The 62,843-nt window shown below is 40.8% G+C and overlaps 3 protein-coding genes across 3 annotated transcripts; 2 read left to right on the top strand and 1 right to left on the bottom strand.

Annotated features, from left to right (window-relative positions):
- Positions 1–36,907: 36,907 nt before the first annotated feature.
- On the top strand, positions 36,908–37,498 carry LOC138897546 (uncharacterized). The gene has a single exon (XM_070183526.1). The coding sequence runs from the start codon at positions 36,908–36,910 to the stop codon at positions 37,496–37,498; it is 591 nt and encodes a 196-aa protein (XP_070039627.1).
- A 369-nt stretch (positions 37,499–37,867) lies between these two features.
- On the top strand, positions 37,868–38,380 carry LOC138897547 (uncharacterized). Its single transcript, XM_070183527.1, has 2 exons — positions 37,868–38,113; positions 38,228–38,380. Exons 1-2 carry the CDS (start codon positions 37,868–37,870, stop codon positions 38,378–38,380), a joined length of 399 nt encoding a protein of 132 aa, XP_070039628.1.
- Positions 38,381–45,395: 7,015 nt separating this feature from the next.
- LOC138897548 (uncharacterized mitochondrial protein AtMg00810-like) lies at positions 45,396–48,267 on the bottom strand. Its single transcript, XM_070183528.1, has 3 exons — positions 47,978–48,267; positions 46,163–46,351; positions 45,396–46,080 (listed from the first exon to the last, which is right to left on the bottom strand). Exons 1-3 carry the CDS (start codon positions 48,265–48,267, stop codon positions 45,396–45,398), a joined length of 1,164 nt encoding a protein of 387 aa, XP_070039629.1.
- Positions 48,268–62,843: the final 14,576 nt, after the last annotated feature.

The raw sequence follows: 62,843 nt of genomic DNA on the forward strand, positions 1-62,843 counted from the left end.
ACTTAGAATCGAAGATCGGTTTTAAATCGGAGTCAATGGTCGCATCAACAGTATCCGAGCCCTCTCGAGATCGTCCTTATATACTGGGGGCCATCACCCTCGGGTCAAGCTTTTTAACAAAGAAGAAAGGATACTTTGTGCTTGAATAGTCTAGGCTCGATAGTTAGGATGTATTGTAAGGGCCAAATGGTCAAGTAAACCGTGCCCGCATAGGCCACTTTAGCCATAACACGAGCTTTTACACGCTTACAGTCTTGTACATTACACATGGAAATGAAAGAAAGTTTCTTCCTTGCTAATACACATTTTTCCTTCTTAAAAGCATCGAGCCTAAGGACTATCCCTACCCGAGGACTATCGAGCCCAAGGGCCACACCTATCCGAGCCCAAAGGGCTACCCCCGCTTCGGGGGCTGTCGTTCGAAACAAGTTCGGGCGGCTCAAGTTATCGAAACCCGGAGGCACAAAACCTATTACGCAGTTCTTAAACCTAAAAGGCTACGGCCACCCTAAAATTGGTTCGGAGACGTCCGAAGCCCGTAATCAAAATATAAGGCCTTCAACAAAATTCTAAACATGTTCAACATGTTCAAAGGTTACCCTCGGCAAAGGCATAGTCTAAAAACATTTAATCAAGCATCTTGGGAAAATTTCCGGTCACTCCGAGTTTTCACAAGTTTCGAGCAAAAATTTCTATGAGGACAGGTTTTGTTCGGACCTCCAAAAAATGACTTATTACTACGTGTGATTCTATGATAAGGCATTAGAAACATTTGCAATTGTAAAAAGATGCTAAGATAATAGACTTAAAAATTGCCAAAAAGGGAAAAATGTTATATATTCCGGATTATCTTTACAAAGGACCAACAAAAAATATGTACAGGATAAAAAATATCCTAAGGCATTTACGCCTGATCTTCACCGGAGCCCGGCTCGTCACCAGAGCCATCAAGGCCTTTGGATTTGTTAGAGCCCTCTTCACCACAGGGTTCAGCTAGCTTCTTGGCCTCGACCTCAAGTCTTTTTGCCTCCTCGATCTCGGCAGATAGGTCAAAGCCTCGGGCATGGATTTCTTTGAGGGTCTCCCTTCGGGATAGCCGCCTTATGTACTCAGCAGTGGTCTTCAGGCAGGCCTCAGCTGCTTTAACATCGGCCTTGTATTGTGCCACCATCTCGTCAGCATCGACCGAGGTTATCTCCAACCTGGACCTCGTTATTTTGAGCTCCTTACCAAGAGCATCCTGTTCAGCGATGGCCGAGCCCTGTTGTGCTCAAAGATCCTCATTTTGCTGAGCCCGTGTATCAACTTTCTCCTTCGCCACTCAAAGCTGAACTTCCACCGAAGACAGCTTGGCCTGGGCGGTCCCCTTCTCTGAGGCCAGCAGGTCCATCATGCTTTTCCACCTATCGTCCATTACTTGGATCTCGTCCATCTTCCTGCGGAGTTGGTTGATCTGGTCGATCTTCTATTGGACCTGCGAAGTATTGTTGTTAGCCTCTATGACCGGGCCTTCGTTTTAACTTCAAAAACTTTTACCTTTTCCGCCAAGTCGGCGTGATCCTACCTTAGGGCCGATGCTTCTTTCTGAGCTGCATCCAGCTCATCCTGGAGGTTCTTGGTGACCCCCTCTTGTTTCTCGCTAAGAATCTTGTACATGTCCCTTTTTTGGGCAACCTCCTTGATCTCGAGCTCGAGTTAATTGACCTCAACCAGGTACTGAAGGAGACTCTCGTGGTGAAGTATCGAGGACTGCAAAAGGGCAAAAAACATATGAAGCATCAAACACAGATAACAATAGATCGATGGAAAGAAACGATGCCTTACCCGATTTAATGCCTGTTGCGCCTCATTAAAAATACATGGCACGTTCACCTCATTAATTTTTGCCTGATCCTCCTTGATCACCAGGCATCGGAGGTAGCTAGCTACCCCCACAGAAGCAAACAAATCCCGAGCATCCTCCAAGATGTCAGTATAATCGATCTGTTTCGATTGGGGTCCACACTCGGAGCAAGGAACTGATTGATCAATTTTGGGCTCGAGCTCGGCCCGCCAACTTCCGAGGATGTGTCCCTCTTTGGAACTTCCAGGTCCTCTACCCTGGAGAAGTCTTCCAAAGCAGACGAGTCCACATCGTCAAAAAAGGAGTGAAGGGGATCTTTCGCACCATGGACCCCCTTGTTGGACTTCTCCTTTCTCGCTTGGGCCTCCTCGAGCATGGACTCAGTGTAGGAGGGCATCCCCGAGATCTCAGTTACATCGGGCGCTTCCTTTGTAGCAGAACCGGCATCCTGGGAAGGTTCACCGCGGGTATCCACGTCGGTATTTTGAGTTTGAGGGGGGTCGATCTCACGAGTCTCCCCTCAGATGCATCCGAGTCCCCGGGATAGGTCGTTTTGGGCTTACGGTGCACCTGTTTCTTTGGTTTCTTCACCTCAGAGCTCGGGGAGCCCGAGGGTTTTCTCTTCCTCTTCTTTTTTCCCTCTGTGGCAGCAACAGAGGGATCAATGAACGGGGGCACATCCTCATCCCTTTCCGAAGGCCTAAGTTCGGTGGTCTTAGGTAAATATGCAATGACAAAAGGGAAGAGGAGTTAGTATAATAAAGGGTAGAAACATAGTATTGGCTACTCAGAAAGAGGTCTTACCATGAGAATGCGCCTCCCATCGGCCCTTTGAGAGTTCGCGCCATGTGCGCTCGATGTACAACATCTGAGTACAGATACCCTCGATCTATTCCTTTAACCGGGGAACCGCATTCGGAACCCGGACGATAGCTACACAACCACAAGAATGAATGGGAAGATAGAAATTGAAGAAAAAGAATTTTGATGTTTAAAGAGAGATTGCACTTATGAGACACATTCCACTTCTTAGGGAACGGCATATATTTGGGGGGGGGGGATCAAATCCTCGATTTTCACTTGGACAAAGCATACCTGCCAGCCCCAATCTCGGTCTTCGTCAATACTCAAAAAGGGGGCCTTGCTGGCCCGACGAGTAAGCTTGATCAGTACCCCTCAGAGCAGGTGGTCGATCGTGTACCGACGAGACTTGGTCTTGTTCAGTCACGGAATATATGTACCTCGAGACTCCTTCGTCCCGGTCCTATTTGCGCGAAGGCTTCTCGAATTTATAGTCATCTGCAATTGAACATGCCCCGAGAATAAACGCTTTTAAGGGAGGCTCGGCGACAGGTTCATTAGAAACCACATCGAGGGAAGTTGTTTCGAGGGTGGCGACTTCAGGGGCAACCACTTCAGTACCATTGGTCGGTTGAGAAGATGTAGAGGCAACTTGTTGAGGAACGATTTTCGATGTTTTGGCCATTGTCATCTGGGGGGGTGTTTGAAAATTTGAGGAAAGAATGCAATGTTTTGGAAAAACGGGTTTTGAAGATGAAGAACAGAGTACGAAGATTTAAAGAAAATCTGGGCAAAAATCTAAAAATTACTATGGAAATTGAAGAACTTGGATAAAGATATAAAGGTTTGATGATGGTTGGAAAGATCGAAGGTAGTAATTTAGTCGAAAAGTAGAAAAAGAACAAAGGGAGGAAGATTTTATAGGGAAACAACGGACGCTTCGCATTCGGGGGCAACCTGCCGATGAGCGACACATGTCCGAAGTTAGAACAACGCGACTGATAGGACATTTCGGCTCCCTCGTCGTAACGTACGAAGGAAGGAACCAGAGTCATCTGCCGTTTCCCATCATTTCAGCAAGCCTACTCTCTGAGAAACGAGGGAATTATCTGTATATGGGTAAAGCCGAGCCCGCTGAGCATTCCGGTTTCCTGGTGAGGCAAACAGAGCAGGAACGTGACCGTAAGGAATTCGATTCAGAGAGCGGAGCCGTCGTATCGGAGCTCGAGCAAAACACCAGCCCTCGAGGAGCATGGGGACCATGTCCTCCGGGTCCGGTTCGAGCCTCAAGACTTGGAGAGCATTACAAAACAACTGCATATGACTAACAAAGGGTCGTGATGTCCATGCCCAACCGGATATCACGGCATAAATCTCGGCCCGTATCGGCAAAAAATCAGTGATTAGCGAAACATAAGATTTTTACCTTTCTTAGAATTGTACTTGGGGTAAAACTCCCCTACTATATAAATGGGAAATCTTATTATTCATAAAGGACATTGTAACATGCATACCAAGGCAATTTACTTCTATTCTCTCTGTTATCCAAAGTTCTTATTTTTGTTCATAAGTGCAAGCTCGGAATCGAAGGCAGGTTCCTCATTGAGCCATTAACCGAGCCCGGGATCACTATTATCATTGGTTTGACCATTTATTACGTCTTTCATTTGCTTAACCTATCGTCATTAATCACTTGTATTGAATTAATCCACATATCCTTAAAACCGTGTATAAATTTAATTGTTATCTATTTCTGAGGGTAAACAAAATGAAAATTATGAAGTACGGACATAACTACATTCCCAGAAACAAGAGCAACTAATAAACATCTTATACTCTCTATACAAAAACCACTCATCTTGCCTCTATCAGCTATAGGATAAAAATTCACGGACTCCATTAATTTTGTTAATCTTGGCTTCAGAACTGCTCTGCTGAACACATCCTGAACAACTTTCCTGACAATATTATCTTCACATCTCTGTTTATTCATAAAAATTCTGCAATTCCTTTTAGCCATGCACATTCTATACAACTCGGCCCAGTACTCCTGTCCGGTGTTTTAAAAGGCGTGGGCGCAAGGCGAGGCGTTTTACATATGCCTCAGCGAGTTAGCCTCGAGGCACGGGGCATAAGCCCCATGGGTATTTAATTTGTAACATTTTATAAAATAATGTAATTACAGTAAATATTTATAAACATGTAAAATTACATAAAAATTGAAAAAAACTATAAATATGTGAAATATATATATATATAGATAGATAGATGTGCTCCATCCCCACAAAAACTAGTCAAAATAATCTATGATAGGCTACTAACAAGCACAAGTAATTTGAGTGGAAAAGAATAAAGTTTTCTACATGGAGGAACAAAAAGAATGACTAACCTGCAATTTAAACTTTGAACTTGCTGCTATGAAGGAGAATAGAGTTCTCTTTGCAATATTTTTAAAAAATTAAATATTCGTTGCTTTTGGGAGATATTAGCAGACTAGATGTAACGATCCGACCGGTCGTTTTGAGCATTTACGCCCCTTTTAACTATTTGAAGTCTTGAATAGCTTCATATAATATATTATAACGTGTATGAATCGTCGGTTTTGTTTTCAGGTGTTTAGGAACATGTTTGAAGAATAAATTCCATGTTGGAAGTCTTAAGTTGAAAGAGTTAACTAAATTTGACTTTTTAGTATTCGACTTCGGATCGGAGTTTTGATGATTCCGTTAGGTTCGAATAGTGATTTTGGACTTGGAAGTTTGCCCGGATTTGTATTTGGATAAATCTAGAAGGTTTCGGCACTAATTGGCAAAAGTTGAAAATATTAAGTGGAAAATGTGTCTTAATTTGCACAATACCTACCTTTGAACGGGTATAACTCTCATAATGTCAAGATAATTTCCATGAATTTTTCACCTAAAGTGTAGCAGTTTGAGTCTAGTTTCCAACGCATCAAGCCGTTCGTCATTTGGACTTTCTTACTAAAAGTTATGACCAAATAACTAAAGTTAGACCACCCAGTTATTTTGGCAGATAGCGAAGCGAGGCTCGCTTCGCCAGACAGGGCGTGGATCATGTATTCCCTTGCATGCAGTGGACAGCGAAGTGCGCCTCACTTCGTCAGACCGGGCGCGCCCCAGCTGACGTCTTTTTAAGTCAATTCGGGGGTTCATTTTCCCCATTCCTCTTGGGATTTTCCTCCACTCTCTCAAGACCTCCAACTTCTCTCATCTTCAAGGTGAGTAATCCCAACTAATTTGGTGTTTTATTCCATCAATTCCACCCTAAAACTAACTCAATCCACCATGAAATCCTTAGATCTTTAAGAAATTTCTTCAAGAACTCAAAAGAGGGTTTTGGCAAGATTTCTTCCAAAAGGTAATCCTACACCCTTAGACATATATGCATGGATTTATTATGAGTATGTGAGCAAGAAATAAGTATTAGAACTTATTGGATGGTGCTTGGAAGCCATAAATACTTAAACTAGATTATTGGGTATTGTATAGATTTTATAATGAATTAATTAGTAATAATTGGGTGGATGTGAGTTCATTGATGATTTTAATGGTGCTAAAGAAGGTTGTTTGTAGATAAAGGATGGTTTAGTATCTCTTGTTGGTAGGAAGGAGGGATTGTTGGATGAAGAAATACCATTACTAGAGGTAGTAAAATACTATGTACTCTAGGTGTTTGATAAAATGTCTAAATGACTATACATCTGGAAATTTGTTTACTAATATTGGTCCAATTGAATTATGTTGATGTAGATTGAAGTTGTAAGAGTAGTGGGAGGTTTTAATATAACTAAAGAGGTGAATTAAGAAAGCTCGATTTATGGTGATTCTTGATACCCAATTTTGCCCTTATATTTTTCAAATGGCATATATACTCTCAAAATATCATTTTGCATCATTACCTAATTTACAAGAGTTGTATAAGCACTTTCTATAATTTTTTCATAATTTTCAAATCTTTAAAATTGATTTTTCTTGCGTTTAAATTGTTCAAATATATATTAATTAACCTTTAAAATTATTTTGTGATGACTTAATCATCCAAATTTTTTATTTACACCCACATGTATGTTTTAAAATATTTTTACTTCATTTCACATAATTATATTTGTATTTTTAAGCTATTTACGTAATTTTGCAATAACAGCCTATATTCTATACATGATCGTATTTATTATATTATTTATACTAAAATAGCATTTCTTATATTTTTATAATATTAAGCTATTATGTTTAAGTATTGTACTGCATAAATAATATTTTTTATTATCTACTAATCATTTTTATAATTTATTTAGGATGAATTTAGTGTATTTAATTTATAGCCCAATTTTGAGTGAATTTTCGGACCAAACAAACCCAAATCACTGGCCCAGAGATCCCAAATCCATGGCCCAATCCCTTTAACCCAAAACCAAACGACCCTTTTAACCCAACCCGATCGCGTCCGGTTAAACCAACCTGCCCCGCTCGATTTTTAATCTTGGCCGTTGATCTCTAAAAATCAACGTCCCAAAACAACCCTACCACTTTTAATTACCCAACCATAATCCTCATTTTCCTAAGACCGCCGCCCCCGTTTCCCTCGTCTCTCCTCCTCCCTCCTTCAGAAACCATATCCGCCTTCACCAACCTTCTCCGAATTCGATTAATTCATGGATTCCTACCATGATTCACTTACCTTTTATGGATTATCTCGTTGTTCCTTACAATACTATGGTGTTACATAGTACTTGCCCCATTTTTGGCAAGTACCAATCTTCCGAATCAAGAGAAATCAGGCTCGCTCCTCAAGATTCAGACGATTTTTCGTCTATACACATTCATGGCAAGATTATATGGGTCTGATTTACCAAGATTCTTCGGCCAATATGAGATTCTGGGCAGAACTAGGGTTTGCCTGATTTTTCTCCTAATTTGGTTCTAAATCAATTCTGCATACTTTTCTTTCCTTATTTTGTGTTTGATTGATTATGTTTCCTTATTTGTTCGTTTAATTTTTTTACTATATAAACCCTTCTCCAATCCCCCTAAAACGGACCTTATTTTACTGCGATTACTCTCACTATTCTTCTCTTTCACTTACTCACTTACTCTGTTACACTCGAGTATTTTCTGAAACTGTTGAATTCTTGGCCGGCTGAAAGCCAAGGCCATAATACCATTAAACGACCTCCTCCGGTGCAAGAACTGCTCAGAGCCCTTCTCGCGGCTCTTATGACTCTGAAGTATCAGGGATTTGGGGTTCCATTATCCTCTTTCAATTGCTGCTACTGAATCACTACTGATATTCTATGTTCCTCACTCTTTTCATCTCTTAACTTTGCTACTGGTTAGTGTCCCTGACTCTTACAATTTTAACTGTTTCCCTTTCTGTTTGTCTATGACATGTGTGTTCTATGTGCCAACACTGTTTGAACTTTTAGACAAGCATGCCTTAAGCTTCTTTGTTATTTGTGAATTTCCAGCACTGTATTGTTGTATGCTATCTGTAATTCTATTATCTCAATGATATTCTGCAGTTCCATGTTCTCTAGTATCGAACATGATAGGTTTCAACATGTGTAGTATACCTTCACTCTGTGTAATTGATTCAAATAGTTTCTGGACTTCTTAGGTCCTATCTGATTGGTCATGCTCATGTTAGTCTTGATGTCGTGTCTTTGGCCTGTTATGAGTTCACATTCATGCCTTGGATTTTTGGGACTTTTGTAGAAACTACCTACCCATAGTCTGCTTTAATGAACCCATTCCTACTAGATCCTTCATGTGCAATCTTTTGTTTCATGCAAACTGATCCTTGTCTTTCCCATGTTATAGCATTGCCTTGATTTCTGGCCAAGCATGTTGGTTTGCAATTTGTAACTCTGATAATTGTGTTCCTTGACCTATCAATCCTTCACTCTTAGCATTTGATTCTAGGATAAATACCAATGTGTAGTTTTTATCTCATATGGGGTTGACTGACATGAATCCTAATGTATGCTTGTCATGTTAGCCTATAATTGATATATGAGCTCTTTAGAATCTTTATGCCATAGTTAATGTCCATCATGTTAAGTTTCATGATCAACTAAGTGATGTTTGCCAAATTGTGCCCACTAGCATGTTGTTATGATCTTTGCCACCAGATTCTCACAAGGTTCTCATGTTAAAGCCTTCCTACAGAGACTGCACTCCACCTGCTTCATGTTCATAATTTTGTTAAACCATCACCTAAAGGTCTTTAGGTTGTTTCTGGTTCATACTTTACTTTGAAACTCTTTGAAATGGTTTACTATCCTATGATGGTCAATCTTATCACTATCAAACTATGTTTTCGGAATTACAAAATATAAGCTTGCCTCATATGTGTCTTGTGTGCTTTCCCATTTAGTATGATCCTACTTATATGTCTTGGCTAGAACTGTTGATGGTTAAAGATTTTAAGAGCGAAGTGTTTAGGTTGTTTTTTTTTATGAGTATTGTGTCACTTGCATAGCTCAATTTAGTATCCGTTTGGGTAAGTAAGTTATTCATTGGGCCTGGAAATAGGCCATGGTGTTGTTGAACCTGGGGCATTGGATTCAAGTGCACTCTGATTGACTTGTGAGCCTGTGGTTTGGGTCTGATGTTTGTCCGGAGGATAAGACTATTGAAGGCCTGGGATAACCCTGGTTTACTTTTGTGTTGGGCCTGTAATTGCAATTTAGTGGGCTTGTATTCGTTCCAGCCCATGTTTTGTCATTTTTCAGTCATTATTATTTCATTCTTGGGCCTGTAATAATTTGTAAACAAACAATTAGGGTACTAGTGAAATTGGGGAAACGGGTATATCCTAATATTTGTATTGAAAGGGTAGAGAACCTGCCTATAGGGTCTATGTGTTATGTTTGGCTGTTTCGTTCAGTATGCCTTGTTTGTTATTTTGTTTGGTATGTGATACACTCATGGAAATCATGCCTATAGGGAATCACATGCCTATAGGATTTGTTATCTGTGTTTGATGCTTCATAAGCATTTGCTTTACTTGTTTCTCATTGCGCACATTTAGACAACATGCCTATAGGAAGTATAACGTATGCTTTGATGATCTAGATACTATAACTATAGGACTTTAAATAATCAATTGGTCAATTGCTTCTATTACTTTCAAGCGTACTGCCCATTTAGAAATCATGACTATAGGATTCTAATCTTTTAATCAATTATTTTCATTGATTTCATTATACTACCACACTTAGACGACATGCCTATAGGGATAAAGTATATAAAATCAATTTCAATTATTTAGAAATCCTGCCTATAGGACACTATCACCTGCCTATGAAACATGTTTATAAAATCAGTGTCTTAAACCCTGAGTTTTCGAACAGCCTTACTGCCTCATCGCACGAACAATGTAGATGTCATGCCTATAGATTGGTTATACCTTTAATCTGCCAATACGATAGTCTAGAAACTGCAGCACTACCTGTATAATGATGGGATCCAGAATCACATAGAAATCATGCTGATAGAACTTAACGGCTATAATGCGTCTTAATCCTAAGAACTATCTATTGCTGAATCTGCCCGCGTGCATTTGTTGTTTATGTGTGGAGGCTAACTTGGGCCGTTAATTGTCTTTATGTGAAGTCTTGATTGTTTTGAATGTCGCCTAGTTTTTATCATTTTGAGCAACCTAGGAGAAGTCTAGAACCACCCAATAGAGGTCCAAAGCCTCCTGGACCATAGGTATGGGACGGGCAGTGCACGCATAGAGTACGACCTAGAATTGAATTAGAGCGCCTTTAAGGAAACAACTTTAACATAGTAATCAGGTAGCAAGAGATGATAGTCTGTGCCCGCTGAATAATATGAGCAACCCCTACCTCAAAGGAGTTGCGAAGTATTATTTATGTTGCATGGGGTGATCCTTTAGGCTAAAAAACTTAGGACCCCCTCCCCTTTCTTTATTTATTATTTACACTTAGTCATTTAACATAGATCAATGTAGTTGTGTCTATAGTCATTAAGATTTGTGCCAATTCTCACGTGCCCTAATAAGACTCTTCGACTTCTAAATTTTCCTTTATTTATTTGATCATCTAGTCTAATTACATAATCCACATAGTTTAAAGTTCGGCCGGGACACACAGTTGTGGACCTTGAAGAGTGCCTAACACCTTCTCTTTGAGGTAATTTGAGCCCTTACTCGATCTTTTGTGACGTAGACTAATCAAACAGAGTTACTTGCAAATGGGTGTACTAACGCACCTCAAAATCATTAGGTGGCGACTCTTCTATTTTAACACCTATTTAAAAGAGTTGCCACACGTCGAAGCCCGCTTTCATGAGAAAACGGGGTGCGACAGTATGGCAACTCTGCTGGGGATTTACACTTAGGCTCTTACCATAACTAACTTGACTTATGTGGATTACTTTTTTTGTTACATGCACATCCTTATTCTCCTTTGTTTGTTTAAATTTGCTATGACATGCACATCCCTTTCCTTATTCTCCTTTGTTTGCTATAGCATGTATGACCACTCTCCATTCCTTTTCATCTTGACTGCTACATTATCCTTATTTCCTTACCTTCTTCATTACGTTCTCTCACATTTTTCATGAGCCAAACTGACTTCTTTCTTTTGTCTTTCTTTTCTTTTCTCTTCTTTTCATGCTCACTTTTGCTATTTTATTTATTGCTTTTTAAATGCAAATGCTTGGCATTATGTTATTATTTCTACATGAATCATGCTCCACATCATACTCCACGCGCGCCAATTATCAACATAGCGGCGCTTGATGAGCGTCCGCGCTTTCCTGAAAATCACCCATTTTAAATCAGAAATGCTAATTTGCGGTAGACTAGTCGATCAGTGGTGCAATCGACAGTCCCGTGCCTTTCTCTCTCAAGTTGTCCACTTAGGAGTACCAGTCTAGACCATTCTAGAAAACCTACTCTGATTTGAAATGTACATGCATCATGCTAAATCTAGTATGGGTTGGAGCGTTAATAACGTAACAATCTTCTAAGATGAACCCTGTCCAAAGTCCGATGGGATTTCCACAATCCCAATGGACACTATCATATTATGTGCATTACTTGGAGAAAATGTGCCAACATATCGATCATTATTACATAAATAGTCAGATCTGGAGGGGGAAAGGGCTAACCTTTGTCTTTTTGCAGAAAATGAAGCATGAAATCCTCAGGTTCGGCATGGTTCAAAACATCCCACCTTTGTTACTTGACTGGTGGAAAGACCTTGCGCCTTATGACATAAATCATGCGAGAAGAGTACTTGGTGACCTGTCATCCTTGCTAAACATTCAACCAAACAGGGAATTGATTGAGGCTGTTACCATGTTCTAGGACGAGAAAAAAGCTATTTTCCGATTTGGCAATATAGAAATGATTCCTCTCCTAGAAGAAATAGGGGGCTTCGCCAAGTTGCCATGGGATAGTCCGGGATTACTGGTACCAGAGAATCGCACTCCTCATGATTTTCTGAAAATGTTGGGTTTCAAGAAGAATGATGAGTTGCTCTGTCTAAAGAAATCATACATCCCTTTTGAATTTCTTTACAAGCATTATGGGCATAGCAAGTCGTATCGTCTTCGCCATGATGAACTAGCCATTGCTTCATTGGGATGGGTGCACCGCCGGGTTTATGTGTTCATCGTCTGCTTCTTGGGGTTGTTGATATTTCCAATGAAAGGGGGAAGGATTCATTGTTACACCCTATATTTTCGTATGTAAAAATGCGTCGTAAGCAAACTAATGTAGGACAAAAAAATGAGATAATATTTAAAAGTATATAAAGTAAGTTAATCATGTTACCTCTGAGGTTACAAATATTGAAGATCATGAACAACAAGTACAAAGAGGGTTGGACAGTTCAGAAGCTAAAGCAATTAAATAAAATAATGTTTCATCGAAAGTCGACAAGTTGGGAATGTTATAACATGTACCTTTGGGGTGAGACTAGGGTGATTAACATGATAAAGAGATTATGTTATGATTTATATTAGTCGTATTACATCCGTGTGTTATGTTTTTAAGTCAAGCGAGTTGTGGAACAAAAGTCGATGAAAGTCATCACAAGTTACATTCATAAGTTTTACTGAAACTTTGGGTCAAATGTAACTGCAATTTTCTCCCAATATACTTAGAGTTATGGTGTGTTCCACCCATCCAATTAAAGATCTATGAGTCTGTTTTCCAAAGCATTAAACCATTTGTCAATAAGACATCGGAGTAGAGAGATATGTGCATTTTTGCGATACTGCGCAAGCTGCTAGGTGACAAGTAGGTGTGTCACCTACTTGCTTAAATGAAAGCCCAAAAATGGGCCATTTCGGGTCGTCCAAAGAGGCCTTTTAAGGGCCTATTTTCTTCATATATTAGACTTAAAATAGAGCATAATAACCAGACATAAGCTCTGCAAACAATCCTCCCAAAAATTTCCCACAAACCCTAATTGATTTTCTCTCCCTTTCAAGTTCCAATTGGAGGTAAAACTTAGAGTTTGAAGAACCAAGATAGGAGCTGAGTTATCCAACAAATAAGGTGAGTTTACTGCTCTCTTTCATCCATTTTTTCTGCTGTAAATTCATGGTAAGTCGTTCTATACTTGTAAGAACTCACGGGACGGTGATCGGAAGCCGTGAGTTCGAGTTATTCACTTGTAGCGGACTGTTTTGTGGACTGTTTTGTGTTGCTGTTGGGCTGCGTGTTTTATTACTATTTTGTGGAGTTTTGGAGGAGGAAGGGGGTTTATAAACACCATATAAATGTAGGGTGGTTGGCTGGTCGTTCGTCATAACATTTTCGGGTCGTTTGACACTACTACGGTGGTCGTTTTGTGTACGAAGAGATTGGGGTGTGTTGGGCTGTTTTGTAGTATTTGATGGTGTATATAGGGCTGGAAAATGATGTATATATGTTGTTATTGTTCTGTCCTTGTATTGTTGGTGTTATCTTGAAGTTGGAGGAAGGGCATATTATAGGGGAGATGCTGCCCGTTTTAATACAAAATAGGTTTGTCGTTCGTTGTGCGATAGTTGTACCTTTCGTAACTTAACGATAGTATTATTATCATTCTTGTAGATTAAGGTGCGAAGAGGTGAGTTCAACTTGGTGATTGAAAAGATTGTGATAAGGTATGTTAAGGCTAAGCCTTCCTTCATTTTGGCATGAACTCGTAGCTACATGTGTTAGTAATGAGACAAAAAGAGAAGTTCATATTCATGAATTTATTCACACTATTCTAGTCTCATAAGTTACAATATTATTCCTTATCGAGACTCTATATTCAATTTTAGTATTGTCTTCTTCCAGTCAAGAGAGAAGCAAGCCTATATATACAGTATTACAGTATTTTCATTACCATCGAGCTATAATCGATGGGCAGGCCCCTATTGGGCAACCTCTGATCAGATGGAAAGTTATATACCGAGCCTACTGTGGCCGAGCGCCTACGAGCGAGCCCAGCATGGTCGAGATACATAGCCTAGTATGGCCGAGCGCCTATAAGCGAGCCTACTATGGCAGAGCAGTTATATATACCGAGCCTTATAAGGCCGTACAATTATTTTACTTACTATATTGAAGGAGTTGAGTCAGTATCAGCAGGTAAGTATATCTCCAGATCATCTTTGACTCCCAGTTAATTTCAGTTATCATATTATCAGTTCAGTTTCAGATTTCAGTTATTTTATTGCCTTACATACTCGGTACATTATTTCGTACTGACGTCCCTTTTTTGGGGGCGCTGCATTTCATGCGTGCAGGTTCAGACAGACAGACGGGTAGACCTCCTCAGTAGGTGTTTCCCGAGTTCCGCCTGATCGGTAAGCTCCACGTCTTTCGGAGTTGCCAGGACTAGAGTTTTCTGTACATCTTATGTATATCTGTATATATGTTATGGGTAGGTCGGGGCCCTGTTCCGATCACAGTACATCTATCAGTAGAGGCTTGTAGGCATATCCTGTTGGTTAGTGCAGTATGTTGGGTTTGTATAAATTGGTGGTTTGTCAGCTGTAGTAGCTATGACGGCCTTGTCGGCCTAGCTTTATATTGATATTTAGTTAGTGCTAGTTTCCATTCAGTTTTATATTTTGCTTCGCAAATTGTCTTGCAAGGTGGCCCCATGGCCAAAGTATGACATTATGTGTTCAGAGTCCCTTAGTCGCAATTTGGTACGCCAGGTTAGGTGAGGCACCGGGTGCTTGTATCGCTCCTAGGTTCGGGGCGTGACAAACTTGGTATCAGAGCAGTTCTGTCCTAGGGAGTCTACAAGCCGTGTCTAGTAGGGTCTTGTTTATAGATGTGTTGTGCACCACATTATATAAGCAAGGAACTACAGGGCATTTAGGAGTTGGTTACACTTCTTTGAAATCTAAATCGTGCTATAGAACTGAGTTATAGGAAATTTGAATTAAACTTATGTGTTGGTGTTTGCATGCACAGATGACGGTGACTAGGAAGACTACGGCTAGCCAGAGGAGAGATACAGTAGTAGGTGAGGGGACCAACAGGGTACCCCCAGTAGATGGGGCCCAGTCTGAGGCTCAAGGGGAGACCCCTACTCAGCCATTACCGGCTCCTCCACCAACTACGGAGATTCCTAGGGAAACCGCACATCCAGTTCCCCCTCCACTTCCATCAGATCAGGACTTAAGGAGTGCGGTGCATTTGTTGACACAGTTGGTAGCTACCCAGCAACATGCTAGGGCATCAGCTAGTGCAGGAACTTCTGAGGGGTCTGGGAGTTCAAGGGTCCGAGAGTTTATTGCTTTGAGTCCCCCAGAGTTCACGGGGACAGATCAGAGGGAGGACCCACAGGATTTCATAGATCAGCTTCACAGGATCTTTCGTGTTATGCATGCCACGGAGAAAGAGGCAGTTGAGCTAGCAGCTTTTCGACTCCGAGATATAGCCATCCTTTGGTATGAGGGATGGGAGAGGTCCAGGGGACGTGATACACCTCCAGCTATTTGGGAGAATTTTTCAGATGCTTTCCTTGACCAGTACTTACCGCGGGAGATCCGACAGGCTCGAGTCGATCAGTTTCTAGCCCTCAAGCAGGGTAATATGAGTGTTCGAGAGTATAGTCTCCATTTTGACTCATTGGCCAGATATGCACCATCCATAGTTTCTACTATGCGGGACAGGATTCACAGGTTTATAGCAGGGTTAGCCCCAGAGTTAACCGAGGCATGTGCCACCGCTGCATTGCAGGATAGTATGGATATCTCCCGGATTCAGGCATTCGCCCAGAATATAGAAAGGGGTAGGCATCGGCAGCAGGGTACAGAGAGGGCTGAGCAAGGGCAACGTAAGAGGATGAGATTTCCCAGGTCTCAGGAGCAATCTCAGGGTAGTTATAGGACCCAGTACTTCGGACGGCCACCTAGGCCTCCGCCACCTCAGTTACAGGGTTACGGGTATGACCGCTATACTCAGTCAGGACCAGGTGAGAGCTCACGGGCGTCGGGTTTGCAGCGACAACGAGGTTCTGCGCAGACATGGTCATTTCCTCCGCGGTGTGACATCTGTGGTAGAGGACACTTGGGTCAATGCCGAGCAGGTTCTGATGCTTGTTATACATGTGGGCGTCCGGGGCATATGATGCGAGATTGCCCAAATAGAGATTCTGGGGGAATGGCACAACCAGCGAGTTCAGCAACAGGATCGTCTATGTCCGTGCATCCTTCAAGGCGCGAGTCTCAGTCTTCGGCTGGTAGAGGTCGAGGCAGAGGTAGAGGTTCCAGTTCAAGTGGTAATCAGAACCGTATCTATGCTTTAGCGGGTCGACAGGACCAGGAGTCTTCACCAGACGTTGTGACAGGTATATTAACCATTTGCTCTCACGATGCTTATGCTTTGATAGACCCAGGATCTACTTTATCGTATATTACCCCATTTGTCGCGAGGAAGTTTGGTATAGTGCCTGAAATACTAAGTGATCCTTTTGCGGTATCTACACCGGTCGGAGAATCGATTATTGCTAGACGGGTTTACCGAGGTTGTACGGTGACAATTTGTAGTCGTCAGACCTCAGCTGACCTAGTTGAGCTAGAGATGATGGACTTTGATGCTATCATGGGCATGGACTGGTTGGCAGCTTGCTATGCCACAGTTGATTGCCGAGCAAAGGTAGCCAAATTTCATTTTCCGGGTGAGCCAGTCCTTGAATGGGTAGGTAATACACCAACACCCAGAGGTAGGTTTATTTCCTATCTGAAGGCGAGGAAAATGATCGCAAAAGGGTGCATTTATCATATTGTGCGAGTTAGAGATGCAGATGCTGAGATACCTACACTTCAGTCTATTCCCATAGTCAAAGAGTATGCAGATGTGTTTCCAGATGAGCTTCCAGGTATTCCTCCAGAGCGAGAGATTGATTTTAGCATCGATTTGCTTCCAGGAACTCAACCAATATCCGTCCCTCCATATAGAATGGCACCTGCCGAATTGAAGGAGTTGAAGGAGCAGTTAAAAGATTTGCTGGAGAAAGGTTACATTAGGCCCAGTACCTCACCTTGGGGTGCACCGGTACTATTTGTGCGGAAGAAAGACGGCTCGCTGAGGATGTGTATCGATTATAGGCAGTTGAACAAGGTAACTATTAAGAATAAGTATCCACTTCCAAGGATCGATGACTTGTTTGATCAGTTGCAGGGAGCTAGATGCTTTTCCAAGATTGATTTGAGGTCGGGGTACCACCAGGTCAGAGTTCGGGAAAAAGATATTCCGAAGACAGCCTTCAGGACCCGATATGGCCACTTCGAGTTCCTTGTCATGTCCTTCGGGTTGACTAATGCACCTGCTGTATTTATGGACTTGATGAATAGCCTATTCCGGCCATTTTTAGATCTGTTCGTGATAGTATTTATTGATGATATTCTGGTTTATTCCCGTTCAGAGGATGAGCATGCGGACCACCTGCGAGCGGTACTCCAAACCCTCCGTGATCGTAAGTTGTATGCTAAGTTTTCTAAATGTGAGTTCTGGTTGAAGTCTGTAGCATTCTTGGGGCATATTGTATCAGATGAAGGGATAAAGGTGGACACTCAGAAGATTGAGGCCGTGAAATCTTGGCCTAGACCTACCACTCCGACAGAGGTTCGTAGCTTTCTAGGCTTAGCAGGATACTATCGGAGGTTCGTAGAGGGTTTTTCTTCCCTTTCGGCACCATTGACGAAGTTGACACAGAAAGAAACTAAGTTTCAATGGACAGAGGCTTGTGAGCGGAGTTTCCAAGAGCTTAAGAACAAGTTGACCTCAGCTCCAGTTCTAACACTTCCAGAGGGTCTAGAGGGTTATGCCGTGTATTGTGATGCATCAGGTGTCGGGTTAGGATGTGTCCTGATGCAACATGGGAAGGTAATTGCATATGCTTCAAGGCAGTTGAGGAAGCACGAGAGGAATTATCCGACCCACGACCTCGAGTTAGCTGCGGTTGTCCATGCACTTAAGATATGGCGGCATTATTTATATGGTGTTCATGTTGATATATTTACTGATCATAAAAGCCTACAATATATTTTCAAGCAGAAAGAGTTGAATTTGCGACAGAGGCGATGGCTTGAGTTATTGAAAGATTACGATGTTAACATTCTCTACCATCCAGGGAAAGCTAATGTTGTAGCAGATGCCTTAAGTCGCCGATCTATGGGTAGCTTAGCACATGTAGAGCCCGAGAAAAGACAATTAGCTAGAGATATTCATCAATTGGCTTCGTTGGGGGTTCGGTTAGTAGATTCTGAGGATGGTGGAGTTGTAATCCAAAACACTGCAAAATCATCCCTCATAGCTGAAGTCAAGGAAAGGCAGTACGAGGACCCAGAGTTGGTCGAGTTGAGAGAGCGAGTTCCGCAGCAGAAGAAGCCATTGTTAGAGCTCAAGGGAGATGGGGTTCTCAGATACAAGGGTCGTTTGTGTGTTCCAGATGTAGCAGGGCTACGAGACAGGATTATGTCAGAGGCACATTATTCATGGTATTCCATCCACCCTGGATCGACGAAGATGTATCATGTCATTAAGGATATGTACTGGTGGAATGATATGAAGAAGAACATTGCTGAGTTTGTCGCCCAATGTACTAGTTGCCAGCAAGTGAAGGTAGAACACCAGAAGCCCGGAGGGCTAATGCAGACTATAGAGATCCCGACATGGAAATGGGAGGCGATAAACATGGACTTTATCATGGGTTTACCTCGTTCTAATCGTAAGTTCGATTCCATATGGGTGATAGTCGATAGGCTCACGAAATCAGCTCACTTCCTACCGGTCAGATCTACATATACAGCAGAAGATTATGCAAAGTTATATATTAAGGAGATAGTGCGGCTACACGGAGTACCAGTTTCTATTATATCTGACCGTGGGGCTCAGTTTACAGCACATTTTTGGAGGTCATTTCAGAGAGGTCTAGGGACTCAGGTGAATCTCAGCACAGCTTTTCATCCACAGACTGATGGACAAGCCGAGCGCACAATTCAGACGCTCGAGGATATGTTACGAGTATGTGTGTTGGATTTTAAAAGAAGTTGGGATGAACATCTACCTCTTATCGAGTTTGCATATAATAACAGTTACCACTCCAGTATCCAGATGGCTCCGTACGAGGCTTTGTATGGGCGTAAGTGCAGATCTCCTATAGGGTGGTTTGATGTTGGAGAATCTGGGTTACATGGGCCAGACCTGGTTCAGCAGGCCATAGAGAAAGTAAAGGTTATCCGGGAGCGACTGTTGACAGCTCAGAGTCGTCAGAAGTCATATTTTGACGTGCGGCGACGAGACTTAGAGTTCAGGATTAATGACTGGGTATTCTTAAAGGTATCACCTATGAAGGGCGTGATGAGGTTTGGCAAGAAAGGAAAGCTTAGCCCACGGTATATTGGGCCTTATAGGATCATTCGGAGAGTGGGCCAACTAGCTTATGAGTTAGAGTTGCCCTCAGAATTGGAGTCTGTCCATCCGGTTTTTCACGTATCTATGCTACGGAAGTGCATTGGCGATCCTACCCGAGTGGTGCCCACGGATGATGTACAGATTACAGAGGACTTGTCATACGAGGAAATTCCAGTTGCCATCCTAGACCGACAAATCCGCAATCTACGAAATAAGGAGGTAGCTTCCGTAAAGGTTTTATAGAGGAGCAAGAATGTAGAAGAGATGACGTGGGAATCGGAGGAAGAAATGAAGTCTAAATACCCCCACCTATTTCAAAATGAAGATATGGTTCGAGATGGGACGCTACAACATAGCTCTATGTAGGCTAGCAGGTCATCAGGTAAGCTTTTATTTTTCACTTTCAATATTTATGATTTACGGTCGGTGAGGCAAATTGCTGCTATTTATAAAGATTGGCCATGTGTGGCATGCATAGTATGTTTCTGGCTACGTGCAGGTTGGTTTTAACCTAGTGTACGAAGGATACTCTGGAAAAAGTTTCCAAAGTCTCCAAGAGTAAACATTCGAGGACGAATGTTCCCAAGGGGGAGTGATGTTACACCCTATATTTTCGTATGTAAAAATGCGTCGTAAGCAAACTAATGTAGGACAAAAAAATGAGATAATATTTAAAAGTATATAAAGTAAGTTAATCATGTTACCTCTGAGGTTACAAATATTGAAGATCATGAACAACAAGTACAAAGAGGGTTGGACAGTTCAGAAGCTAAAGCAATTAAATAAAACAATGTTTCATCGAAAGTCGACAAGTTGGGAATGTTATAACATGTACCTTTGGGGTGAGACTAGGGTGATTAACATGATAAAGAGATTATGTTATGATTTATATTAGTCGTATTACATCCGTGTGTTATGTTTTTAAGTCAAGCGAGTTGTGGAACAAAAGTCGATGAAAGTCATCACAAGTTACATTCATAAGTTTTACTGAAACTTTGGGTCAAATGTAACTGCAATTTTCTCCCAATATACTTAGAGTTATGGTATGTTCCACCCATCCAATTAAAGATCTATGAGTCTGTTTTCCAACGCATTAAACCATTTGTCAATACGACATCGGAGTAGAGAGATATGTGCATTTTTACGATACTGCGCAAGCTGCTAGGTGACAAGTAGGTGTGTCACCTACTTGCTTAAATGAAAGCCCAAAAATGGGCCATTTCGGGTCGTCCAAAGAGGCCTTTTAAGGGCCTATTTTCTTCATATATTAGACTTAAAATAGAGCATAATAACCAGACATAAGCTCTGCAAACAATCCTCCCAAAAATTTCCCACAAACCCTAATTGATTTTCTCTCCCTTTCAAGTTCCAATTGGAGGTAAAACTTAGAGTTTGAAGAACCAAGATAGGAGCTGAGTTATCCAACAAATAAGGTGAGTTTACTGCTCTCTTTCATCCATTTTTTCTGCTGTAAATTCATGGTAAGTCGTTCTATACTTGTAAGAACTCACGGGACGGTGATCGGAAGCCGTGAGTTCGAGTTATTCACTTGTAGCGGACTGTTTTGTGGACTGTTTTGTGTTGCTGTTGGGCTGCGTGTTTTATTACTATTTTGTGGAGTTTTGGAGGAGGAAGGGGATTTATAAACACCATATAAATGTAGGGTGGTTGGCTGGTCGTTCGTCATAACATTTTCGGGTCGTTTGACACTACTACGGTGGTCGTTTTGTGTACGAAGAGATTGGGGTGTGTTGGGCTGTTTTGTAGTATTTGATGGTGTATATAGGGCTGGAAAATGATGTATATATGTTGTTATTGTTCTGTCCTTGTATTGTTGGTGTTATCTTGAAGTTGGAGGAAGGGCATATTATAGGGGAGATGCTGCCCGTTTTAATACAAAATAGGTTTGTCGTTCGTTGTGCGATAGTTGTACCTTTCGTAACTTAACGATAGTATTATTATCATTCTTGTAGATTAAGGTGCGAAGAGGTGAGTTCAACTTGGTGATTGAAAAGATTGTGATAAGGTATGTTAAGGCTAAGCCTTCCTTCATTTTGGCATGAACTCGTAGCTACATGTGTTAGTAATGAGACAAAAAGAGAAGTTCATATTCATGAATTTATTCACACTATTCTAGTCTCATAAGTTACAATATTATTCCTTATCGAGACTCTATATTCAATTTTAGTATTGTCTTCTTCCAGTCAAGAGAGCAGCAAGCCTATATATACAGTATTACAGTATTTTCATTACCATCGAGCTATAATCGATGGGCAGGCCCCTATTGGGCAACCTCTGATCAGATGGAAAGTTATATACCGAGCCTACTGTGGCCGAGCGCCTATGAGCGAGCCCAGCATGGTCGAGATACATAGCCTAGTATGGCCGAGCGCCTATAAGCGAGCCTACTATGGCAGAGCAGTTATATATACCGAGCCTTATAAGGCCGTACAATTATTTTACTTACTATATTGAAGGAGTTGAGTCAGTATCAGCAGGTAAGTATATCTCCAGATCATCTTTGACTCCCAGTTAATTTCAGTTATCATATTATCAGTTCAGTTTCAGATTTCAGTTATTTTATTGCCTTACATACTCGGTACATTATTTCGTACTGACGTCCCTTTTTGGGGGCGCTGCATTTCATGCGTGCAGGTTCAGACAGACAGACGGGTAGACCTCCTCAGTAGGTGTTTCCCGAGTTCCGCCTGATCGGTAAGCTCCACGTCTTTCGGAGTTGCCAGGACTAGAGTTTTCTGTACATCTTATGTATATCTGTATATATGTTATGGGTAGGTCGGGGCCCTGTTCCGATCACAGTACATCTATCAGTAGAGGCTTGTAGGCATATCCTGTTGGTTAGTGCAGTATGTTGGGTTTGTATAAATTGGTGGTTTGTCAGCTGTAGTAGCTATGACGGCCTTGTCGGCCTAGCTTTATATTGATATTTAGTTAGTGCTAGTTTCCATTCAGTTTTATATTTTGCTTCGCAAATTGTCTTGCAAGGTGGCCCCATGGCCAAAGTATGACATTATGTGTTCAGAGTCCCTTAGTCGCAATTTGGTACGCCAGGTTAGGTGAGGCACAGGGTGCTTGTCTCGCTCCTAGGTTCGGGGCGTGACAAACTTGGTATCAGAGCAGTTCTGTCCTAGGGAGTCTACAAGCCGTGTCTAGTAGGGTCTTGTTTATAGATGTGTTGTGCACCACATTATATAAGCAAGGAACTACAGGGCATTTAGGAGTTGGTTACACTTCTTTGAAATCTAAATCGTGCTATAGAACTGAGTTATAGGAAATTTGAATTAAACTTATGTGTTGGTGTTTGCATGCACAGATGACGGTGACTAGGAAGACTACGGCTAGCCAGAGGAGAGATACAGTAGTAGGTGAGGGGACCAACAGGGTACCCCCAGTAGATGGGGCCCAGTCTGAGGCTCAAGGGGAGACCCCTACTCAGCCATTACCGGCTCCTCCACCAACTACGGAGATTCCTAGGGAAACCGCACATCCAGTTCCCCCTCCACTTCCATCAGATCAGGACTTAAGGAGTGCGGTGCATTTGTTGACACAGTTGGTAGCTACCCAGCAACATGCTAGGGCATCAGCTAGTGCAGGAACTTCTGAGGGGTCTGGGAGTTCAAGGGTCCGAGAGTTTATTGCTTTGAGTCCCCCAGAGTTCACGGGGACAGATCAGAGGGAGGACCCGCAGGATTTCATAGATCAGCTTCACAGGATCTTTCGTGTTATGCATGCCACGGAGAAAGAGGCAGTTGAGCTAGCAGCTTTTCGACTCCGAGATATAGCCATCCTTTGGTATGAGGGATGGGAGAGGTCCAGGGGACGTGATACACCTCCAGCTATTTGGGAGAATTTTTCAGATGCTTTCCTTGACCAGTACTTACCGCGGGAGATCCGACAGGCTCGAGTCGATCAGTTTCTAGCCCTCAAGCAGGGTAATATGAGTGTTCGAGAGTATAGTCTCCATTTTGACTCATTGGCCAGATATGCACCATCCATAGTTTCTACTATGCGGGACAGGATTCACAGGTTTATAGCAGGGTTAGCCCCAGAGTTAACCGAGGCATGTGCCACCGCTGCATTGCAGGATAGTATGGATATCTCCCGGATTCAGGCATTCGCCCAGAATATAGAAAGGGGTAGGCGTCGGCAGCAGGGTACAGAGAGGGCTGAGCAAGGGCAACGTAAGAGGATGAGATTTCCCAGGTCTCAGGAGCAATCTCAGGGTAGTTATAGGACCCAGTACTTCGGACGGCCACCTAGGCCTCCGCCACCTCAGTTACAGGGTTACGGGTATGACCGCTATACTCAGTCAGGACCAGGTGAGAGCTCACGGGCGTCGGGTTTGCAGCGACAACGAGGTTCTGCACAGACATGGTCATTTCCTCCGCGGTGTGACATCTGTGGTAGAGGACACTTGGGTCAATGCCGAGCAGGTTCTGATGCTTGTTATACATGTGGGCGTCCGGGGCATATGATGCGAGATTGCCCAAATAGAGATTCTGGGGGAATGGCACAACCAGCGAGTTCAGCAACAGGATCATCTATGTCCGTGCATCCTTCAAGGCGCGAGTCTCAGTCTTCGGCTGGTAGAGGTCGAGGCAGAGGTAGAGGTTCCAGTTCAAGTGGTAATCAGAACCGTATCTATGCTTTAGCGGGTCGACAGGACCAGGAGTCTTCACCAGACGTTGTGACAGGTATATTAACCATTTGCTCTCACGATGCTTATGCTTTGATAGACCCAGGATCTACTTTATCGTATATTACCCCATTTGTCGCGAGGAAGTTTGGTATAGTGCCTGAAATACTAAGTGATCCTTTTGCGGTATCTACACCGGTCGGAGAATCGATTATTGCTAGACGGGTTTACCGAGGTTGTACGGTGACAATTTGTAGTCGTCAGACCTCAGCTGACCTAGTTGAGCTAGAGATGATGGACTTTGATGCTATCATGGGCATGGACTGGTTGGCAGCTTGCTATGCCACAGTTGATTGCCGAGCAAAGGTAGCCAAATTTCATTTTCCGGGTGAGCCAGTCCTTGAATGGGTAGGTAATACACCAACACCTAGAGGTAGGTTTATTTCCTATCTGAAGGCGAGGAAAATGATCGCAAAAGGGTGCATTTATCATATTGTGCGAGTTAGAGATGCAGATGCTGAGATACCTACACTTCAGTCTATTCCCATAGTCAAAGAGTATGCAGATGTGTTTCCAGATGAGCTTCCAGGTATTCCTCCAGAGCGAGAGATTGATTTTAGCATCGATTTGCTTCCAGGAACTCAACCAATATCCGTCCCTCCGTATAGAATGGCACCTGCCGAATTGAAGGAGTTGAAGGAGCAGTTAAAAGATTTGCTGGAGAAAGGTTACATTAGGCCCAGTACCTCACCTTGGGGTGCACCGGTACTATTTGTGCGGAAGAAAGATGGCTCGCTGAGGATGTGTATCGATTATAGGCAGTTGAACAAGGTAACTATTAAGAATAAGTATCCACTTCCAAGGATCGATGACTTGTTTGATCAGTTGCAGGGAGCTAGATGCTTTTCCAAGATTGATTTGAGGTCGGGGTACCACCAGGTCAGAGTTCGGGAAAAAGATATTCCGAAGACAGCCTTCAGGACCCGATATGGCCACTTCGAGTTCCTTGTCATGTCCTTCGGGTTGACTAATGCACCCGCTGTATTTATGGACTTGATGAATAGCCTATTCCGGCCATTTTTAGATCTGTTCGTGATAGTATTTATTGATGATATTCTGGTTTATTCCCGTTCAGAGGATGAGCATGCGGACCACCTGCGAGCGGTACTCCAAACCCTCCGTGATCGTAAGTTGTATGCTAAGTTTTCTAAATGTGAGTTCTGGTTGAAGTCTGTAGCATTCTTGGGGCATATTGTATCAGATGAAGGGATAAAGGTGGACACTCAGAAGATTGAGGCCGTGAAATCTTGGCCTAGACCTACCACTCCGACAGAGGTTCGTAGCTTTCTAGGCTTAGCAGGATACTATCGGAGGTTCGTAGAGGGTTTTTCTTCCCTTTCGGCACCATTGACGAAGTTGACACAGAAAGAAACTAAGTTTCAATGGACAGAGGCTTGTGAGCGGAGTTTCCAAGAGCTTAAGAACAAGTTGACCTCAGCTCCAGTTCTAACACTTCCAGAGGGTCTAGAGGGTTATGCCGTGTATTGTGATGCATCAGGTGTCGGGTTAGGATGTGTCCTGATGCAACATGGGAAGGTAATTGCATATGCTTCAAGGCAGTTGAGGAAGCACGAGAGGAATTATCCGACCCACGACCTCGAGTTAGCTGCGGTTGTCCATGCACTTAAGATATGGCGGCATTATTTATATGGTGTTCATGTTGATATATTTACTGATCATAAAAGCCTACAATATATTTTCAAGCAGAAAGAGTTGAATTTGCGACAGAGGCGATGGCTTGAGTTATTGAAAGATTACGATGTTAACATTCTCTACCATCCAGGGAAAGCTAATGTTGTAGCAGATGCCTTAAGTCGCCGATCTATGGGTAGCTTAGCACATGTAGAGCCCGAGAAAAGACAATTAGCTAGAGATATTCATCAATTGGCTTCGTTGGGGGTTCGGTTAGTAGATTCTGAGGATGGTGGAGTTGTAATCCAAAACACTGCAAAATCATCCCTCATAGCTGAAGTCAAGGAAAGGCAGTACGAGGACCCAGAGTTGGTCGAGTTGAGAGAGCGAGTTCCGCAGCAGAAGAAGCCATTGTTAGAGCTCAAGGGAGATGGGGTTCTCAGATACAAGGGTCGTTTGTGTGTTCCAGATGTAGCAGGGCTACGAGACAGGATTATGTCAGAGGCACATTATTCATGGTATTCCATCCACCCTGGATCGACGAAGATGTATCATGTCATTAAGGATATGTACTGGTGGAATGATATGAAGAAGAACATTGCTGAGTTTGTCGCCCAATGTACTAGTTGCCAGCAAGTGAAGGTAGAACACCAGAAGCCCGGAGGGCTAATGCAGACTATAGAGATCCCGACATGGAAATGGGAGGCGATAAACATGGACTTTATCATGGGTTTACCTCGTTCTAATCGTAAGTTCGATTCCATATGGGTGATAGTCGATAGGCTCACGAAATCAGCTCACTTCCTACCGGTCAGATCTACATATACAGCAGAAGATTATGCAAAGTTATATATTAAGGAGATAGTGCGGCTACACGGAGTACCAGTTTCTATTATATCTGACCGTGGGGCTCAGTTTACAGCACATTTTTGGAGGTCATTTCAGAGAGGTCTAGGGACTCAGGTGAATCTCAGCACAGCTTTTCATCCACAGACTGATGGACAAGCCGAGCGCACAATTCAGACGCTCGAGGATATGTTACGAGTATGTGTGTTGGATTTTAAAAGAAGTTGGGATGAACATCTACCTCTTATCGAGTTTGCATATAATAACAGTTACCACTCCAGTATCCAGATGGCTCCGTACGAGGCTTTGTATGGGCGTAAGTGCAGATCTCCTATAGGGTGGTTTGATGTTGGAGAATCTGGGTTACATGGGCCAGACCTGGTTCAGCAGGCCATAGAGAAAGTAAAGGTTATCCGGGAGCGACTGTTGACAGCTCAGAGTCGTCAGAAGTCATATTTTGACGTGCGGCGACGAGACTTAGAGTTCAGGATTAATGACTGGGTATTCTTAAAGGTATCACCTATGAAGGGCGTGATGAGGTTTGGCAAGAAAGGAAAGCTTAGCCCACGGTATATTGGGCCTTATAGGATCATTCGGAGAGTGGGCCAACTAGCTTATGAGTTAGAGTTGCCCTCAGAATTGGAGTCTGTCCATCCGGTTTTTCACGTATCTATGCTACGGAAGTGCATTGGCGATCCTACCCGAGTGGTGCCCACGGATGATGTACAGATTACAGAGGACTTGTCATACGAGGAAATTCCAGTTGCCATCCTAGACCGACAAATCCGCAATCTACGAAATAAGGAGGTAGCTTCCGTAAAGGTTTTATGGAGGAGCAAGAATGTAGAAGAGATGACGTGGGAATCGGAGGAAGAAATGAAGTCTAAATACCCCCACCTATTTCAAAATGAAGATATGGTTCGAGATGGGACGCTACAACATAGCTCTATGTAGGCTAGCAGGTCATCAGGTAAGCTTTTATTTTTCACTTTCAATATTTATGATTTACGGTCGGTGAGGCAAATTGCTGCTATTTATAAAGATTGGCCATGTGTGGCATGCATAGTATGTTTCTGGCTACGTGCAGGTTGGTTTTAACCTAGTGTACGAAGGATACTCTGGAAAAAGTTTCCAAAGTCTCCAAGAGTAAACATTCGAGGACGAATGTTCCCAAGGGGGAGTGATGTTACACCCTATATTTTCGTATGTAAAAATGCGTCGTAAGCAAACTAATGTAGGACAAAAAAATGAGATAATATTTAAAAGTATATAAAGTAAGTTAATCATGTTACCTCTGAGGTTACAAATATTGAAGATCATGAACAACAAGTACAAAGAGGGTTGGACAGTTCAGAAGCTAAAGCAATTAAATAAAACAATGTTTCATCGAAAGTCGACAAGTTGGGAATGTTATAACATGTACCTTTGGGGTGAGACTAGGGTGATTAACATGATAAAGAGATTATGTTATGATTTATATTAGTCGTATTACATTCGTGTGTTATGTTTTTAAGTCAAGCGAGTTGTGGAACAAAAGTCGATGAAAGTCATCACAAGTTACATTCATAAGTTTTACTGAAACTTTGGGTCAAATGTAACTGCAATTTTCTCCCAATATACTTAGAGTTATGGTATGTTCCACCCATCCAATTACAGATCTATGAGTCTGTTTTCCAACGCATTAAACAATTTGTCAATACGACATCGGAGTAGAGAGATATGTGCATTTTTGCGATACTGCGCAAGCTGCTAGGTGACAAGTAGGCGTGTCACCTACTTGCTTAAATGAAAGCCCAAAAATGGGCCATTTCGGGTCGTCCAAAGAGGCCTTTTAAGGGCCTATTTTCTTCATATATTAGACTTAAAATAGAGCATAATAACCAGACATAAGCTCTGCAAACAATCCTCCCAAAAATTTCCCACAAACCCTAATTGATTTTCTCTCCCTTTCAAGTTCCAATTGGAGGTAAAACTTAGAGTTTGAAGAACCAAGATAGGAGCTGAGTTATCCAACAAATAAGGTGAGTTTACTGCTCTCTTTCATCCATTTTTTCTGCTGTAAATTCATGGTAAGTCGTTCTATACTTGTAAGAACTCACGGGACGGTGATCGGAAGCCGTGAGTTCGAGTTATTCACTTGTAGCGGACTGTTTTGTGGACTGTTTTGTGTTGCTGTTGGGCTGCGTGTTTTATTACTATTTTGTGGAGTTTTGGAGGAGAAAGGGGGTTTATAAACACCATATAAATGTAGGGTGGTTGGCTGGTCGTTCGTCATAACATTTTCGGGTCGTTTGACACTACTACGGTGGTCGTTTTGTGTACGAAGAGATTGGGGTGTGTTGGGCTGTTTTGTAGTATTTGATGGTGTATATAGGGCTGGAAAATGATGTATATATGTTGTTATTGTTCTGTCCTTGTATTGTTGGTGTTATCTTGAAGTTGGAGGAAGGGCATATTATAGGGGAGATGCTGCCCGTTTTAATACAAAATAGGTTTGTCGTTCGTTGTGCGATAGTTGTACCTTTCGTAACTTAACGATAGTATTATTATCATTCTTGTAGATTAAGGTGCGAAGAGGTGAGTTCAACTTGGTGATTGAAAAGATTGTGATAAGGTATGTTAAGGCTAAGCCTTCCTTCATTTTGGCATGAACTCGTAGCTACATGTGTTAGTAATGAGACAAAAAGAGAAGTTCATATTCATGAATTTATTCACACTATTCTAGTCTCATAAGTTACAATATTATTCCTTATCGAGACTCTATATTCAATTTTAGTATTGTCTTCTTCCAGTCAAGAGAGAAGCAAGCCTATATATACAGTATTACAGTATTTTCATTACCATCGAGCTATAATCGATGGGCAGGCCCCTATTGGGCAACCTCTGATCAGATGGAAAGTTATATACCGAGCCTACTGTGGCCGAGCGCCTATGAGCGAGCCCAGCATGGTCGAGATACATAGCCTAGTATGGCCGAGCGCCTATAAGCGAGCCTACTATGGCAGAGCAGTTATATATACCGAGCCTTATAAGGCCGTACAATTATTTTACTTACTATATTGAAGGAGTTGAGTCAGTATCAGCAGGTAAGTATATCTCCAGATCATCTTTGACTCCCAGTTAATTTCAGTTATCATATTATCAGTTCAGTTTCAGATTTCAGTTATTTTATTGCCTTACATACTCGGTACATTATTTCGTACTGACGTCCCTTTTTTGGGGGCGCTGCATTTCATGCGTGCAGGTTCAGACAGACAGACGGGTAGACCTCCTCAGTAGGTGTTTCCCGAGTTCCGCCTGATCGGTAAGCTCCACGTCTTTCGGAGTTGCCAGGACTAGAGTTTTCTGTACATCTTATGTATATCTGTATATATGTTATGGGTAGGTCGGGGCCCTGTTCCAATCACAGTACATCTATCAGTAGAGGCTTGTAGGCATATCCTGTTGGTTAGTGCAGTATGTTGGGTTTGTATAAATTGGTGGTTTGTCAGCTGTAGTAGCTATGACGGCCTTGTCGGCCTAGCTTTATATTGATATTTAGTTAGTGCTAGTTTCCATTCAGTTTTATATTTTGCTTCGCAAATTGTCTTGCAAGGTGGCCCCATGGCCAAAGTATGACATTATGTGTTCAGAGTCCCTTAGTCGCAATTTGGTACGCCAGGTTAGGTGAGGCACGGGGTGCTTGTCTCGCTCCTAGGTTCGGGGCGTGACATTCATACTCGCTTAGCCATGGTCGCCAGGACCGTGATGGATGGCATCGAGGGACAAACTTATACCATCATCCCTATGATCTTAGCTGAGATGTACCGTGCTCTAGATCGGTGCAAGCAAAGATTTGGACACTTTGAGGGTTTCAATCTATTGCTACAAGTCTGGATGCTGGAACACCTTCAGAGAGGAGAGTATCATCAAGAGCTTCTGCGAAGGCCATTAAATGACTACATATCCAACCATCACCTAAAGAAAATGACGTTTATTCTGGAAAGGTTTGCAAAGCCTGGAAATGCTATAAGTTGGGTGCGTTTCTTCTGCAATCTGACAAATGAGTAGGTGCATTGGATGTTCGAATGGTTTCCTAGTAGTGAGTTTATTATCAAGTCAAGGGGAAATACTCATTTGGTACTGATCGGGTTGTGAGGCATCTACCCTTACACTCCCACAAGGGTAATGAGGCAAGCGGGAAGAAAATAGTTCATACCTCGGGTTTCCAACATGGTCTAATACAAGGTAGATTTCAAAGAAGATGTCATCCCATTTAAGTTTAAGGCGCAACATATATGGAACCAAAAGATCATTGTGGAAGGAGAAACCATTGAGCCAGACAAGTATCATGCCGGTCATATGTACTACTACCTATCATGGTTAGAGGACGACGTAGCAAGGGACGTCAAGCCAGGAGTCAATCCAAAGGTTAGGATCGTAGATGAGGTGGTTGAGGCACATGTTAAGTATAAGAGGGTACGTAAAAGGGTGTTCAAGTCTGAAGCAAAACATCTAGAACAACACAAAGTGAACATGGAGCGATAAAGGAGTGGAAGGAGATTGCCACTAAGTTAACAGAAAGATTGGAATACTTGGAACAAGGATTGATGGAGCTCAAGGGGAAGATGAGAAAGAGACTCTCAGATTGCCAAGGTATGGATAGCAGTGAAGGAGGACATCTGCAAAAGCTTACTTATTGTTGGATATGCGCGATCTGAGGAACTTGATTGATGGGGTCAAGAGAGTCAAGCATGGAGAAGGTCCTTCAGGGACCAAGTAGACTAGGAAATGATGTTCTTTACTGCTTTCTAGCTTAGCTTTAGATTTCGATTGTAATAAGTCTAAATGTCATTAGTAACTTTATTATTATTGTCGATTTAGTAAAGGTTTGACTCATTTTTCGCATTAATAAAATGACACAAATGTTGGCATCAAATTTTTCTAAGTCTGTGTGTCGCTTAGGCCTACCTCAGGCACAATGAGGTCCCCAAATTAGGACGTGAATTATTGCATGACTTTGTGAAACATGTTTGAATATTGCAAACACTCTTTTATTTCACTTTACTCACTTGATTACCTTTTGTTTTTTCTTTTCTTTTTGATTATTCCCATTCCCAAAGGTTAGTTCGTGCATACTGGCATCATCAGCATACCATACCAGATCCAGAGGTCCTCCACCTCCTCCTCCACCAAGCGACCCCAAAGGTAAAGGAAAAAGGAAAATGGATGATTTAAGTGGTATCAGGAAAGACAATGCTACTATAGCAGAAAACGTTAAAATTCAGATGGCCAAAGTACTCCGGCACAGAATGAGTTGGTCTTACGTTTGGAGCAGAAAATCCTGGAATTATAGGGCGAGCTTGAGCAGGTCCGAAATTTGGCAAGCCTCTCCCTTACTCTCAATGTTCCCGACATTAACCAGCAAAACCCGACTACCTAGAACCAAACACCACCGCAGAACACACAAAACCAAAACCCACCACCAAATCCTCCCGCACCACACCAATATCCCGCACCTCCCCAGAACCTTAACTGGCCACCAGTACCGACCCCTCAACAATACCACCATCACCCAACTCAATACCTACAAACCACTACTTATCACACCCCCAGAATGCATCATAACCTACTCCCGATCCCCAAAACTTGACCAATGACCACCCTTATACCCAAGTTCCAGAAATCCATCAAAGCAATCCGATATATGTGAAAACCTTACCCCACACCTCGCAACAAACCATGTACATACCCGAATCGACTAAGAATGATATGCTCATTAGAAATATGGCGGAGGAACTCAAGAAGATCACTGGTAGAGTTCAGAGTGTTGAAGGTGGTAAAGGCATTGAAGGTCTAAACTATGAGGACCTATGTATTCAGCTGGATGTGGAACTGCCAAAGGGTTACAAACCTCCCAAGTTCGAAATGTTCGATGGTACTGGTGACCCGAAGGTGCATCTGAGAACGTATTATGACAAGCTTGTAGGAGTGGGAAAGAATGAACAAATCTGCATGAAACTGTTCATGTGAAGCCTTACAGGAGATGCCTTGTCTTGGTATATCAGTCAAAACTCAAAGAAGTGGGTTAGTTAGGTGAGTATGGTGTCAGACTTCATGGATAGATTCAGGTTCAACACGGGAAATGCGCCAGATATTTTCTACATTCAAAACCTCAAGAAGAAGCCTATAGAAACCTTCTGCGAGTATGCTACTCTTTAGAGATCAGAAGCCGCAAAGGTAAGGCCAGCACTTGAAGAGGAACAAATGAACAAGTTCTTTGTCAGAGCTCAAGACCCGCAATATTAAGAAAGGTTGATGGTTATTGAAATTCACAAGTTCTCCGACATCATCAAGTTAGGAGAAAGAATAGAAGAAGGAATTAAGAATGGGATGGTGACCAATTTCGAGGCACTGCAGGCCACAAATAAAGCTTTGCAATCAGGAGGCATTTCGAAGAAGAAAGAAGTGGGTGCCGCGATGGTAGCCCAAGGACCTAAGTCTCCCCTCACATACCAAACACCTCCACCCACATATCAACCCTCACCCCCAAGATACTACCATACCTATAATACTCAACCTGCATATTACCATTCACCTCCACCCGCCCGCCAAAACTACCCGAAACCATGTCCAAATTTTGTGCGCAGACCTCCTACACAATATACCCCAATTGCTGAACCCATAGACCAATTGTATGATAGACTGAAGGTTACTGGTTATGTTACTCCTATCCCTGCTGTTGTTGTGGAAAACCTCTCCCAATGGATCAACCCAAACAAAACGTGTACTTATCATTCAGTCATGAAGGGTCATATCATTGAGGAGTATCGCACGTTGAAAGACAAGATTTAGATGATGATCGACACTAAGGTCATACAGGCAAAGAAAGTTGCGCCAAATGTTCGTAACAATCCTCTCCCGGATCACAGAGGTGAGGGAGTGAGTGTGATAGAAACTGATGAAGAATGGGATCAGGAAGGGTCCATCGGACTCATCCGAGAGGGAGACATTCTAAAACATCTCCAGTCACCCTTACGCTAGTTATGGTACAAACCCAGGCACTATTTGAAGTTGAGGTAGCTACACCCTTCACTGTGATGGTAGCTCTCATGCCATCTTACAAGTCTGATACCATTCCATGGGATTGTGTTGCGGAAGCAAGAAGAAAAGGAAAAGAAAAAATGGAGGAAACAGTTACGGCGCAAGGTATGACTAGAACTGGCAGAGTTTTACACTTGAGAATCTGGGAGGAACAAGCAAGGAAGCTGCACCTAAGTCGCTTGTTGTCGAGACTGGCACTGATGATATTTGGAGGAAGATACAAGCAAAGGAGTATTCTGTTGTTGACCACCTAAACAAAACTCCTGCTCAGATATACATCTTATCACTGCTACAAAACTCAGACGCGCACAGTAATGCTTTGATGAAGATATTAAGTGAAGCATATGTTCCCACCAGCATCACTAGTGGAGAGATGGCTAACATGGTTGGACAGGTATTGGAAAGTCACAAAATCACCTTCCACGAAGACGAATTACCACCAGAAGGACTGAGTCACAATAGAGCGTTGCACATTACGGTGCAATTTGAAGATAAGTTCATCACTTGGGTCTTGATAGATGGAGGTTCAAGTCTCAATATATGTCCATTGACCACTCTAAAGAGACTAAGTAAAGGCCTGCACGAGATACGAATTGCGAAGCATGAATGTGAAGGCATTTGATGGATCTCAGAGAGCCACCATTGGAAAAATCAACCTCAGTCTACAGATGGGCCCGACTTGGTTTGATGTCGAGTTTCAAGTGCTAGATATATCTGCTACTTACAACCTATTATTCGGACGACCATGGATACATGCTGTCGGGGCAGTGGCTTTAACTCTACATCAGGCTGTGAAGTTTGAATGGAATCATCAGGAGGTGATCATCCATGGAGATGGAAGTTACCCCATCTACACCAATCAGACTGTTCCGGTCATCAAAAATAGAAAAAAGCTGGGTGCAGAAACATACCATCGCATTGAATGAGTCAACGCGATTGAAAAGGACCGATGGTGGAGCAACAAGATAGAAAGCATACTGCTGTGGACGGGGTATGAACCCAACAAGGGTCTCGGCAAAAATCTTCAAGGGATCACAAAACCCGTACAACCACAGTACTATGGCACGACTTTTGGACTCGGGTATGAATACACACGGCAAGAATACCAGGATTGGTCACCACTATGGCGTGCTCCTTATTATCCACTGGAACAACCGGTACTACCTCTGCACCATACATTCCATCAAGCTGACATGATGTGCAGATCTGAGGAAGATAAGGTTTTGGCTGGCATGAGGAAGTTGTTTCTAGATGAAGAAGACATGGACTACAGTGCAATTGTTAAGGAAGAGGAAGAGGAGGAGGAGGAAGACCTTACCATTCAGACCATGGAAGAAGGAGATGTTCTCAAGAACTAGACCGTTGCACCATCTTGGGCACGTCGAGTTCCTGGGTAGCCTGACAAATTAGCATGAATTATTTTAAAATAATTTTGAGCATTTGAGATATTTTTCAATATTTTGTCTTGAAATAATTACTCAAGCCATCAAGCCGCACTTGTTGACGTTTTAAAAATTTTATTAATGCATTATTGCTTTTTATATTTATTATTATCTTTCTACATTTCTTTTCAGCATAATTATTACATATCATGATGAACCTACGACTGTGAGATGTAATAAGACAACACAACATAAGGACAGTGATTCAAAGGATCTTGAAGATGATATAATACCTGAGGAAATCGTCAGAGAAGTAGAAGACTTTGAAAACAAACCAAAGTCTAATTTGGAAGAAACTGAGGTCGTCAACTTAGGGGATTCCGAAACGGTCAAGGAAACACATATAAGCATTCATCTATCACCGTCAGAGAAGGAAGAGTACATCAGATTCCTAAAGGAATATGAAGACATCTTTACATGGTCCTACGACGATATGACTAGTTTAAGCATATCCATAGTAGCTCACAAACTACCCACCAATCCTATGTGTCCACCAGTAAAGCAGAAGCTCAGAAAGTTCAAGTCGGATATGAGTTTAAAGATAAAAGAGGAGGTCACCAAGCAAATCAAAGCCAAGGTTCCCCGAGTGGTCGAATACCCGAATTGGTTGGCCAACATTGTGCCGGTTCCGAATAAAGATGGGAAAGTTAGAGTATGTGTCTATTACCGAGATCTGAACAGAGCAAGTTCTAATGATGATTTTCCGTTGCCTAACATACTCATACTGATTGACAACTGCTCTAGGAATGAACTCCAATCCTTTGTGGATTGCTTCGCAGGATAACATCGGATCTGGATGGATGAAGAGGATGCTGAAAAGACAGCCTTTATCATAGCATGGGGAATATACTCTTACAAAATGATGCCGTTTGGTTTGAAGAATGCTGGAGCCACTTACATGAGAGCCATGACAACCATCTTCCACGAAATGATATACAAGGAAATAGAGGTGTACGTGGATGACGTTATCATCAAATCTGAAAGGAGTTCGGATCACATAGCAGACCTGAAGAAATTCTTCGACCGGCTTTGAAAATACAACTTGAAGTTGAACCCTGCAAAGTGTGCCTTCGGAGTTCCTGCTGGAAAATTGTTAGGTTTCATTGTCAGCCACTGAGGAATTGAGCTAGACCCGTCAAAAATTAAAGCTATCTAGGACTTGCCGCCTCCAAAGAATAATAAAGAAGTGATGAGTTTTTAGGGTGCCTCAATTACATCAGCCGCTTCATAGCACTATCAACCGTGATATGTGAGCCAATCTTCAGAATCCTAAGGAAAGATGCTGCAATAAGTTGGACCAAAGAATGCCACAAATCCTTCGACAAAATCAAGGAGTATTTATCTAAACTGTCCGTTCTGGTCCCACTAGAACCGGGAAGACCTTTGCTTCTTTATTTGTCCGTGTTAGATGGGGCTTTCGGTTATATTTTGGGACAACATGATAAGACTGGAAGGAAGGAGCAGGAGATATATTATCTGAGCAAGAAATTCACGCCTTATGAAGCTCGGTACTCTTTGTTGGAATGCACCTGTTGTGCTTTAACATGGATAGCTCAGAAGTTGAGACATTACTTTTGTGCATACACTACATATCTCATATCAAGGATGGATCCGCTAAAATACATCTTTCAGAAACCCATGCCTACGGGTAAGTTAGCAAAGTGGCAGATATTGCTAAGTGAGATCGACATCATCTATGTGACTCAGAAGACAGTCAAGGGGCAAACATTAGCAGATCATTTGGTAGAAAATCCCATAAACGGAGAATACGAACCATTGAAAATGTATTTTCCCGATGAGGAGGTGTCGTTCGTAGGAGAAGATATCACCGAGGCATATGATGGTTGGAGGATGTTTTTCGACGGAGCAGCAAACTTTAAAGGAGTAGGCATCATAGTTATCTTAGTATCAAAAATCGGTCAACACTATCAGGTATCCGCAAAACTCAGGTTTCCATGCACCAAAAATATGGCAGAGTATGAGGCCTGCATCCTGGGACTCAGATTAGCTATTGACATGAACATTCAAGAGTTGCTGGTAATCGGAGACTCAGATCTTTTGGTGCACCAGATTCTAGGGGAATGGGCTACGAAGAACACCAAAATATTGCCATATTTGCACTATGTACAAGGGTTAATCAAGAGGTTCACAAAGATAGAGTTAAAACATGTTTCAAGAATTCAAAATGAGTTTGCAGACGCATTACCCACTTTTTCTTCCATGATATAACACCCATATAATAATTTCATCGCTCTTATCCCAATAGGAATTCATAAGTAGCCAGCTTATTGTGCTCATGTTGAAGAAGAGATTGACGGAAACCCGTAGTTCCACGACATCAAGAAGTACTTGAAAAAAGGAGAATACCTAGAGAGTGCTACCCACACTTAGAAGCACACACTTCGAATATTGGCCAACCATTTCTTTCAAAGAGGAGGAATTCTGTATAGAAGGACTCTTGACTTGGGATTACTGCGATGTGTCGATGCCAAGGAGGCATCCAGATTGCTCGAGAAAATACATGCCGAAACTTGCGGACCCCACATGAATGGTTTCATTTTGGCCAAGAAGATACTAAGAGTGAAGATATTGAAGAAAATGGTAGATAATTACAAAGAATGGCACGAGAAGCTACCATTTTCTTTACTCGGGTATCGTACCACAGTTCGTACATCAACTGGGGCAACTCCTTACCTACTGGTTTATGGTACTGAAGCAGTTATTCCCGCCAAAGTGGAAATTCCTTCTTTAAGAATCATACAAGAAGCCGAGCTCAGTGATGCAGAATGGGTACGAAGCCGGTATGAACAACTAGCTCTCATTAATGGAAAAAGAATGAACGCGGTATGTCATGGCCAACTCTACCAGAACATAATGGCAAGAGCTTTCAACAAAAAGGTCAGGTCGAGGCAATTCACGTCGGGGCAGTTGGTACTAAAGTGAATCTTCCCACATCAGGACGAAGCAAAGGGGAAATTCTCACCCAACTGGCAGGGCCCTTACATGGTTCACCAGGTATTGACAGGAGGAGCACTTATACTTACAGAGATGGATGGAGAGATTTGGCCAAATCTTATCAATTTGGATGCAGTCAAGAGATACTATATTTAAGATTATGTTTGCACTTTCTATTTGATATAACTGAACTACGCTTGACCTGATTCCCGTTTAAGAGGGGATACATAGGCAGCCCTGTGGGTTCGGTCACATCACAAAAAAATCTTCATTTTCCCTATGGTCAGAAATTGGGGCAAGGTCTTGAGTTCGCCCGATCTCATCACGTTTGGAACCGCCAAGGAATGTGTTGTCGGAATTATGCATTTAAACTAGGGAAGAATTTTGAGGGATATCCTCAAAATTCCGAAGCAAGGAGGTTGCAATATCTCAAAATGCGTCACAGTCATCAATTCATCAAAATTATTTGATCTAGTGCATTATCACTACATTTCTACAAATAATTTGTCAATTGCATGCATGTTTTTCGAAAACTTTTGTTTCTATAGCAGCCAGACGTTATCCAGAGTGACTCAAGTAGGGCCTTAAGACAAGAGTAAAGGCGAAGCAAGGAATCGAGAGCACAAACCAACCTTTCCCCTGCAAAGCTCACGATTTTTCTTTGGATGCAGGCACAATGAACATAATAGGAACGTCCGCAAATATATAAACACAACAGGATCACTATCTTCACAACAACAAGAATTGCCAAACGCAAACGCATCAAGATAAGAAATGCTTTATCCTCTCGCACTTAGTCATTTCTTTTTCTCGCATAGGTCTAAGCGCTGCCCTCATCATTGCATAAGGCTAAGCACTTCCTTTCTTTGCATGAGACTAAGCATTGTCTCCATACCTTGCATAAGGCTAAGCATTGCCTCCATTACTGTATAAGGCTAAGCACTGCCTTTCTTTGCATGAGACTAAGCATTGTCTCCATACCTCGCATGAGGCTAAGCATTGCCTCCATTATTGCATGAGGCTAAGCACTGTCTCCATTATTGCATAAGGCTAAGAATTGCCTTTCCTTGCCAGAGACTGAACACTGTCTCCATTCCTTGCATGAGGCGAAGCATTGCCTCCATTATTGCATAAGGCTAAGCACTTCCTTCCTGCATGAGACTAAGAACTGCCTTCCTTGCATGAGACTAAGCAATGTCTCCATTCTTTGCATGAGACTAAGCATTGTCTTCAATACTGCATACGGCTAAACATTGCCTTCTTTGTATGAGACTAAACATTGTCTCCATCCTCTGCATGAGACTAAGCACTATCTCCACATTGCATAAGGCTAAGCACTGCCTTTCTTTGCATAAGACTAAGCACTGTCTCCCTTCTTCGCATAGGGCTAAGCACTGCCCTCATCTCATACAAGAATAAGACTTGTCTTGTCTCGTCCTCACATATGACTAAGCATCACCTTTTTTCTCCATCAAACGATCGATATTGCCATATGTTTGCATTTCATGGGCTGAAACATCGTCACATTGTCCCAAGGCGTCATAGTCTGAAGGCACCATCCTCATAGCTTGAAGACACCATTTTATGGCCTAGGGATCTCTCGAAACTGCACATCATTATTCAAAGGTGTCATAGTCTGGAGGCATCATCCTCATAGCCCGAGGACACCATTTCATGGCCTATGAATCCCTTATCATATGCTTCATGTCCCAGGACATCATGGTCTAAGGACATCATCCTCATCGTCCGAAGACCACCCTCATGGTCCGAAGGGAATTTGCATCATGTTTAAATTTTCGCAATAACCTATATATATATATATATATATATATATATATATATATATATATATATATATATATATATATATATTCACGTGCATCGTGTTTTAAGTTTTGCAGGTAACTCAGGAGGTAACTGTTCTACAAACAGGAGTAATTTTCACTCTGATTTCCGTTCACAACGTTCACATTTAGCTACCTCAAATGTAACCGATGATCAACAATTGATTACCCTTTGTTCTATAATCGTTCAAATATTTTCCTGATACATCCGTAACGTTCAAAATTGCATCCATAGCTCCACCTAAAATTATTTGTTACCAGCAACACTACCCTCTTGTAATAACTCCATCGGGTTCGTTCGCCGTTGGATCCAAAACTACACACGGCCTAATTCCCGTAAAACCAGGGATATGGAGGCAACTCAAGAACCAGGGTTCATCCCCCTACCTTTTCAAAACATATCATTCCTCACTCACTTCGGACTAAATTGGTCATCATTTTCTTTACCCGTCAACTCTTTCATCATTCCCGGGTAAAGATGGTGTTTGTTGATATCCAATTTTGTCCTTATATTTTTCAAATGGTATATATACTCTCAAAATATCATTTTGCATTATTATCTAATTTACAAGAGTTGTATAAGTACTTTCTATAATATTTTCATAATTTTCAAAGCTTTAAAATTAATTTTTCTTGTGTTTAAATTGTTTAAATTTTTATTAATTATTTTAAAATTATTTTGTGATGCTTTAATCATCCAAATTTATTATTTACACCCACATGTATGTTTTAAAATATTTTTACTTCATTTCATATAATTATATTTGTATTTTTGAGCTATTTACTTAATTTTGCAATAACATCCTATATTCTATACACGATCGTATTTATTATATTATTTATACTAAAATAGCATTTTTTATATTTTTATAATATTAAGCTATTATTTTTAAGTATTTTACTGCATAAATAATATTTTTTATTATCTACTAGTCATTTTTATAATTTATTTTGGATGAATTTAGTGTATTTAATTTGTAGCCCAATTTTGAGTTAATTTTCGGACCAAACAAACCCAAATCACTGGTCCAGAGATCCCAAATCCATGGCCCAATCCCTTTAGCCCAAAACCAAATGACACATTTAACCCAACCCGATCACGAACCGTTAAACCAACCCGCCCCGCTCGATTTTTAATCTTGGCCGTTGATCTCTCAAAATCAACGGCCCACAACTACCCTACCACTTTTAATTACCCAACCCCAAACCCTAATCCTCATTTTCCTAAGACCGTCGCCCCCATTTCCCTCGCCTCTCCTCCTCCCTCCTTCAGAAACCCTAGCTGTCTTCACCTACCTTCTCTGAATTCGATTAATTCATGGATTCCTACCATGATTCACTTACGTTTTATAGATTATCTCGTTGTTCCTTACAAGACTATGGTATTACATAATACTTGCCCCATTTTTGGCAAGTACCAATCTTCTGAATCAAGAGAAATCAGACTCGCTCCTCAAGATTCAGACATTTTTTCGTCTATATACATTCATGGCAAGATTATATGGGTCTGATTTACCAAGATTTTTCGGCCAATCTGAGATTCTGGGCAGAACTAGGGTTTGCCTGATTTTTCTCCTAATTTGGTTCTAAATCGATTCTGCATGCTCTCCTTTCATTATTTTGTGTTTGATTGATTATGTTTCCTTGTTTGTTCATTTAATTTTGCTACTATATAAACCATTCCCCAATCCCTCTAAAACGGACCTCATTTTACTGTGATTACTCTCACTATTCTTCTCTTTCACTCACTCACTTATTCTGTTACACTCGAATATTTTCTGAAACTGTTGAATTCTTGGCCGGCTGAAAGCCAAGGTCATAATACCATTAAATGACCTCCTCTGGTGCAAGCAGTGCTCGGAGCCCTTCTCGAGGCTCTTGTGAAGTCTGAAGAATCGGGGATTTGGGGTTCCATTGTCCTCTTTCAATTGCTGCTACTGAATCACTATTGATATTCTAAGTTCCTCACTCTTTTGCTCGCTTAGTTTTGCTACTGGTTAGTGTCCCTGACTCTTACAATTTTAACTATTTTCCTTTCTGTTTGTCTATGACATGTGTGTTCTATGTGCCAACACTGTTTGAACTTTTAGACAAGAATGCCTTAAGCTTCTTTGTTATTTGAGAATTTCTAGCACTGTATTGTTGTATGCTATCTGTAATTCTATTATCTCAATGATATTCTGCAGTTCCATGTTCTCTAGTATCGAACATGATAGGTTTCAACATGTGTAGTATACTTTCACTCTGTGTAATTGATTCAAATGGTTTCTGGCCTTCTTAGGTCCTATCTGATTGGTCATGCTCATGTTAGTCTTGATGTCGTGTCTTTGGCATGTTATGAGTTCACATTCATGCCTTGAATTTCTGGGACTTTTGTAGAAACTACCTGCCCATAGTGTGCTTTAATGAACCCCTTCCTACTAGATCCTTCATGTGTAATCTTTTGTTTCATGCAAACTGATCCTTGACTTTCCCATGTTATAGCATTGTCTTGATTTCTAGCCAAGCATGTTGGTTTGCGATTTGTAACTCTAATAATTGTGTTCCTTGACCTATCAATCCTTCACTCTTAGTATTTAATTCTAGGATAAATACCAATATGTAATTTTTATCTCATGTAGGGTTGACTGACATGAATCCTAATGTCTGCTTGTCCTGTTAGCCTATAATTGACATGTGAGTTCTTTAGAATCTTTGTGCTATAGTTAATGTCCATCATGTTAAGTTTCATGATCAACTAAGTGATGTTTGCCCAATTGTGCCCACAGGGCTTTAATCAATAAAAAAGGTCTTGACTTTTTAATTTAATAGATTCCAGTTCCTTTTTAAAACATTTGAGTAATTACAAACTGACTTTTGAGAATTAGGGTATGATATGAAGGACTTATTTAACAAATTTTGTTTTAATTTGAAAATGTCTCTAGGGCTTACGCCTCACTACAAAAACGCGCCTAAAACGCTCGGGCCGAACGCCCTTGAGACTTTCGCCCCAAACCATCGCCTCGGGGCATTTTCTGTGCGCCTCTCCCCAGGGCTCGCCCCGAAAACGTCTTTTATAATACTGCTCCTGCCTAATTAATTTTAATAGTATAAGATTTTCATGAAATAATTCAATATTTGGCTGGTCACATAATAAAAAATAATCATATATAATTTATGCAACATTTGATTCGCATAAGAAATTTTTTTATCTTCGTATAACAAATAAAACATTTGTAGTATTTAATAATATATGCAATAAGTTATACTTGAACCAATGACTTATTTTATATGGTATATAGTGTGATAAAAGTGCATATTAGCAAAATAAATTAAACTATTTAAGGAAATAATTCTTCCATCGCTAATTATATAATTTTTTATTTCTATTCACTACATAAATAATTATTATTTCCTTTCCCCAATTATTGTAGAGCATTTTCCTCTTAGTTTGTCCAAAATAATAATGATACAATTCTATATTAGAAATAATTTAATTTTAAAATTCTAGTATGATTCTTAATGAGGTAATTTATAATCATACAAAAATTTATAATTTATTTTAAACTATATTTTTTTAGATTCTATATGAAATTAAATAATGCCACATAAAATAAACGAGCGGAGCAATATATTACTTAATTTGTGGGAATGCGAAGCAAACGTCCCGCATGTGATACAGTAATACAATCACAATTACGTGACATCTCCAAATCCATAAAATTAAAGTTTGATTGACAGAATAGGATTAAGATGAGACTTATCCTCTTATCCGGAAAAATTGTAGACCCTAGGACCGACCCGACCCTGTTACCAAACAATCAGGCAACAGTGGGGTTCACAACTCACAAGTGGGTTTCTGCTGCAGCTGCACCACACAGACTCAATAGTGCACTCTCGCATCACTCTACCACGTGAGGAACACGTATGGCCCAGGTGTACAATGGACATGTCAATCGTCCTGAATAATCATTTGCCTTTGACTTGCAAGAATTTTCGTGATGACTGTAGGGGGGCGTGTCCTTTAATGACTACTGTTGCGGCCCATTAGATTTTATTTTCTGTTTCTCTTAGACATGCCAACTAACTAGTTTACATGTTAGATTTTATACTTATGAAGGTGATGAAAACTTGATGTGTCACCCTTCCATATGGTGCCACGTGTTCCATTAGGGTTGCATAATACGTGTATCCAATCTATAATACAAATTTCTTTAAAAAAAATTAAATTACTCCAAAAAAAATTTCTTTTCTCATTCCATTTTGGGTAATTCTTTTTGGGCTTGATGGTCACGCCCAACTATGCTCATAAAAAAGATCAAGCGGTCGTTTATAATCTGGTTTTAGAATCCAAAATCGAACCCACATAAAGCTACGAGGCATTTTAGCTAACTTAATCACTACATATCTAAGTATAACAAAAGGATCAATTATATTTGAGTTTTCTAAATATTAACTAGCTAACTGAATTAAAAATAACCAAGTAAGAAGCTAAACTAAAGCGGTAAAATTTTGAGAATTTGCAGATGATTAGAAGCCTAGGTAGAGAATCCCCTAATTATCGGGATAATTCTGGGTAAACTCCTGAAACTTTGCTAGCCACTATTCTATTAACCTTGGACTTAAAATCATTCGCTAGAGTTTCTCAACTATAATCGGTTCTGTTCTTAACTACTTTTTCTAAAATAATTCAAGACAATAAACTCGTCCAATTCTAGGTCCCAGTCTGATCAGGATATCCCTATAATAATTTCAAATTGGGTTAGTTGATCTCTCAAGTTAACCCAAAGTTGTTTAAAAAACTCGAACTTGTATGTCACAACCCAAATTCCTAACAAGGCCATGATGGCACCTCGCTAGACGAACCAACAAGCTTAAATCACGATTTCAAATATCACAATGTAACAACAGAGTTTAAAAATAGATAATAATAAAACATCAATATAAATTTGATAATACATGTACGAAAATAACCAAAGTACACCTAAGAACGAGTATTACGATGTCATGAGCTATCTAACTGGATCAAATACAACTGTCTAAGAGACAATATATATCCTATCTAAATGAGAGATAGGTGACTCCAAGGCACTGCGAACGATCAAGTAGCTCTACGTGAGTCTTCAAGAAAGCACTCCAAGATAGACTCATAGGTCCCACTAGTATCAGGTATTGATAAGAGTTTGCCAATCCTCTATGTATCTATTACATGATCACGGCGTGAATATATACACACACATATGAGGCTTATGAGTCCTAACTAAACTACAACACTTGGACACCAAGTAATGAACTATCCTAAATACAACAGGCTACATATAGTTCCAGGTATAGTAGGATTCTACTCTTTACACACCCCCTAAAGTTGAGCAGGGTTGGCAAGCATGGTCAACTTTTCCCTTAAACTCTTTGGTGAGCACATCTGCAATTTTATCATTTGAGCTAATATAGCGAACTGAGAGTGCTTTGTTCTTCACTTTATCTCTAACAAAATAAAAATCGATCTCCATGTGCTTGGTTCGAGAATGAAAAACTGGATTAATAGTTAAATATATTGCACTAAGATTATCACACCATAACACAGGAGTAAACGAAGAAAAACAACTAATTTTCCGAAGTAGAAACTCCAACCATGTGAGTTCGGAGGCTGCATTGGCAAGTGCACGATACTCTACCTCAGTGCTCGAACGAGATACTGCACATTGCTTCTTTGATGCCCAAGAGATCAGATGAGATCCAAGAAAAATAGCCCAGCCACTGGTGGACTTACAATTGTCAATAGAACCACCCCAATCTGCATCACGATAGCCATGTAAGAGAGTGGATGGTTGACGAGAAAAATGTAGGCCATGCGATAAAGTACCCTTAAGATAACGTAAAATTCGTTTAACAACAACCAAATGAGAATCCAATGGGTTGTGTATGAACTGGGACACTTTATTCACGGCAAAAGCGATATCCGGGCGCGTGAAAGTGAGATATTGCAGTACACCAACTGTACTTCTGTATAAGGTATCATCATGAATGGATTTCCTTCAGTAGCAGACAACTGACATGGTGCAGTAGATGGCATGGAAATGGAAGTACAAGAGTCCATTTGGTATCATTGGCATACTTGCTTTGAGACAGATGCAAACCAGAAGAATCCCATGTCACCTCGATTCCCAGAAAATAAGATAGTCGCCCAAGATCACGTACAACAAATTGTGATTGCAAGCGGCCTATAAGAGAGATGATGAAAGTGGGACTAGTGCCTACCACAAGGAGGTCATCAACATAGACTAAGCAAAACAACTTCTCTTTCCTAGAGGAGAAGTAGAAAAGGGAACAATCAGTCTTAGATCCAGAGAAGCCATATGAAAGTAAAGCATCTGTCAAACATTTGTTCCATATACGAGGGGCTTGTTTAAGCCCATATAGAGATCGCTTGAGTAGGCAGACATGGTTAGGATAATTTGGATCACACACTATCTCGGCCGGTATACCGAATCGGCAAATTATGTGATCCCAAATGAAGTCGATGACTTCTTTTTCCCGGACCTTCTCGAACGCTTGAGCTTCGACCCACGTAAAAAAATAATCAGTCATAAATAGTATAAATTGAGCCTTACCGGGTGCCCACGGCAGGGGATCGATAATGTCCATTCCCCATTACATGAACGGCCAAGGTGACAGGACCGAATGTAATAGCTCCCTAGGTTGATGGATCATTAGCGCATGCCTCTGACAACCGTCGCATCTCCGTACAAAGTCCTTCGCATCTTTCTCCATGTCGATCCAGTAATAGCTAGCTTTGATTATCTTACGAACCAAAGATTATGCCCCTAAATGATTCCTGCATGTGCCTTCGTGAACTTCCCTTAAAACATATTCGGTGTCCCCTAGCCCCAAGCATATGGCGAGTGGGTCATCGAACGTTGTTCTGAACAGAGTACCTTCAGACAGGCTAAACCTGGCTGCCTTCGTGCGCAGAGCTCTCGATTCTTTAGGATCCGAGGAAAACTTCCCAGTCTTCAAGTAGTCTATATACTTGTTTATCCAGTCCCAAGTTAAACTCGTTAAGGTTATCTTGACATGACCTTCTTCCACTGCTAATTTCATAAGTTGTACGATCATTCCCGAGCTGAATTCATCATCATCAACCGATGACCCCAAGTTAGCTAGAGCATCGACTTTACTAATTTCATCCCGGGGTACGTGATGTAAGGTCCATTCCTTGAATCGATGCAGCATTACCTGTAATTTATCCAAGTACCTTCGCATTCGTTCCTCTTTTACTTTGAATGTCCCGTTGACTTGATTTACCACAAGGAGGGAGTCACACTTAGCTTCGACCATTTCGGCCCCAAGGCTTTTAGCCAATTCGAGACCTGCAATCATGGCCTCATACTCGGCCTCATTGTTAGTCAATTTCACAGTTCTAATAGATTGCCTAACTACGTTACCCGTAGGCGGCTTCAACACGATGCCAAGTCTAGACCCCTTTGCATTCGAGGCACCATCCGTAAAGAGGGTCCAGATTCCCGAGGAAGTCCCCGAGGTTAACAACAATTCCTTTTCGACTTCAGGTATTAAGGCCGGTGTGAAGTCGGCCACGAAGTCTGCCAAAATTTGAGATTTGATGGCGGTTCAGGGTCGATATTCGATATCGTACCCGCTAATTGTTTATGGACCATTTGGCCAATCGGTCCGAGAGCTAGGGTTTGTGCATTATGTTCCTTAGTGGGTAAGAACAACACAAATGGGATGGCATTGAAAATATGCCTTCAACTTTCTGGAGGCGCTTAGCAAAGCGAGCGCCAATTTCTCTAGACGAGGTACCTTTTTTCGGCCTCGCCTAGAGTCCTGCTAACATAATAGATAGGAAATTGCGTACCTTCCTCTTTCTGGATAAGACTCCACTTACCGCTATCTCGGATACGCTAAGTACAGGTATAACTGCTTGTCTGCCTTTGGAGTATGAAGCAAGGGTGGACTCAAAAGGTACTGTTTGAGTTCTTCCAAAGCTTGTTGGCACTCCTGGATCCACGAAAAGTTATTCTTCTTCTTCAATAACGAGAAGAACCAATGGCTCTTATCGGAGGACCTTGATATGAACCAACCCAGGGCGGCTATGCGCCCGGTTATTCTCTGACCGGCCTTGACATTGTCCACCACAGTGATGTCTTCTATAGCTTTGATTTTGTCGGGATTGATCTCGATCCCTCGGTTGGACACCATGAATCCAAGGAACTTCCGGGACCTGACCCCGAATGCGCATTTCTCCGGGTTCAGCTTCATATTGTGTTTCTTCAGTACGTTGAAGGTTTTCTACAAATGTTCCAAATGGTCCTCTGCTCGTCGGGACTTAACTAAGATGTCGTCAATGTAAACCTCCATTGATTTCCTATTTGTTCTTCGAACATCCGGTTTACTAGGTGTTGATAAGTGGCACCATAGTTTTTTGGTCCGAACGGCATTACATTATAACAATAGGTGCCTAATTTAGTGATGAAGGAAGTTTTTTCTTAATCGTCCGGGTCCATCCGGATTTGGGTGTACCCGAAGTAGGCATCGAGAAATCTGAGTATCTCGTGCCCGGTCATTGCATCAATCATGCAATCGATGTTAGGCAAATGAAAAGAACCCTTAGGGCATGCCTTCTTTTGCGGCCGACTGCTCTCCGTAAACTGTCTTGATCCCTCCCGGTGTGGAGAACTTCAATGCCTGGTGTAGTGTCGAGGGTATTGCCCTTATGTTGTGAACCCATGGCCTTCTGAACGGAGCATTATATCTCATATCCCCTTCGATCACGTAGAACTTCGTTTCCTGAATGGTTCTGGTGGTGTTCACTGGCAGGGTAGTCTCACATTTAGTAGTTTTACATGCCATGTTGAATCCGTTTAAGACCCGGACTGCAGGCACTATTTGATCTTGTAGACCCAGCTGCTCTATGACCCTCGATCTGATGATATTGGCCAATCTACCTAGATCAATAAACACATGCTTAACTAGAGATTTATTTATGAGTACAGAAATTACCAGTGCATTGTTATGTGGTTGCACGATGCCTTCAATGTCTTCGTCGTTGAAAGATATGGTCCCCTCCGGCATGTAATCTCTGGTTCGCTTTTCCCTCATAATAGACACCTTAATGCGCTTCAGCATTGGCCCCTGGGAGACGTCGACTCCACCAATGATCATGTTGATGACGTGCTGAGGTTCCTCTTGCTCGATCTGTTTGTTGGAGTCCCTATTCCTGAATTGATTTTTGGCTCGATCGCTAAAAAATTCCCGGAGGTGGCCGTTATTGAATAATCGGGCCACTTCTTCTCTTAGCTGTCGGCAGTCTTTGGTCCTGTGGTCATGAGTGCTATGATACTTACACATCAAGTTGGGGTCTCTTGGGCGGGATCAGACTGCAATAGCCGAGGCCACTTGGTATCTTTGATACGTTCGATGGCAGATACAATGCTGGCAGCATCGATACTGAAGTTGTATTCTGATAACCTCAGTGCCTCCCTGGCCCCGAGTGGCCTGTCGAAACCGTTTTTGCTCATGAGTCCCCGGCTATTATGACTTCAATCACTTCTTTTTTCATTCCTCGCAGGGTTATGTCCGGATCCGCTACCCTTTCAATCTCCGGTATATGGTTGATACCGATCTCTGTTTGGTATTGGTTCATGATCGACGACTCTATTAGACCTGTCATTAGTTCTGATGGGATACACAGACCCAGAGGTGACCCCGAGCTGATCATCCTCGACTTTGATTTTCGATTGGTACCTATTATGGACGTCAGCCCAAGCTACCGGCGGGTACTCTATCAAATTCTGTTTCAGCTGTTGTGAAGCCAAGGAGCTTTGGGGGTTGAGTCCTTGAGTGAATGCTTGAATGGCCCAATCATCCGCAACCGGAGGCATGTCCATTCTTTCCATTTGAAACCTCGATATGAATTCCCAGAGCATTTCGTTATCTCTTTGTTTCACTTTAAGGAGGTCCGATTTTCTGGTCTCGACTTTGATGGGCCCAGCATGAACTTTTACGAAGGCGTCTGCGAGCACAACAAATGAATCAATGGAATTAGGAGGCAGGCTGTGATACCATATTATTGCTCCTTTAGATAGGGTTTCTCTAAACCTTTTCAGCAGAACCAACTCGATTTCGTCATCTTCTAAGTCATTTCCCTTGATGGCACACGTGTAGGAGGTCACATGTTCATTTGGATCCCTGGTCCCGTTATACTTTGACATTTCGGGCATACGAAACTTCTTTGGGGTTGGTTTCAGAGATGCGCTCGGAGGGAAAGGCTTTTGGATATTTTCTTTGGAATCCAGGCCTTTCAATATTGGGGGTGCTCCTGGGATTTGATCAACCCTGGAGTTATAGGTCTCCACTTTTTTGTCGTTGGTTTCGATTTTCTTTTCTCCCGATTCCACCCGCTTTGTTAGTTCCTCATGCATCTTTATTGAGCTTGTAAAATTTTGAAGATCACCCATAAATTGATCCCATCGCCTTCGTCGTCGTGTGTACCCCGGGCTATCGGTCGGGCTCCCCAGCGAACGCTGTTTTCGGGGTCGGTAGGCAAGTTTGCGTCGATGGCCATGTGTGAGTTGGCATCGATTGGGTCCGCGACCGGAACTCCGTTGGGGTCAACAGGAGGCACCTCGTTGCTGGGCACTACATTGTTGTTCTCGCCATGGTGACCAGACTTAGCATCAACGTTCAAATGAGCAGATTGAGAGTTCGTCATTTTTAATTTGACCTGAAATTAAAATCTCAAATAACAAGCATAAAACAGAGTGCGTTATGGAAATTTGTATCAAACTACCACTATTATCCCTAGCCTCACGGTGGGCGCCAAACTCTGTACCCTCAAAAAATGGATAACAATTGAATTTATACGCGATTTTAAGAATATGTGGATTAATTCAATACAATTGATTAATGACGTTAGGTTAAGCAAATGAAAGACGTAATAAATGGCCAAACCAATGATAAGAGTGATCTCGGGCTCAGTTAATGGCTCAATGAGGAACCTGCCTTCGATTCCGAGCTTGCACTTATGAACAAAAGTAAGAACTTTGGATAACAGAGAGAATATAAGTAAATTGCCTTGGTATGCGTGTTACAATGTTCTCTATGAATAATAAACTTTCCCCTTTATATAGTAGGGGAGTTTTACCCTAAGTACAATTCTATGAAATATAAAAATCTTCCGTTTCGCTAATCACTGATTTTTTGCCGATTCGGGCCGAGATTCACACCATGATATCCGGTTGGTCACGGACATCACGGCCCTTTGTTAGTCATGTGCAGTTGTTTGCTAATGCTCTCCGAAATCTTGAGGCTCGAACCAAACCTGGAGGACGTAGTCCCGATGCCCCCGAGGGCAAGTGTTTTTCTCGAGCCCCGATACGAGGGGCTTCTCGCTCTGACTCTGATTTCTTACGGTCATGTTCCGACTCTATTTGCCTCACCGGAAAACCGGGATGATCAGAGGGCTCGGTTTTACCCGTATAAACATTTATTTACCAAAAATAATTAATTATTCTAATACAATCAACCAAACGACGTAAGTCTAAGTTGAGACAGGATCTTTCAGTAAATGTCTCTTCTTATATATCAATATTCAAACAGAAAAGGAATGAATCTTTCCTCATCATTCATCAACAGGTCGAATTGATAAACTCTGTTAAAAATAAACAAAGAGAATTTTTATTTTGCATTTTATAGTTGAAAAGTTTGATTCTTTTTTAAGTCACGTTTTGGACATAGTTTTTTTTTTAACTTTGTTAAAAAAATTAAAATATTATTTATTCATGGAATATGATCAATTTTTGAAAAACTGAATTTAAAAAAAAAATCTCAAGTTCTAAAAATCGTTATACTCACAAAACTTCAACTTTCTTTTTTTTCAAGTAAAATGCATATCCAAACACAACTTCAACTTTCAAAAATTAATTTTTAACACAACTTCAAAAAAATAATTGTTAAGTTTCAACCAAATATATGTCCAAACACTAGCTATGTCTCATTTTTCCTCCGGTCCCTCCGAAAAGTAGATAAACAGATAATAAATTAATTAAATATTCCACTAATTAAAAGTGTAGACAAAAAACAAATTGCGCTATAATCACAAAATGAACGAATCAATTAATTTAGCCAAAATCGGTGCCAAAAGTTTTAACTTTATGGATTATGAATTTTCGAACGACAATTTTAAACGCTAATAAATGAGTTCAACATTTAATACGGGTATATGTTTAATAAATTTTGTAATATTAATATACTATTTGAGCAAAACAACTGAGTTTAATCGAACTGTATTTGAGCTTTTGCTTCTACTTCTGCTCCTGAATTCAGTTTAGGGCTTCCAAATGAGATATTTGTATTTTCTTTTCATTTTTTCTACTTTATGCGCAAAACTATAAGTTATCTAACAACCATAGCTACGTACCACAAAAATTAAATATTACCTTTATGTTTCCGAACATTAACCTAAAGAGTGGAGTCTAATTTCTTGTCCCGTATGACCAAACTAATACTATTTTAAATGGCTTATAACATTAAGAAAAATACAAAAGATATTAGTAGAACGAGTGAAGAGGACGCTATTAAAGTTGGAACTTTCTTTTTTACATAATACGGTATATATGATTTAGTGAAGAATTGAAAAATATCCGGTACTTTGTAATTAAAAATTGCAACATTCTGCCTGATTGAAAATTAGCTGAAGGTATATTAGCTCTGACTTTTAAGCAATGCATTAGTTCATTTTAAATACGTGCCCTACTTTTACTTTTACGTCAAAACACGAAATTATTGTTTGTCCATTTGGTCTTTTCCTTCAGTATTTCCACCGCAAGTTATTACTTGCCCGTTGTCTTTTAAAATGTTGAACTATAAAGATAAAATAAGACATTAGATTATAGTGAAAGAAATTTTAATTATTCTTGTTTCACTAGCTCGTTAAGTATTTATGCTGTATATAAAGAGAAGCGCACAAATTTGACTTTTATGGATTTTTTATCTTTTGATTTTTAACACTCTTACCTATTTTAACATCTACTTCTCTTAATTTGTTTATGGTACGATACGTGCATCATTTAATAATTTTACTTCTCCTTGTGGGTATCCAAAGAAGTTGTAATAACGCGATCGGTCGTTTTGTATAATTGTGCCTCGTTACCCCTTTTATTACTTTATACATGTGTGTTTATGCTTTTATGACTTGCGGGGTTGATTAATTATGTTTCGGGAAGCTTTCGGCTTGATTTGGACCCTTGATTCTTGACTTAGAAGTTTAAATGTGAAAATGTTGACCAAACTTTGACTTTTGTGGAAACGACTCCGGAACTGTGTTTTTATGATTCTGACAGCTTCGTATCGTGATTTCGGACTTGGGAGTATGCCCGAAATTAATTTTGGAAGTTCATAGGTTGATTTGTGTTGATTTGCCGAAATTTGGCAATTTAAAGTTGAAAAGTTTGACCGTAAGTTGACCTTTATCTATCGAGCCCGGAATTGAATTTTGGGACTTGAAATAGGTCCGTTATGGCATTTAGAACTTGTATGCAAAATTTAGTACCGTTTGGAGTTGAATTAATAGGATTCGGATACTTAGTTGTAATTCTAAAAGTTCTTGAAAATTTCTTTGAAATTCATGCGTTTTAGAGCTAAATTCATAGTTTTAGATGTTATTTATATGTTTTGATTGCTCGAGCGAGTTCGTATGATGTTTTTAGACTTGTGTGGATGTTTGGTTTGGAGCCCCGAGGGCTCGGGTGAGTTTCGGACTCTTAGCGGAGTGTTGTTGAAAATTTGCTGGGTTTTTTTTTGCACATGCTTCTGATATCGCATTTGCGAATTTTTGGTTCGCATTTGCGAAGGTAGACCAAGTCTGTTGGGTTCGCATTTGTGATAAATACCTGGGGAGAGCTTGTTCGCATTTGCGATCAACATGGTCGCATTTGCGGAGGTCTAAGGTTCGCAATTGCGAACTTTTCATCGCAATTGCGATGACAACAGAGATGGAATGGTCTTCGCTTTTGCGAGTAATTTTTCACATTTGCGGGGTTCGCAATTGCGAACCCCAGGTAGCAATTGCGATATCTGCTACCGGACAAATAGCTGAGGAACGGAATTTTTGAACTCATTCTCACATTTTTGAACTCTAGACTTGGGTAGAAGGCGATTTGGAGAGGGGATTTTCACCTACAAATCTTGAGTAAGTGATTCTAATATATTTCTAATCATATCCCATCAACATATCTTAGATTTTAATATCAAAATCACGTGAATCAAAGTAAAAATTGGTGGAACTTTGCTAAGTTTTTTAAAAATAAGAAATTGAGTTTTGAGAATCGATTTGGACTCGAATTTTGAAACTAATCATATATATGAACTCGTGGGGTCATGGGTAGACGGAATCTACCATTTGACCCGAATTTTTACTGAGCGAGCCCCGAATTGACTTTTGTTGACTTTGGAAAAAGCGTAAAGATCTTAACTTTATCTATTGCAATTGAATTCCCTAGCATTGTTTGATGATATTGAGTCGATTTTGGTTAGATTTGAGCCGTGTGGAGGCGAATTTTAAGAGAAAAGCTATTTTCGAGTGTTGAATTAGCCTAGTTGAGGTAAGTATCTTTTCTAACTTCGTGTGGGAGAACTACCCTTTATGATTTGTATTGTTTGATTCAATAGTGCTAAGTAAAATTCGTGTACGCAAGGTGACGGGGTACATGGGTTGTACGTAGTATTTGACCGGTTTAGGCTACTTAGATTATTTTCATGCTTTAATTGGAATGCCATATTATGTTCTAAATTCTCATAGTTAAATTATCCTTAATTGTGTTAGACTATCCTTGAATGCCTTAGTTGACTTGTTTAGTATTTGTTCTACATCCTACTTGCTAAATTGCTCCCATGCTTTAGTTGAATTTATTGTCTTCTTTATTGTTACATGTTATCTCTTCACTGTTAATTATCATTGTTGAAGTAATTGTTCATGTTATCCCTTTACTTGTTGATTTTCATTATTTGAGACTCATTGTTGAATATTATCTGTTTTATTGTGAAGTTAGTCTTATCTAATATTGTGGTTATACATTATTTTTTTCATTATTGAGTTATTTGGTGTTGAAGTTGTGGAAGTTGTTAATACGTTGAGGCGATGTTGGTTATTGTTGAAACATCTATCTTAGTGAGCATTTTTCATCCATTGTTGTAGTTGATATTCTCGTATACATTGTGGTAGAGCCATGGGCTATTGTTATAAAAATATTGATATTGTTGTTGTTGGCAAGTTATGATATATGGGCACTTGTGGTGCGAATTATTATTGTGATATGATATTGACGTGCATGCGGCGGTATAAGGCTTGGGGTTGATGTGCATTCGGCGGTATAAGGTGGGACTTATGTGCATGTTGCTTGTAGGAGAATTACGTGAAGCCACGCGGCATCATAAGGTGGGCTAAAGTGCGTAGCTATTTCAGAAAAATTGTTTTCAAAACCTATTTATAAATGTAAAACTCACGCGGCGGTATAAGGAAAGATTGTAATTAAAATTGAGAAAAGTGAATACTAGGCGGTACCTCGGTTGTAATTCTTGATTATACGAGGCGGTACCTCGATTTTAATTTCATTATACACGAGGCGGTACCTCGATTTTGATTTCATTATACACGAGACGGTACCTCGTTGTGATTCTTTCTATTCGTTTCATGCTGCAAGGTGTTTTTGGTGGAAACTATATTTTGTTTTGTCATTCCTTATTTGTTCTAGCAGTTGTTATCCGTACACGATTATTGTGGCACTTTAGTTACTTCTTTTGTGTTATATCTATTGTTGGTTTCCCGTACTAGTTCTTGCAATTGTTTTGTTGTATTAGTTGTTCCTTCACTTTCCATTACATATCTGTATTGCAATTTCATATTGTCTATTTTATATCCTAGTAGGTGTCTTGACTTGGCCTCGTCACTACTCTATTGAGGTTAGGCTTAATACTTACTGGGTACCGTTGTGGTGTACTCATATTATGCTTCTGCACATCTTTTTATACAGATCCAGGTACGTCTGCCCGTACCGGTCGTTAGAGGATTGTTGTAGCTACTGCTTGGGAGATTTCAAGGTATACCTGCTCCACGTCCGCATGCCTCGGAGTCACTTTCCCTATTTTACTTCCTGTTGCATTTTCTTTCGGACAGTAATGTAGTAGTACTCTAGTTGTATTCTGTAGAGCTTATGACTCAATTCCACCGGTTTTGGGATGTGTATTGTGAGATTCTGTTTTCAGAAGATTTTATCTATTATTCAGTTGTTTTCAGTAATTTGTTAATTTTTATCTGTTCAATTATCATTATTCGTTAGGCTTACTTAGTCGTAGAGATTAAGTGTTATCACGATATCCTACGGAGGAAAATTGGGGTCGTGACAGAAGTGTAGAAGTTGTCATTGTTTCTCTCACTTATTTTGTTCTATTTTTGTACTACTAAGGAGTCACAGGTAAATTTAAGAGGTCATATCTTAAAATATGTTCCCCTTGTCCAACTCATTTCTGGCCCCCTTGTCCAACTCATTTCTGGCAGTCTATTTAAGTTGATATATTAAAATTTGTTGTTATTGCATAATTCATTTCTTGTGGTCCATTTAAGTATAACTGAAGGTGCACACTTTATCCATAGGAAAATGGCCCTTTTTCCCAAAATTGTTGATAGATAGAAACATTTCTATTTTTAGCGCAGCTCCTTAATTTTAAAAAGTTTTAACATTCAACATGGATAGTTGAGCAAATAATTGAAACAAAAGCCTTTTGCTAAAGAACCACGTCATATATGATGAACGTAAACTAATGATATGCTGGATTTTCGTGTTTTCATGTTGCATAAATATTTTAAAAAACGCAGCAAGGAAAAAAGAAAGAATAGATGCATTGCAAGTCTAAGTCCAATGAGATGAAGGAAGTGATATGACATTAATGGATGCACACAAATTTAGATATCATGCTCCATTGTCACGACCCCAAATCACACCAGAATCATAACAGTACCTAACACTACTTGTTAGGCAAGCCAACATTCAATAAGCAGAAATAAATTTAAATAATAGGAATAAATAATTTCAATAGTAAAATAATCATAAATATATGAAATCGATAGAAATAACATAACTGCAACCAGCCCATGATCCGGTGTCAACGAGTACATGAGCACTACAAAATGCAAAACTATCTGAAAGATAGAATAGTGATAATATAAAAAAGCAGAAGGAGACTTCAAGGCATACGAACGGAATCATCAGCTACCTCGAATAACTGGTATTGGTCTAACAATCACCTCTCTCGGCAATACCTGGATCTGCACATAAAGTGTAGAGTATAGTATGAGTACAACCGACCCCATGTACTAAATAAGTAACAAGCCTAACCTCGAGCTGAAGGAAGTGACGAACTTGGGAAGTGTCCAATATTCAATACCAATAACAACAATGATAGAATAATAACGTAAAGAAAAAGTAGCTGAAGCAATATTAAATTCAACCTTTTCGCGAATAGCAAGAAAAATAGGCATGCCTTTCAAGAATAGCAGTTAAGGCATAAATTATTTCATATAAGTCATCTAAACATGGTTTTATTAATTTAACAGTGATTCCAAATCCAATACATTAAATGAGAACATCTAGTGCCAATAAGCACGAGGGAAGAACCACAACTTGGTACCTGCATGACAAGTAAACATGACAGAATCAACAATATCGCAGTTAAATCATCAAGTACAACAAATCTCATCATATGTATAGTGCCTAGCACATTTGCCCTTCAACAATACTTAGCACTGTACGAGTGCCTGACATAAGTCCCTCACCCAAGCACCTATGTGACCTTGTCAATACTCCAAAAAGCCCTTCCCATGCGAATCGACCTTCAAACATCTTGAATATAGTAAAAAATAACTCAAAATATCAAACACGTCTATAGAAATCGATTCCAAGTAATAAAGCTCCAATCGTTATTAAAATGCAAAAACTCAACCAAAAACTCAACCCGGGACTGATTATCCATTTGAACATGAGTCCAAATATATAAATATAATGACCCGACCGATCGTTTTGTATTATTTGAGTCATGTTCTCCTTTTTTGATACTTCCCGTATGCTTCTTTGCTGTGTTGTGACTTGCGGTGATGGTTAGTTTAGTTTCAGGAAGATTTTGGAGTGAATTGGTACACTTAGTTTTAAGATTGGAAGCTTAAGTTATAAGAGTTTATCGATGTTTGACTTTTAGGTAAATGATCCCAGAATAGTATTTTGATAGTTCCATAGGCATATGTCTGAATTTGGATTTGGAGGTTCCTGCATTGATTTGACTTTATTTGGCCAAAGTTAGAAATTTAAAGGTTTGAAAGATTCACAAGTTTGACCAGGAGTTGACTTTGATGTTATCGGGTTCGAATTGTTGTTCCGGGAGTTAAAATAGGTCCGTTATGTCATTTAGAACTTGTACAAAATTTAGAGTTATTCCGAGTTGGTTAGACATGGTTCAGTATGAGTTTTGAAATTTGGAAGTTGGTTAGTTCATTAACCTTGAATTGAGGTGCGATTTGTAGTTTTGATATTATTTTGTATGATTTGAGACCTTGACTAGGTCTGTATTATATTTTGGGACTGATTGGTATGTTTGGACGAGGTCCCGAGGGACTCGAAAGTGTTTCAAATGGTTTTCGAATCATTTTGAGCTTGGTTGGACTGCTAAAATTTTGCTGGTGTCTAGTGTGGTTCACGATCGCGGAGCAGGTCTCGCGATCGTGAATGCTTATTCTGGGGCTACAGTGTTTTATTTTTTGCGGTCACGAAGTGGGCGTCATGTTAGTGATGTATTAGAGTAGTTGGTCTTTACGTTCGCGAGCAAAGAGCTCACATTCTCATAGGAGGTGAGGCTGGTTGGGAGCCGGTTGGAGTTAGCATTCATGTTCGCGAAGGGTTTGTCACGTTCGCGTAGGCTGGGGGTGCTACTTCATCGCGTTCATGGGTGGCAGACCGCGTTCGCGAAGAGTGTTTTTGGGCCCGGGTTAGTTTGTGCTTCGCGAACACGAGGCTTGGGCCGCGTTCTCGAAGGGTATCACTGGGCAGAAATATAAGTTGTCTGATTTCGGAACTTAGACCCATTATTTTATATTTTGAGCTCTAGACTTATATAAGGGTAATTTTTTAAGTTGTGTGCTAATATGTTTTTGACATGATAGTGCTATTTTGCTATGTTGAGCTGTTTGCCTTGATTGTAGTCATACTTTTCTTCAGTCATGATATTATATCTGTGTGTTATATCATCATTTATGTGTACGTCTTACAGGTTATCTCACATGTTTTTAGTTTTTTTGCTTAAGTACTACGAGTTTGAGTGGATTTATGGCACGTTGGTATAATTTGTACGGTTTATTGATTTATGATACTATGAGATATTGACATGTTATGATTTAAACGGATTAATGACTGAATCGAGATCATAGAGTCGTATTGATATTGGTACTGAGGTGACGTGTATGTCGGGCCCCTATTAGGCTGAGTGATATTGATATTGAGGTGGTGTGTGCTCCAGGCCATTTGGGCTGAGTTATGATGATCGTTGACTTTTGATCCGATCATGCGCTAGGGCTAGGATCTGCTCCTCCGGAGTAAGGTGATAATCCATGGTCTTTGGGCCCTGTGAGTACAAGCACTTGGAATGTGCTGAGCGTTTATGCCTGACACCCGTACTATATTGAGTGCATGTTTATTTGATGATTTCACTATGAATTCGTTGACTTTGATATCGCTACTTGTCATGTAGGCATAGAGATGTATCTTCCTCATGCTAATTGAAATTCTATATCTTGAAATTGAGGACTTAACGTGTTTAATTAAAAAGCATGCCTATTTTCTATTAATTTGAATAAGTTAAACTTGTTATTCTTGAGTCGTTTTCCCTTTATTATTATTATTATTATTATTATTATTATTATTATTATTATTATTATTATTATTATTATTATTATTATTATTATTATTATTATTATATTATGTTTATTATTATTATTATTATGTTTCTGTCATTGTTGACCGTTGAAAAGTGTGTAGCGGACTTCGCCAATCTCGTCACTATTTTCAATCCGATGTTAGACTTGCTACTTACTGAGTATATGTGGCCGGTTATACTCATACTACACTCTATATTTTATGTGCAAATTCAGGTGTTGCTGATATAATTTATTGTTAGAGAGTTGCATCGGTTCCCGTTGGCGATTTCAAGGTAGCACTGTTGTTTCCGTCCGCAGGCCCTGGAGCCCTTCCTTTATTTTAGTTATTGTTGTTTATATACTTCAGATAGAATTGTATCGTTATTCATACATTTGTACTTATTATTCTATAGAGCTCACGTACTCGTTGGCGCGAGGTTCTAGGATGGTATTGCAGTTGTATCACTATATTGTTTCAGTTATCTATCTTATTCCGCTTTCGAGGCTATTTCTTATTATTGTTAGAGTTATGTATGTATATTTGATGTTGGCTTGCCTAGCAACCAGTGTTAGGTGTCACCACAGCTTTGGTGAGATTCGGAGTCATGACAAGTTGGTATCAGAGTACTAGGCTGCTTAGGTATCACGAATTATAAGCAAGTCTAGTAGAGTCTTACAAATCAGTACATATATGTATGTACTTACCTTCGAGAGGCTACAGGGCTCTGAGGAAACTTCACTTCTTTCATTCTTTATCGTGCGAATTTGTTTATCCCTAAGTCTGAATCGTTGCTTTTCTATTCTCTCACAGATTGTAAGGACGCGATCATCTAGTTCAGTTGAGCAAACGACGGTACTCTAGGCTAGGTCCATGAAAGGCCGGGGTCGAGGCCGAGGTAGGAGAAGAGTACGCACCGTAGCTAGAGACCTTGCTCGTATGGCTGTTGTGCAGCCACCAATGGCTCTTGTTGATGATCAGGTTCATGACTACGATGATGAGCCAGAGGTACCAGCTCAGGTTCTTCATGGCCTATTTGTTTCACTAGTTGTTCAGGATGCTTTGGTCCGTATGGTTGGGTTGTTCGAGAGTTTGGCTCAGACCGGGGCATTTCCTACAATACCAGCTACTTTCCAGGCAGGGGGCAGATCATAGAATCCAGCTACCCGCACCCAGAGCAGGTTGCCCATAGTTTTCAGATTCCTACAATGTTACTAGTTAGGGAAGTTCACCTTACTATTTCTGTACAGCCTGAGGATAGGCCCGCGATGTCAGATGATGAGATGAAGAGGTTAGATAATTTTACCAAGTTTCATCCTCCTCACTTCAGTGGCACACCTTTAGAGGATACCCAATGATTCTTGGATCACTGCCTTGGGAATCCAATGGAGTTGATTTCACCGCCTTCCAAATGCAGGTGTCCGTCCAAGAGGTGGTGGCAGGTTTACGAGATAGGTCGACCAGCAGGATCAACTCCTCTAACCAGTGCTTCGTTCTCTAGGGTCTTTTCGGGGCATTTCATACCCCGTACTAGGAGAGAGGAGTTGAGGAGGCAGCTTGAGTACCTTCAGCATGATCTGATGTCAGCTACTGAGTATGAGATGAAGTTCACGGAGCTGTCATGTCATGCTATTGTTTTGATTCCCACTATTTTGGGTTAGAGTGAGAAGATTCATTGGTGGTCTTCACCATAGTATTCACATTGCGATGGCTAGAGAGGTGGAGACTGGTACTTTATTTCATCTGGTTGTGGAGATAGTGTGTCGTATTATCACGATCCGGAATTCCCAACCTCGGGGTCGTGATGTCACGACCCCAATTTTCCTCTGTAGGATGTCGTGATGGCACCTAGTCTCTATGACTAGGTAAGCCTAATAGTTAATAACAACTTGAGAGAAATAATTAACAAAATACCAACACAAGGTTGAATAACCGATATAAACTCCTGAAATAGAACCTTTGCAAATACTTTCTCAAAATCGGTGGAACTGAGTCATAAGCTCTACAGAGTAAACTAAGTATCTAGTACATCATTGTCTGAATGAAAAGAAATACAACAATAGTAAAAACAAAAGAAGGTGACTCTGAGGCCTTCAGATGCCGAGCAAGCATAACTTGAAGTCTCTGTAATGCAGCTACAAATGATCTCTAACGACCGGCACGAGTAGACGTACCTAGATCTGCACAAAAATATGCAGAAGCATAGTATGTATACACCATAACGGTACCCAATAAGTATCAAGCCTAACCTCGGTAGAGTAGTGACGAGGCCAGGTCAAGACACCTACTAGGATATAAATAAGTAGTATGAAAATGTAATACAGATAAATAATGGAAAGCGAAGAAATAACTGATACGAAACAAGATTATACATGAACTAATACCGGAAACTAAACATGAGAATAACATAAAAGAAGCAACTGAAGAGAACCAAAATGATCATATACGGACAACAACTGCTGGAACAAAGAAGAACAAATCAACGAGAACACTCCCGCCAAAAAGGCTCTTTGCAACATGAGATAAACAACAAAAGAACACGACGAGGTACCGCCTCTGTACAATAAGAATCACCACCGAGGTACCGCCTCGTATAAATCAAGAAGCACAACCGAGGTACCGCCACGTATTCACATTTCTCAATCCCAATCACAATCTTTCCTTATACCGATACGTGAGCCTTACATTTGAAATAGGTTTTGAAAACAGTTTTCCCAAAATAGCTACACGCACTTTAGCCCACCTTATGACGCTGTGTGGTTTCACGTAGTTCTCCTACAAGCAACACGCATGTAAGTCCCACCATATACCACCGCATACACA

The sequence above is a fragment of the Nicotiana tomentosiformis genome, chromosome 8 (genome assembly GCF_000390325.3).
Source record: "Nicotiana tomentosiformis chromosome 8, ASM39032v3, whole genome shotgun sequence".
Classification (NCBI taxonomy): domain Eukaryota; kingdom Viridiplantae; phylum Streptophyta; class Magnoliopsida; order Solanales; family Solanaceae; genus Nicotiana; species Nicotiana tomentosiformis.

What these genes read in the sequence shown, in the direction of transcription:
- LOC138897547 (XM_070183527.1), top strand. Translation starts at nt 37,868, where the DNA reads ATGGTAGATAATTACAAAGAATGGCACGAGAAGCTACCATTTTCTTTA. An exon ending in ATGGAAAAAGAATGAACGCG is followed by an intron (nt 38,114 to 38,227) that starts GTATGTCATGGC and finishes TTCCCACATCAG; the next exon opens with GACGAAGCAAAGGGGAAATT.
- LOC138897548 (XM_070183528.1), bottom strand. Translation starts at nt 48,267, where the DNA reads ATGGTGTCCAACCGAGGGATCGAGATCAATCCCGACAAAATCAAAGCT. An exon ending in GCAGACAAGCAGTTATACCT is followed by an intron (nt 46,352 to 47,977) that starts GTACTTAGCGTA and finishes CTTCTCCTCTAG; the next exon opens with GAAAGAGAAGTTGTTTTGCT. An exon ending in TTGCATCTGTCTCAAAGCAA is followed by an intron (nt 46,081 to 46,162) that starts GTATGCCAATGA and finishes CTGCTACTGAAG; the next exon opens with GAAATCCATTCATGATGATA.
- LOC138897546 (XM_070183526.1), top strand. Translation starts at nt 36,908, where the DNA reads ATGCCTACGGGTAAGTTAGCAAAGTGGCAGATATTGCTAAGTGAGATC.